The sequence below is a fragment of the Macaca thibetana genome, chromosome 15, assembly GCF_024542745.1.
Source record: "Macaca thibetana thibetana isolate TM-01 chromosome 15, ASM2454274v1, whole genome shotgun sequence".
Taxonomy (NCBI): Eukaryota; Metazoa; Chordata; class Mammalia; order Primates; family Cercopithecidae; genus Macaca; species Macaca thibetana.
Window position 1 is genome coordinate 93,294,085 of NC_065592.1, and position 72,089 is coordinate 93,366,173.

General features: G+C 35.3%; 1 long non-coding RNA gene across 2 annotated transcripts; it reads right to left on the minus strand.

Moving 5' to 3' along the window:
- Positions 1 to 16,947: 16,947 nt before the first annotated feature.
- On the minus strand, positions 16,948 to 33,064 carry LOC126937348 (uncharacterized). 2 transcript variants are annotated; one of them, XR_007719697.1, is made up of 6 exons: positions 32,977 to 33,064; positions 31,340 to 31,454; positions 22,145 to 22,229; positions 20,068 to 20,234; positions 19,453 to 19,581; positions 16,948 to 17,337 (listed from the first exon to the last, which is right to left on the minus strand). It is a non-coding gene; the product is annotated as an uncharacterized LOC126937348 (long non-coding RNA). The 2 variants fall into 2 exon arrangements; XR_007719698.1 differs by lacking the exon at positions 22,145 to 22,229.
- Positions 33,065 to 72,089: the final 39,025 nt, after the last annotated feature.

Consider the following 72,089-nt stretch of genomic DNA (forward strand, 5'->3'; position numbering starts at 1 on the left):
TTTAAAGATGGCTTTTGGTATTCTAGAATCCATACCAAATTTTAGAACCACCTTGTTGATACTAAAAGTAAAAAGCCCAGTGTCATTATAATTAAGGTGGTATTTATTTTGCCCTCACTAAATGTCTAGCATCTATTATTCTTAAAATTGTCCACTCATACCCAACTTCAGATTCATGTTCAGCATCCGTCCAATTTCCGAAATTCAACTTGGATGCACAAACATTTATCAAAATTTCCTCAAGTATCCTCTGGCCTTAAAAGGCAATTTAACAAATATCTTTTGGTTATTGGTTGAGACCTTTGAGGTCTCATCCCCATTCATCATTATCACCCATCCAATTGTGTGATAGGATGGGTAATATCTTTATTCTAATTGTATTAATTTATCCAAGTGTAATTCTGTAAGTAAAATCTTTCTCAAATTAATATATCAGCAAACAGAAAGTAAAATTGTTCGTGGGTTCAGGAAAAACATTCCCTCTTCAAATCTCTTTCTCATACACAAATTTATATAGACATTCAATGTTTTCACTTCCTTTAGTCATTTACCAGCCTAAGATCTATTCTCATATTATTTCTCAGCTGCTGACATGAAAATATTTTATGTGAAAAACCGAAATGTCAAAGATCGTATTCACCCATCCAGCAAACATTCATGTACTGATTAAAAAGAAATAGACTCCCCATCAACTACTTCCCTCAATGCCCATCATTAAGCCAAGTATTCAGATTATTTCCAATTATCAGACCATCACGTATTTTTTTCCCTACTGTTTGGTGTGACAGAAGACATTCCAGAAACCTGACTTAATTTACTTGGGGTCTCATCTTTACTTTTCAAGGCAGTCATGTCACTATCAAATGTATTGTCTGATACCACTTTTCTACATTTCACAATTCTCTCCTTTTCCCATTCCTAACAAATTGATAAATGCCAACTCTTTTTGATTTGTATCCCTGGATTCAGAGACCCAGTCGAGTTCTGATCCTGCCAGTTTTACAGAAGAAATGATTCCAAATATGATTACTCATGACCTGAACCAAAAACTTCCATAAAATGCTTATAGCAAACCCTGACAACTCATCCTCTCTGCAACTTCCAGGTGAAGTCAAAGCCTACATTCCAGCATAATAGATTTTTTTCTTTTAAATTGGCTTTATTTTTAGAGTAGTTTTAGGTTCATAGCAAAACAGAGCAGAAGGTACAGAGTGTCTATATATTCCCTATCTCCTGTCATCCTCTACACACAAAGAGCTTGCTTCCCCACTATCAATATTCTACACCAGGGTGCTATAATTGCTATAATCACTGAACCCACATTGATACATCATTATCACCCAAAGTCCATCGTTTACATTAGGGGGTCACGGCTGATGTTGTATCTTTTCCAGGTTTTGACAAATGTATCCAACATTATAGTATCATACAGAATAGTAGTTTCACTGCCCTACAAATCCTCTGTGCTCCACCTACTCACCCTTCCCTCTCCCCTTACCCCTGGCAACAACTTCTTTTTACTATCTCCATAGTTTTGCCTTTTCAGAATGCCATGTGGTCGGAATCATAAAGTATGTAGGCTTCAGATTGGTTTATTTCACTTAGTAATATGGATTTAAAGTTCCTCCATGTCTTTTCATGACTTGATAGCTTATTTCCTTTTAGTGTTGAATAATATTCCATTCTATAGATGTACCACAGTTTTTCCAGTCACCTACTATAGGGCATTATGGTTGTTTCCAAGTTTTGGCAATTATGAATGAAGGCTGCTATAAAAATCCATATGCAGATTTTTGTGTGAACATAAGTTTTCAAAACATTTGAGTAAACCCTAAGGAGTAAAATTGCCTGATCATATAAGAATATGGTTAGTTTTGTAAGAAGTTACCATAACGTCCAAAGTGGCTGTACCATTTTTTATTCCCAGCAGCAATGAATAAGACTTTCTGTTGCTCCTCATTCTTTCCAGTATTTTATGCTGGCACTGTTCTTGATTCTGGCCATTCCAATAAATGTGTTGTAGTATCTTACTGTTGCTTCAGTTTGTTTTTCCTTAATGATGTGGAACATATTTCTATAGTTATTTTGCATCTGTTTATCTTCTTAGGTGAGGTGTCTGTTCAGATCTTTTGCCTATTTTTAAATCACATTGTGCCCTCATAGTTGAATTTTAAGAGTTATTTATATATTTTGGATAACAGTTCTCTGTTTATGAGATATGTCTTTTACAAATATTTTTTCCAGTCTGTAGCTTGTCTTCTCATTCCCTTGACGGTGTCTTTTGCAGTGCAGAAGTTTTTAATTTTGATAAAGTTTAATGTATCAATAATTTTTTCATAAGTCTTTCCTTTTGTTGTGTATTTCAGAAGTCATTGCAAAATCCAAGGCGATCTAGATTTTCTCCCGTGTCATCTTTTAGGAGTTTTACAGTTTTGCATTTTGCATTTAGCTGTACAAATCCATGTTGAGGCAATTTTTGTGAAGGGTGCAACATTTTTGTCTAAATTTACATTTTGTCATGTGTATGTCCAGTTGTTTCACACTATTTGTTGAAAAGATTATCTTTGTTCCATTGTATTGCCTTTGTTCTAGGCAGTCGACTATTTTTATGTCAATTAATTTCTGGGCTCTCTATTCTAGTACATCGATCAATTCAACTATTATTTTACCAATACCACACTGTCTTAATTACCGTAGCTTTATAGTTAGTCTTGAGGTCAGGTAGTATTGAGATCAGCACATCAGAAAAAAGCGAATAGAATTACAATAAAAATCATATGTTATTAAATAATGGCCAATCTTCATAGATACTACTTCATAGATATTATAATCAAAATCTTATTAATTATAAGAATGTAATCAATATGTGACAAAACATAACAATGCTCATTCAGGAACACACAACATACACACGAAGATATGAAGACATATTTTTAGATGTCACTTTACATTACAACTTAACAAAATATGACTTTGTTCTCTTAATCAGAAAAAAATATTTTCAATGTGAAATTATGTTGAATTATATTGAAATTATGAACTTACATCATAAGCTTTTTAGCAAATTAACACATTTAGGTTGGTAGTAGAGAAGCTTTATGTTTCATATTCTTCAGAGCTTCCTAAGCCAGATAAATGAGATATTTTTGACTGTATACTGAGACTAACAGATCACTACAGTTATAGACAGAATTGCTGCTGAACTTAGAAATTCAAATCTCTTCAGGCCCATCCAATTCTCCCTCCCTCTCTTACCTGTTGTTTCTACCAAATCTGGCAAACTCACTACAAATATAAGCTCCACCAGAGGCAACTGGGGCAATCAAAATAAAAGAGTATAATATCACTGAGTATGCATCGCTCTCAAGATAGCTTTAGAGATTGTACAAAACATTCAGCTTCTAGGTATTGTTTGTTGGAAAATGTCAGAGCAAGAGGAGCAATATTTGTTCTAACACAGTCATTATAGAGGCTCAAGTACAAGAGATTATGTCCTTGGTAGCCAGAATGGTGCAAGAACTACAAAAGGCTAGGTTCTTTTACCTTTAGAAATGATTTAGACATTTTAATTACGAATGAAAGGGATCTTTATTCTTGAGACAGGAGTAATGGATCAAATGATCCAGACATTTCAATATTAGATTCTTATTTAAGAGACACACTCCTCAGATGACACCACAGAAAAGGATGCAGTCTTTTCCAACAGGGTCAATTCTAGCCTTTACAAAGTATAAATTTCAATTTTCACCTAGTCTTTGAACTGGCAAGACTTTGGCTACGTTTGAGGGTGAGCATTACAACAAATTAAATTGTTCTGCAAAAGAAAATTGAGGTTTTTTTTGTTTTTGGTTTTTTTTTTTTTTTTTTTTTTTTTTTTTGAGATGGAGTCTCACTCTGTCACCAGGCTGGAGTGCACTGGTGCAATCTCAGCTCACTGCAAGCTCCACCTCCTGGGTTCACGCCATTCTCCTGCCTCAGCCTCCTGAGTAGCTGGGACTATAGGCACCCGGCTAATTTTTTTGTATTTTTAGTAGAGATGGGGTTTCACTGTGTTAGCCAGGATGGTCTGGATCTCCTGACCTTGTGATCCAACCACCTCGGCCTCCCAAAGTGCTGGGAGAAAAAAACATTCTTAATTGAAGGGAGGAACAAATAAGATAAAGCAAATGTTTGCAGATGGAAAATTGTTGACTAACACAGAAGAGTGTTGAATTTCAAGTTGATCGCGTTTCTGAAATTAAGTCAACTCCTTCCCATCACCTACAGGCACTAAATCAAATGTGTCACAAAAAAACAGGTACATGTGAGGATTTTTTTGAAAGAGACAGGAATCAGAAATTTTAAAAAGAGGCCCATATCCACGTTTGGTTCAATTCCAGCTGGACATAAAGGAACAACCACAAAACAAGGCAAAAATCCAGTCAATGCAGGAAACTGGTCATGATATAGCCATGAGGAATTAACATCTCATCTTGGTTTTTATCTTTCTTCACCCCCTAACCCTGGATACAGCATAGGAATCATGACTGAAAGAGGGGATGTTGAATTTTCAACAAGGCATATGTATGATTTGGATCTGTGGCTCCACCAAATTTCATGTTAGACTGTAATCTCAATATTGGAGGTGGAAGGTGATTGGATCTTGGGGTTGAATGTCTCATTAATGGTTTAGCACCATTCCCTTGGTGCTGTCCTTGTGACAGGCAGTTCTTGTGAGATCCAGTTATTTAAAAATGTTGGTACCTCCTCCGCCTCTTGGTCCTGCTTTTGCTATATTTGTACAGCCTTCAAGGCTGTAAGCCAATTAAACCTCTTTTATTTACAAATTACCCAGCTTCAGTTATTTATTTATAGTGACACAAGAACTGCCTAACACAGCACAGAATAGAAATTATGCAATATTCATGAAGATCATTAATAGTTCTAAGATCTCAAGCCCACATAGTATTGATGGCTCCTAAGTTACAATTATAAGCCTAAAAGATATAGGATACAACGGAATGCATATGATATACCTAGAGTTACTAGAGGAGGTTCTGCCCCCAGGTTGCCCATTCACAATTTGATAAATGTTACTGAACACATACAATGCCCAAGATACTGTGCCAGATGATGAAAGGATTAAAAGAGCAAGTAAGTCAGTTCCTTAACAAAGGTACTTACGGTACAATAAGGGGCATAAGACAAGTATCAATATACCATAAAAACATGCAGAATATGGTATGATTTTATGTGTGTGCCTGCATGTATGTGCGCACACACACACACACACACATTGTTTTTTAAAAAGAACTTGAAAGTTCAAAGGATGGAAAATCAGTCCCCATCATTTAGGGGACAGAGGGGATTATTGGGATTGTCTTTATTACCTAATGGCTTTGGCAAAGAGCTTTAGATGCCAGTACATTTTTTTAATGTTGAGGTATAACTTGCATGTGATACATGAAATTTACATTTATACAGGTCTTACATGTGCCATTGAGTTAGAGAAAATGTAAGCATTCAGGTAATTTAATCTCATTTCAAGATAGAACATTTCTGTCACCCCAGAACATTCTCTTGTACCTCTTTCCAGTCAATTCTTACCACACATACTTTTGTCCCAAACAACCACTTTTTTTATTTCTATGGATACAGTTTTAACAGACAGGCAGATGTGGAGGACATGGCATGAGCAAGTGTATAATAGCTCAGGAAAAAAGCAGGGGTTATTACAAGGTATGCATATAGGTGTGTAGTGAGAAAAATCTATCACAGTAAGATGGGGGACATAATGTTAAGAATCCTAAATACTAGCCAAGAGGAGATGTTTATATTTCATTCAGAAGAAAAGATAAATCATTTAAGCAAAAAGTATTTTTGTAAAATTATCCTGATCACGTGGGAAGCTCTACTGTTTTACAGTATTAAAGGGGACACAAAGGATGTTTGCACACTACCTTAATAAACCTCCGGCAATTTTTGAGTAGTCTAAAAATGCCTCTATCCCTTAAGCTTTGTATACTTGTACTCAGCCCAAACCTGTATTAATTTGGCTGTCATTTAAATACATTTTTCTCTTTCTTATCATTTTCCATTTCCATTTCATCAATGTGCATTTGCAAAGGAACGGTTTCATAGTAAAGAATATTTATCTGTTATAGGCCAAATTCAGAAAAAAAAAATAGTGAACATTTTCCAAGATTGGTGTAAATTTTGTGTGAGCCCTTTGCCCTACTTCTTTCTTACTAAAACACACACATGAATTTGGAGGTGGAGTAACATATGAAAAAGTGAAAGAACAGACTTAAAAGTTGGGGTCCCTGTACATTTTTTGAGCACCACTTCTGCCTTGGGCTGTCCTCCCAGAATTCTTGCAATGTGGAATCAATCACCTCATGTGTTGGTGCTGCTTAAGGTTTTCTGTGTCTTGCAGTGGAATGAATTTCTAAGTAATATGTCATGCATCCAATGCTCCTTCCTCTTAGGTTTTTATACAAGAAGGTTGGGACTGAGAGCTGAGGACAGGAGTCTGGAAAAGTGATCAGTAAAACCACTGGGAATCAAAAATTCCTTCTCCCTTCTTGTTAGGTATATCGTAAAATTGTCTTGGGGGCTGTTAAAGTTTTCTTGTGGGTATATATCATTTCTCTTTTCCTAGAGTCCTTAATTATCCTCTGCTTCTGCCATTAGTACCTTGGTAATACCGAATCAAAGAATATGCATCATACCATGGAGAAGTCCATGCAAAAGCACCATTTCCTGAAAACCATCGATTCGTTGCCCCAAATAACACTTAGACATCTCACATCACTTTCTACAAGATTATTAGTCTAGCCACTCAGGCTACTGTCCACTCAGGGTAGAGGAAACTATAATTATGTTAACATTCAGGGCCTCACACTTGTCTCAAAGTTCATTCCAATAGACCTTAAACTTGGTCTTATTGATCTTTAAAGGCTGTAGGCACCCCCAAGCACGTACACAAACACACACACACACTCATACACATACAAATGTGTACATACATCTATTTCAAGAATAATCTATAGATTTTAATGGCCATTCTGTATGATCTTTGTAGGCTTACACAACTTTGATTACTAGATACTTCAACGTGGATCTTATGATCCTACTTCTTAAAAAATATGTCAGCTGTTTTCTACCAAATATCATATGCTCTCACTTATAAGTGGGAGCTAAGCTATGAGGATGCAAAGACATAAGAATGATACAGCGGACTCTGGGGACTCAGGGGAAAGGGTGGGAGGGGGTGAGGAATAAAAGACTACACACTGGGTATAGAGTACACTGCTCAGGTGATGGGTGCACCAAAATCTCAGAAATCACCACTAAAGAACTTATTCATGTAACCAGTCTGGGCGCAGTGGCTCATGCCTGGAGACTGAGGCAGATGGATCACTTGAGGTCAAGAGTTTGAGACCAGCCTGGCCAATATGGTGAAACTCTGTCTCTACCAAAAAATACAAAAATTAGCTGGGTGTGGTGGTGTGTGACTGTAATCCCAGCTACTAAGGAGGCTGAGGCAGGAAAATCACTTGAACCCAGGAGGCAGAGGTTGCAGTGAGCTGAAATTGTACCACTGTACTCCTGCCTGGGCAACAGAGTGAGTGAAACTCTGTCAAAAAAAAAAAAAAAAAAGATCTTATTTATGTAACTAAACATCATGTGTTCTCCAAAAACCTATTGAAATACAAAAAGAGTTTTAAAAAAATGTTTTTCAGCTGTTTTCTTACACAAGCAAACTTTATAATAATCACTTTATCAAGTACAAAAATAAAATGTAATTCAAATGAAGTTGTAAGCATTTTAAACCTCTCAAACAATTAGGAAATGTAGACATTATTATAGTATAGGCTGCTTTCTTGTTGTGTCCTCAAATGGCAGAAAGAGAGGGGCAGAGTAGACAAAAGCATATGTATTTGTTTTTATAATATCTTGAATAAGTTGTATGGATTTTTAAAAACTAAACTATTTTGAGATAATTGTTGCTTCACTTGAAGTTGAAGATCCATATACTTTTTACTCAGTGTCCCCTAATGGTAACATCTTGAGAAATTATAGCACAATATCACAATACGATACTGACATTGATACATTGAAAACACAGCACATTCTCCATCACCACAGGATGGATCTCTGAGGATTTGGTGAAGTTGTTCCTTGTATCAATAATTTGGGGTTTTTTTTATGCTCAGAAATTTTTTATGGTATAGATGTACCACAGTTTATTTAACCATTCACCTGTTGAAGGACATCCTGGTTATTTCCAGTTTGGGGCTATTGTATAAAAACCTGCTATAATTATCTGTATTACAGTCAGTTTGAACTGCTGTAACAAAATACCATAGACTAGGTGGCTTATACAACAAACATTTACTTCATCACATTCTGGAGGGTGGAAGACCAAGATTAGGGTGGGTTCTTTTCGGGGCTCTCTTCCTGGCTTGCAGATGACTGCTTTCTTGTTGTGTCCTCAAATGGCAGAAAAAGAGAGACAGAGAGAAACAGGCAGAAAGAGGGATTCATCCTCCTCTCATAAGGCCACAGTCCTATACTAGAGGCCCACCCTTATGACCTCATTTAAGCTTAACTGCCTACTAAAGACCCTCTCTCCAGATATAGTCACTTTGGGGGTTAGGACTTCAACATATGAAGTTTGGGGCGACACAGCTCAATCCATAGCAAACTCTATTTGTATAACTTTTCATTTCTCTGAGTCCCCCAAGTCCACTGTATCATTCTTATGCCGCTGGGCAGCATGCTTGTTGCATGTTTAGTTTCTTAAGAAATTGCCAAGCTATTTTCCAGAATGATTGTACCATTTTACTTGCCCATATCTAAGCAATCTAGTTTTTCAGCATCTTTGCCGATGTTTGGTGTTGTCACTCTTTTTTAAGCCATTCTGAAAGATTTGTTATGATGTTGTGGTTTAAATTGCACTTCCTTAATGGTTAATGAAGCTGATCATCTTTTCATGTGTGTGTTTTTTTTTTCTTGCCATATATGTATTATCTTCAGCAAATGTCTCTTCATGTCTTTTGCCCATTTTTTTTTTTTACTGGATTGTTTGTGTTTTAAGAGTTGTTTATATATTCTAGATAACGATTATTTTGTTGGATATGTGGTTTGCAAATGTTGCCTTCCAGTCTCTCACTTATCTTTTCTTCTAAACAAGTTCATTCCCAGATCAAAAGTTCTTAATTTTGATGAAGTACAATTTTTAATCTGTTTTCTTTTCTAAATGGTACTTTTTAGTGTCAAGTCTAAGAATTCTTTCCCCACACCACGATCCCCAAAACAGTCTTCCATGCTTTCCTAAAAGTTTCATACTTTTATAATTTAAATTTAAATCTGCTACACATTTGGAGTTAATTTTCATATAAGATATGGGACTTTTATCAAGGTTCTTATATCTGTGGATATCCAATTGCTCTAGCACCATTTGATGAAAAGGGTATCTTTTTGCTATCGAGTTGCTTTTGTACTTTGTGAAAAATTTACTAGACATATTTGTATGCATCTACTACCATGCACTTTATTCTAATCCATTGATTGGTGTGTCTATTCCTCTGCCAATGACACACATTTTTTAATACTATAGCTATATGTGTTAACTCTTCAAAGTGGGTAGATTGATTCTATCTACTTTATTCTTCTTTTTCAAAATTGTCTTAGCTATTCTAGTTCCTTTACCTTTCCAGTCTCCAATTTAAAAACAGTTTGTCAATATCCACGCAATAACTTGGTATTTTCCTGGAGATGACCTTGAATATATAGATGAAGCTGGGCAGACTTAATATTTTAGTAATATTGTGTCTTCTTATACAAAAATATAAAATATCTCTTTTCTTACTTAGATATTATTTGATTTCTGTCATCAGTGTTTTTTATTTTTCCTCATATACATTCTGTCATTTTTTAAATTTATACTTTCCTATTTAACTCTTTTGATATTCTTATAAATAGTACCTTTTTAAAAATTTTAAATCCCAATTGTTCCTTGCTGGCATACAGAAACATAGTTGATTTTTATGTATTAAACTTGTATGCTAAAACCTTGCTACACTCATTTATTAGTTCCAGGGGTGTTTTTCATTTTTATTGGTTTGTTTTGTCAATTCTTAGGGATTTTCTACATAGATAATCATGATGGGTGAATAAATGGCACTTAGCTATGGTATAGAATTCTTTTAAAAATATTGCTGTGGCCAGGCACTGTGACTCATACCTGTAAATCCCAGCACTTTTGGAGGCCATGGTGGGCAGATCATCTGAGGTCAGGAGTTCAAGACCAGCCTGGGCAACATGGTGAAACCCCGTCTCTACTAAAAATACAAAAATTAGCCAGGTGTGGTGGTGCATGCCTATAATCCCAGCTACTCGGGAGGCTGACACAGGAGAATTGCTCGAACCCAGGAGGCGGAGGTTGCAGTGAGCCAAGATCGCACCACTGCACTCCAGCCTGGGCAACAGGGTGAGACTCTGTATTTTAAAAAAAAAAAATATATATATATATATATATATATGTGTGTGTGTGTGTGTGTGTGTGTGTGTATGAATTCTATGTGTTATATATTTAAGGATATTTGCATCTATTTTCATGATGTATATTGATTGGTAGTTTCTTTTAGTAATATCTCTAATTTTTGGTCTCAGAGTAATTTAGCTTTATAAAGTAAGTTTGGAAGTGTTCTCTCCCATTCCATTTTCTATGAGAGATTTTCTAGAATTAGTATTAACTTAAAAAAAATGTTTGATAGCATTCTCCAGGGAAACCATCTTGGCTTGCATTTCTTTTTGGGGAGTTTTAAAATTATAGTCTAATTTTCTTAAGAGTTATCGGCCTATTCAAATTGTCTATTACATATAAGGCAATTTGTTATAATTTGTGTTTTTTGAGAAATTGATCCAGTTCATATACATTATGAAATTTGTAAATTTATGTTCATAGAATTTCTCATAGTAGATCCTTATTTTTTTGATGTCTATAGGATTTGTACTGATATCTTCTCATTTATTCCTGATACTGATATTTGTGTCTTCTCTCTTTTATTAGTCTCACCAGAGGATTATCAATGTTATTTTTCAAAGAATCCATTATTTTATTTACTTATTTTCTCTATTGTTTTACTGTTTTTAATATTGTTGATTTCTGCTCTTATCTTTATTATGTCCTTCCTTCTCCTTGCTTCCAGTTTATTTTGCTCTTACTTTTCTAGGTTTTGAAGTGGGAGCTTAGATCAAACCTTTACTGCTTGAGACCATCATGACAGAAGTTACTATTATTACTGCTTGAGACCATCATGACAGTAGTTACTACTGTTACTGCTTGAGACCATCATGATAGCAGTTACTACTATTACTGCTTGAGACCATGATGACAGCAGTTACTACCGTTATGGCATCAGACCATCATGACAGCAATTACTACTGGTACGACTTGAGACTATCATGACAGCAGTTACTACTGTTACTGCTTGAGACCATCATGACAGCAGTTAGTACTGTTACTGCTTGAGACCATCATGCAGGACTGAACGAAGGTATGAACATAGAAAATGATAACAAAAAAAACAAAAGAAAATGTTTTAAAGGAAGGGGAACTGGTGAAGAAGAAGAGAGCTCCCTGATTCTAGTGAGCAAAGGCAGCCCCTGAGCTTCTATAGCCCTTTGTATTTATTGGGTAGCAAGAGCAAGGAGAAGGAGATAACGATTGGTCAGCTGCTTAATTGATCACAGTTCATATTACTACTAACAGGCTTCAGATGTACCTAATCACAAGAAACCTTTTTGCCTGGGTCCTGAGCGCCCACAGCATTCCTTCTGGGAGTCATACGCAGTTTGTCAGTTTGCCAACATTCTGAGTTTATAAGAACAGTTTGCTGTTTACTCATATACTCCAGTGATATACTGAGTTGATCACAACCCCCAATCTTTCAACCTCCAACAGCCCAGGCTGGTTTTGAATTCCTGGGCTCTAGCAATCACCCTGCCTTGACCTCCCAAAGTACTGGGATTATAGGTGTGAGCCTATAATGCCTGGCCTGGAGATTTTCTTGTTATCTTTCTGTTATTGATTCCTAGTTTGATTCCATTGTAGTGAGAGAACACACTCTGCATGATTTCACTTCTCTTAAATGTGTTTAGGTTTTGTTTTAGGGCCCAAGATATGGTTCATCTTGGTGTGCATTCCATGGGCCCTTAAATATATATATACACACACACATATATGTATTTATATATATTATATATTTTATATATGTATTATATATGCATATATGTATTATGTATATAAATATATTTGTATATATATTCTGCTGTTGGCACTAAAGTAGTCTATAAGTATTGAATATATTCTGCTAGGTGATGGTATTGTGGAGATATTCTATATTCTTGCTGCTCTTCTGTCTAGTTGTTCTATAAATTTGGGCGAAGGGCATTGAAGTCTCTAACTATATTCATAGATTTTTCTATTTCTTCTATCAGTTTTGTTTCATATATTTTGTCTCTGTCGCATTATATATGAGATAATATTTCTGTTACTGGTTTACACCTCACTTTGTTATATCACATATCTGTACACTGAAAAGCACAAAGCATTGCTTAGAGAAATTAAAGAATCACTAAACAAATGGAGATCTACACCCATGTTTATATGTCATAGGTCTTAATATTGTTAAGACTTCAGTTCTTCCTAAAGATAGATTCAACATAATTCCAGTCAACGTCTCAGCAGGATTTCTTGGTAGAATGTGCAAATATAATTCTAAAATTCATATGAAAATTTAAAAACACCCAGTATTGCCAAAATAACTTTGAAAAAAGAAACAATTTGAAGGACTGATTTCAAGACTTAATATAAAGCAATGGTTATCAAGATAGTGTCTATTGTTATAAAGGTAGACAAACAGATCAATGGAATGGAATAAGAGTCAAGAAATAAACCTAAATATATTTGGACAACTGATTTTTGATGTAGATGCAAAAGCAACTCAATGGAGAAAGGATAGTCTTTTCAATAAATAGTTCTAGGATGTTTGGATTTCCATATTCAAAAAATGAACTTCAATCCAAATCCCATACCATAAGCAAAAATTAACTCAGGATAAATCAGAGACTAAATTTAAATGTAAACTTAACACTATGAAACTTCTTGAATAAAAAGAAAGAACAAAACCTTTGTATCCTTCGGTTAGGTAAAGATTTCTCAGATACAATAACAAAGCTTAGTCCATAAAATAAACCAATGTCTAAAGATATTGTTAAGAAAATGAAAAGATAAGACATCAGACTGAGAGAAAATATATGCAAATCAAATGCCTGATAAAGAACACGTATTCAGAATTTATAAAGACTGTTAAAACATATAGAAGAAAAGTTTAACTTTTATAGAAGAAAACATGTAACTGAATAAAAATGAGCAAAATGACTGACATGAACATTTTGCCAACAAAAACATATGGATGCCAACTAAGCACGTGAAAGAGTAGTTAATATCATTAGCCATTAGGAAAATTCAAATTAAAACCACAATGAGATGTCACTATACATATGAGAATAGGTAAAATTAAAAAGAGCAACCATACCATAGGAAGTTTTGGTGAGAATATGAGGGACTAGAATTTTCATACAACTGCTAGAGGAAATTTAAAATAGTACAACCACTTGGGAAATTAGTTTAGCCATTTCTTTAAAAATTAATCGTACACCTCCCATAGGAGCCCAATCATTCCACCTTTAGATATTTATCTTAGAGAAATTAAAGTTGTATCCATGCAAAGATTTGATGAATGCTTATAGCTTCTCTATTTTTTTAATAGCCAAAACTGGAAATAATCCAGTGCTCATCAACAAAAGAATGGACAAAGAATCTATATATGTCCATGCTAAGGAATTCTATTTAGCAATAAAGATAAATTAACTATTTATACATGTTACAACATAAATAAATATCAAAATAATTGTGCTGAATAAAATAACACCCACAAAACAAGTGTACATACTATATAATTCCATTCACATATGATTTTTGCAAGGCAAACTGATCTATAATGATAGAAAGCAGATCAGTGTTTGCCTTGGGAAATGTTATAGAGTCATAAAAAACGGGAGGAAAGATTTGTAAAAGAGCAGATGAAGATTTTCATTATCTTGATGATGGTGATTATTTTATGGGTGCATAATTATATCAAAGTATTGTATGCTTTCAATGATATAATTTCTTGTATTTAAATTTTACTCAATAAAATTGTTAAATATGAAAAAATAAACAGAAAGTAATAACATATTTGGTCATACTGAGAGTTTTTGAAAGCTTGGGACTTAATTAATAGAACACCAAATATGAGAAATATAAAGCAATGACTAACTAATGCAAGAAAAGCAACTGATCATAAAGTGAAATTTAATTATGATATATGCTATATGTCCCTGTTGTGAATAATATTTAATTAAAATAAAATATAAAAATAAATATTGATTTATCAAGTCTTCAGATAATCACATTAAGAGGATTGAGAAATAGTTTGTATGGATGATGGTATAAATTAGTTAAATTACACTCTCGCAAAGTAAAAGGTTTATATAGTATAAGTCATAGAGTATATAGTATAGTTGTATAACATAAATGTCATAAATCAATAACAGCATAGCTATACTATTTATTAGGTGGAAATAAATGCCAGAAAAAGTAGCCTAAATGTTTATATGTAGCTGCATGTGAGGTGGAAGAATTGAGGTTTGAGAAGGGTGGACAGGAGTCTGCTGATTTTTATTATAAATTTTGAGGCATTATTTGAATTTTTAACCTATGTACTTGTATTGCTTTTATAAAAATAAAGCCTAATTATTTACAACCCTAAGAAGTTTGTAGTTCATTATGCAATTTTTTTAACATTATTGAAATTAAAATGTTTATTGCCTAAAGGAAGAAAACGTTAGTTCAGAAAAGAGCCATGTTGAATAATTCAAAGCTAAGCATTCTGGGTAACTGAAATTTTACTGTATTATTTTAGTTTTGTTCTTCATAGATTTCAACACTTCAGACTATTCTGAGATTCCTAATTCATTATACAAGGTTTATAGAATATGTGAGATTCTCAAGCACTAGAGAAATACAATTATTATTCCTATGAATGTGTCTAGTTTCTCAAGTCATAGGAAGGAGGTGGAATATTTAAAAATTGGTGCATTGGTATAGCAGTATCTGTAGACAGATATTTGAGTTCAATCTTTCAGTTTTATCATTGATATCACAGACATAGATTCCTACACTTTTTTTTTCTTTTTTTTTAAATTATTTTTATTATTATACTTTAAGTTCTAGGGTACATGTGCATAATGTGCAGGTTTGTTACATATGTATACTTGTGCCATGTTGCTGTGCTGCACCCATCAACTCGTCAGCACCCATCAACTCGTCATTTACATCAGGTATAACTCCCAATGCAATCCCTCCCCCCTCCCCCCTCCCCATGATAGGCCCTGGTGTGTGATGTTCCCCTTCCCGAGTCCAAGTGATCTCATTGTTCAGTTCCCACCTATGAGTGAGAACATGCGGTGTTTGGTTTTCTGTTCTTGTGATAGTTTGCTAAGAATGATGGTTTCCAGCTGCATCCATGTCCCTACAAAGGACACAAACTCATCCTTTTTTATGGCTGCATAGTATTCCATGGTGTATATGTGCCACATTTTCTTAATCCAGTCTGTCACTGATGGACATTTGGGTTGATTCCAAGTCTTTGCTATTGTGAATAGTGCCGCAATAAACATACGTGTGCATGTGTCTTTATAGCAGCATGATTTATAATCCTTTGGGTATATACCCAGTAATGGGATGGCTGGGTCATATGGTACATCTAGTTCTAGATCCTTGAGGAATCGCCATACTGTTTTGTATAATGGTTGAACTAGTTTACAATCCCACCAACAGTGTAAAAGTGTTCCTATTTCTCCACATCCTCTCCAGCACCTGTTGTTTCCTGACTTTTAATGATTGCCATTCTAACTGGTGTGAGATGGTATCTCATTGTGGTTTTGAATGAGATTCCTACGCTTTTTGTGTTAAACTTGTACTTCATGTCAATAACAAGTTTTCAGCATGTTTGTTTTTTTTTTGCTATACCAAACCATAAAAAGAGGAGAAAGAATGATGATCATATTACCTGGGAAAGATAATAGGACCAATTCAACTCAATACATAATATGGAGATGAGAAATAGATCTGATGTTTAAAAGTCAATAAAATTTAAGAAAATAACATTGTTCTTATTACTGTGCCCCAGGTGAAGTTAGATATTTTCTGTAAGAACATTTTGCAGAAAGAACATTTTAACTAGAGATGTAGTAAAGGTGTACAATGCAATTGAGTAAGAATTCTAATAAATTAAGCAACAAATTAGTTCAAATAATGGTATAACATATGCTCCATCCAAATTAATACTCAGTGCTAAAATTTTATTTGTGTGTATTTTCTACTTTTTATTTTCTCCATTGCCCTTGGTGTTTTGATTCGAATCCAGTTTTGTATATGCAGATTTGGTTATAATTTGCCTACTAGGATGACTTTTCTAACTCTTCTAGAAGGTCAGTAACATTAATTAGATTGTAAATGAATTACCTAGATGCATTCAAAGGGTTCTCAAAGTAAATACATTTATCATGTTATGAATTTTAGCCTCGAACCTGCATTGACTGACAAGCAGAAAAATATATAATTATGCATTATAACCTCAAATTACCAGCTTTCTACATGGGTCTGGCTGATGACAGAGGCTCAACCAGTTGGCATCAGCCAGCCTCTGTCTGCAAACTATACATGGGATCAACAGCAAAGATGTTAATTTCAAATATCTAATTTTCTAGCAACTGAGATCAATGATGAGTTCCCAGAATGGAACCATCCATTGAGGAGACCAATCAGCACCCTTAAATTCTATTAAATTGTGTGAATTGTGTATGCCGTCATTTCAGCAAAGAACTCATCCTGAGAAATGATAAATTGGACTCCAGCAAATATTGTTCTGGGTATAAGTACAGTAATCCTCAGGATTGTCAATACCAGAGCAACATGTAGAAAGCTGGTAATTCATGTTTACTGACAATGTTTTCTTTTAGATCAGTTAGCTAAGATGTCTGTCACTGCTCATGAGTTTGTATATATACTAACCATTGGCCACTTCTCTTTCCACTCTGTGTAAAACTTTGCCCATATCAGTGATCTTTCCAAATTGCTGTCTTTCAAAGCTATCCTTGTGTGGGGATGTTTTGGAACAGTTGTTTTTTGGCTTATCCACATACTAAGCCATCCTTTCCTTTTCAGTCAGCTGAGAGCCCCTATGGGATCACAAAAGGAGTGATGTTAGGGAGAGGCATGGGTGAAAGAGAGGTGGATAATATGAAGGTCTGAGTCACCAACTTGTACCTCTTATCTGTCCTGTCCAGTCCTGTTCATGCCCAATCCTCCACTTCCATCTTTCTATGGATTGTTGCTCAGCTTGCTAGATATTCTGACTTGATAAGTATGTTAGAATCCAGTTAATGATGGGCAGTTGTGGCCTTATGGTCACTTCATAACCATAGCCAAATCCTTCATCTTTATTGGAGCCCAATATTATTGCAGAAACTATTTTTCAACTGATGTATGATTTTTCACCGACAATGGCAAATTCTTACACTAAAATCCAAATAGTGTACATAGTGCTTCTCCTATTGGGGTTTATCTTAACTTCACATGCCATCTTTTCTTCCCACAAATATCATCAATGTTACATTTTCTTGATCATATAACCCAAACAGCAGGGCCTCCTGAACTGCAACCTGGACATGCTTCATAACCCTTTTCCACTCTTGTCCCTACTCAAATTCGGCAGCTTTCCATGCCATTTAATATATCAGAGGTATTGGTAAATCCAGGAGTTGAGTATGTTGCCTTTGGAACCCAGTGAAACCCACTGGGCATTATATGCTTCCTTCTTCATGGAAAGTAATGTGAGATGCAATGACGAGTCTTTTGCTTTCAAGAGTATGTCATAGAATGTCTCAGACCAATTGACCCCTAAATAGTTTACTAACATGATGAGCCACTTAAGCTTAATAGAATTAATCTCCCACCCTCTAAGGCATATATGTCTCAACAATGGCCTCAGCTTATTGGCTACTTCTTGATCATCTGGTTCAATTAGCATAGTGACATCAATATAGGCACCAGTGTCATGTTGTCTGAGATGCCCAAACAGCCCACATCACTTCAGACTATTATGACAGTAGGTGGGAGAGTTAATATAGCCCTGGGGCCTGTAAGGCCATAAATGTATATTCTTCTCTTCTAGGTGAATATGAACTGCTTCTGATCTCTTTATGGATAAGATGGAAAAGAAGCATTCATTTGTTCAATGGCCACATACCATGTTCCTGAGGTCATGTTAATCTGTTCTAGTATAAGTATTATATTTTGTCAGTATTGAGTTTACAATAGTCCATTGATTTACAGTAGTCTACTGTTTTCCTTCAGAGTTCATCTAGATTTTAAATGATCCATACTAGAAAAATAAATGGGAACATGAGGGGTTCCACTACCCCTGTATCCTTTTGTTTTATAGCTTTATGTCCTTAGGATAAAATATTGTATGATTTCCCATTCCTCTAAGATGAGAGCCTCTTTACATGCTACTAAGCAGGGCTTCTGGCTTTTATACTCAGTATTTAATTGCTGATTAAACACTCCCTGCTTTTTATAGCTTTTTCCAAACCATTAATCATGCTTAGCGCCAGCCACCCAATTTCACTCTTCTTATAGTTATTATTATCCCTTCCCCTCTCCCTCACACCCACAGATTTCTCAAATACTTGATAGATTGCCCCTTGCATGGTAGCTAGATATTAAAGTGGTCTCCCAGCAAAACACCTATCTCAGTATTCACACCCTTGTGTAGTCCTTTTCCCTGGAATCTGGATTGGTCCTATGACTTGCTTTTGACGAATTAAATACAATGGGAGTGTTGCTACATAGTTTTAGATGTAAGGCTCTAAGAAGATTTTTATCTTCTGCCTGGGCCTCTCAGAACACTAGCTCTTAGATCATTCTCTGATCCTAGACCTCATGTCACATGAAGCCCAAACCACAAGCAGAGACCACATTCCCTCAGAGACCACTTCAAAGCCCCACCTGAGCTCCCAGCCAACAGAGCATATCAACTGCCAGCCAGGTGAGTGAGCCACCTTAAACATCTAGCCCAACTGAACTGTCAGATGTTGGCAGTTGCAGTCAACACCAGAGAGCGACAGCATGGGAGCTCCTAAATTATAACTCTCCAGCTAAGCCCAGGCAACCAAAAAACCCTGTTTTAAAGCATAAAATTTGGGGTAGTTTGTTAAACAACAGTAACTAAAACAACTGGCATATTCTTCTTTATTCACTATTGATAAAAATTTTAACTATTAAAGACTTACTTTGTGCAAGGAGGTATGCATGTTCCAGCTACCATCAGTGATGGAGTCGTCATCACTAGCCAATTGATATGTGATTCACTCCTGCATCTCATCTTAGTATCTGTACCATCACACCACTCTTGGTACCAGCTGATAAAGTTTGGGTTTTCCAGGAAGCAGGTTTTAAAGACACATATTAGAGTACATAGAATATATTAGGAGTTCTCTTAGGGACAAGAGATACAGAGAGAAAGGGAAAAGGAAGGAAGAGAAGATAACTAGGCAGAAATGTTGGGGGATGTTGTGGTCTCAACAAAGACCACAATTAAATTCATAGAAAGCTCTGAAGCTATGAAAGCTTTTCAGAGTTGTCACTTGTTGTGCAGAGTGGGTTAATCTTTATGTTCCTCCAGAGAGCAGTTAATGAAAGTAGGTTGCCCCTGACAAAAGGGCATATGGAAATTGCCAAAGGAAATGTCCTGAGGACACTGACAGCTGAAGGCATTCAGTCACCAGAGCTCTGGCAGCTGGGAAATAAGTCCCAAAGGGAAGATCCAGGTAGTTTCTTATAGCATCCCCAACACCAACCTTCTCTCTTCTTTGCCTATTAACTTTTAACCAATATTCAGATGTTACCTCAGGTGTATGTTCCATCAGCACAGATTTCTTCACTCTCACATAATGTACGTAGATATCTCCTCTACATGTTCCAAAGGCATCTTCTTCTTGTGTTACTATGGTGCTTATACAATTCTATTATAGTTGATTATTTTCTTGTCTTAGACTAGACCAGACTACAAGCTCTAAGAGAGAAGAGAATTTGTGTATATTTTTTTGTATAAACAATGATAATTACAATGCTGGAAATATAGTAATCCTTAAAAAATATGGATAGAGAAAATAGTCAAGCATTGCAAGTGCATAATGGTATGGCTATTTAACCACTGTTAAATCACAGATAACCATCTTCTCTCTGCCTCCCTCCCAGGCCGTATGACTTTGATTAAGCAGGTGCTAATTTAAAGGGTAGTGGATTTGCAGTTTCAGAGTGCTTACTTCAATGTAATCCCAGGGGTGTGCTCACAGCTTTTCACTGTCTTTGAGTTTCCTGAATCCCTTTGCAACCCAGTGAAACCCAAATAATAAATGTTTCCTGAATCAGAGACTTTTAAAAAGTGGAATGTAGAGTGTAAAACATTCTCAAAAGAATCCAGCCTATAAGACTAATGTTTGATAAATGTACTAAGCAGGATAAGGTAAGCCTGTGATGAATGAAAATGATTACACTGTTATTATTACATTTATTTTTATAATTTGAAGACCATATGAACTTTTATTATTGAATATATGTTTATAAGTAATAAACATCATAAGTATAAAAGTAAGCAATTTAAAATATGCCCATACTACTACTCATCCACAGCTAGAAAAATAAATATTAATACATAAAGATGTAAATAGGTAGGTAGATATTATTTTAAATTAAAATATATTGAGTTCTTTAGGATGGCATCTTTTAATGCAAAAGCATATGTGATATGCTTAAGAGTATGCTCTTAGTCAATAAGAATCTGTTGAAAAATATTGAGTCAAAAAGTAATGTTATCAGATTCTGTTGACTGGAACTTTTAGTGATCTAGTTTATCTATTTTTGTTGCTGTTGTTGCTTGTGCTTTTGGTGTTATTCTAAGAATTCATTGATAAATCCAAGGTCATTAAGATTTACTCCTATTTTCTTCTAAGAGTTCTGTAGTTTTAGCTCTTAGATTTGAATCTTTGAGTTAATTTTTGTATATAATGTGAAGTGTGAGTCCAATTTTGTTTTTTACACATGGTTAGTCAGTTATCCAAGCACTATTTGTTGAAAAAGCTATTCTTTCCCCCATCGAATAGTCTTGGCACATTTGCCAATAACTAATTGACCACAGACACATGGGTTTATTTTAGACTCTAGATTCCATTCCACTGATCTAGCTGTGTATCCTCAAGCCATACCATACTTTCTCAATTGCTATTTAATTGCAGTAAGTTTGCAAATAATGAAGTATTATTTATTTATTATTATTTGTTATTAGTATAACAAAGTCCTCCAACTTTGTTCCTTTTCAAGTTTGTTGGGTTATTATGTGTTTCTTGGAATTTTAGATGAATGTGGAATCAACTTGTTAGTTTCTACAAAAATTCAGCTGGGATTCTGATAGGATTGTGTTGAATCTGTAAATCAATTGGGGAAGTATTGCCAACTTAAAAAAATTCAATCCATGAATATGAGGCTCTTTTTTTTAATTTTGATTATTTAATTTTTAACACAGTTTCATAGTTTTCAAAGTATAAGTTTCATACTTCTTTTGCTAAATTTGTTTCTAAATACTTTATTATTCTTAATGATACTATAAGTGGAATTTTAAAGGACACTATAAAAAAATAAAAAGACAGCCCACAAATTGGGTGAAAATATTTGCAAATCTTATGAGGCACTTTTTTTTTTTTTTTCTTTTTGAGACAGTGTCTTGCTCTGTCACCCAGGCTGGAGTACAGGGGTGTAATCTTGGCTCACTGCAATGTCCACCTCATAGGTTCAAGCAATTCTCCTGCCTCAGTCTCTCAACTAACTGGGATTACAGGTGCACACCACCATGCCCTGCTAATTTTTGTATTTTTTGGTAGTGACAAGGTTTAGCCATGTTGACCAGGCTGGTCTTAAACTCCTCACCTCGAGTGATCCACCTGCTTTGGCCTCCCAAACACTGGGATTACAGGCATAAGCCACCACACCCGGCCTGATGAGGCACTTTTATCTAAAATAAAGAGAAAACTATTGTAACTCAAAAATATAAATAACCCAATTAAAAATAAGCAAAGGACATAAATAGATATTTCTCCAGAGAAGGTATATAAATGGCCAATATAGACATAAAAAGGTGCTCAACATCATTAGCAATGAGAAAAACACAAATAAAAACCACAATGAGATACCACATCATACTCAATAGGATGGCCATAATTTAAAAATCAGAAAATAACCAGTGTTGGTAAGGATGTGGAAAAAAATTGAAACCCTCACACACTAAGCGGGAATGCAACATGGGACAGCTGCTTAGGATAACATTCTGGTAGTTCCTCAAAAGGCTGAATGTAGAGTTACCATATGACTCAGGAATTTCATTCCTAGGTAAATACCCAACAGAAGTGAAAACATGTCCACATAAAAACTTATATGCAAATATTTAGAAAAGCATTATTTAAAATAGTCAAAAGGTGGAGATATTTCATATGACCATCAACTGACAAATGGCTAAAGAAAATGTGTTACATCTATACAATAGACTATTATTCCACTTTTTAAATATTATTTTTATTATCAATAAAAAGAAAGTGTGACATGGCTGAATCTTGAAACATTATGCTAAGTAAGAGAAAACAGTCACAAGAGACCATATATGATATAATTCCATTTATATGAAATGTCTAGAGCAGACCAATCTACAAAGACAAAAATTAGATTAGTAGCTATCCAGGTTGGAAGATAGTGGTGGGAAGTGATAGATAATGGGCATGGGCATTTTTATGAGGTGATAAAAATGTGCTAAAATTGATTGTCACAATACTTGCAGAGAATTATGAATATACTAAAAATCATTCAATTGTACACTACAAATATGTAAATTTTGACATGTGAATGTTAATTACATTTCAGCACAGCCATTACTTAAAAAAAATTAGATGAAAAAAAATTAGGACTTCCACTTTCAGCTGCAACACATAAATAGCTTCTAAGTCATCACTACCACCCTCATAACAACAAAAAACTGAACAAACTGAAAACCAATGACTTTTCTCAATCATCAGAGAACTGGTATCACAGGGCAAACCACAACCCCCCAATCTTCAGAGAGAGGAGAATACCTCAAACCACAGTTAAAATCAGCTTCCTAGGAGCAGAGAAGTTCCTGAAGGCAGTAACTGATAGAAATAATTAAATGGTAATTTTGATAAATTGTTGAAGGGTGAGCATAGGCTAGCTTGAGAGTTAAAAATTCTGGGGATATTTTCCTTTGGAATTTGTAATTTTCAAGCTAGATTATACTCAGCCTTTAGCAATTCATCAAAATTACTATTTAAGTGTTTGTCTTTGTCTGTTCAAGCTGCTGTTACAACAAACTGCTATAAACTGTGTGGTTTGTAAACAACAGAAATTTATTTCTCACAGTTCCAGAGGCCAGAGAGTCCAATGTCAACGTGCTGGCATACATAGTTTTGGGCCCCCTTTCTGGTTCATAGACAGCCACCTTCTTGCTGAGTTCTCTTATGGCAAAAGGAGCGAGGGAGCTCTCTGGGGCATCTTTTATAAGGGCAGTAATCCTATTTATAAAGGCTCTGAATGAAAGGACATATTCAGTCTATGTCAGTATTCCTATCAGTTACCGACTCTGGGAGGAGGAGGAAATGATGAGTTGCTAATCAATGGCTATGGTTTCAGTTATACAAGATAAATAGGTTCTAGAAATCTGCTGTAAAACATCATACCTACAGTTATCAAGACATATTGCACAATTAAACCTTTGTTAAAAGAATAGATCTAATGTTAAGTGCTCTAACCACAATAAGATAAAATTTAAAATTTGGCAAAGGTAAACTTTTAAAATACATTTATAGGTATGTCTTTCAGGTACATTTCTTATTCATGTCTTTTGTCCTAATTTTCATTGAAATTGTTGTCTTGTGCTCTTTATATATCAATACTATTAATTCCTATATCATAGGTGTTGTGAATATGTTTCCTAATTGATCATATGCTGTTAAACTTAAAAAAAAAAATCTAAGCAGTTCAGTCTTGGGTGGAATCTCCACGCTTTTGTGAATTTTAGCTCCAAGAACCCTACTAGGCCCTCAAAGTGAAAATATGAGAAAAAACACCCTCCTGTTTCAGGCAGGAGGAATACAAAAGTAAGCATTTTGAAATATATTCAGAGGTTCTCCATAAGAAAGGCTTATCCTGTCAAAAACCGTTAAATACCAGAGCCAACACTAGCCTTCATGTCTAGAGAGGTTTAAAAAAAAACAAAAAACAAAAACAGACTAAGAAATCTATTGGAGAGTTACAGCCCAGGGACTAAAGCCCAGTAAAAACTGACATAATCGTAAGATTATGGAATGTTTTCCCCTCCAAGATCACCACATCAGCAGGGCTTCAGTATAAGGATGGTAGATTAAAATCAAAAGACCTTAAAGACATATTTAAAATTTTTAAAAAATTTTTTAATTTAAAAATTCTTAGGAACACAAACAAAACAGGGAATGAAAGAAATAAACTGAAGGAACCTAAATCCTCTCTCACATTCATCTATAGAAACATGAAAAAAGGGCAAGCTCCTGGGTAGATCAATATAAAGCTTCACACTGAAGGCATAGTTACCTCAGTTGCTATTATCTGATCCATAATGTCCAGCTTCCAACAAAAAATTACAAGGTATGTGAAAAGGCAAGAAAAACACAGTCTGAAGAGACAATACAAGCATCAAAACCAGACTCAGATATAACACAGATAGTATAATTATTAGAGAAGGTCTCTTTAAAAACTGTGATAAATACGTTAAGGACTCTAATGGAAAGATATGACAAATGAAAGAACAGATGAACAGAAAAAAAAAACTCTTAAGAATCAAAAGGAAATGTAAAAAAGCAAAAGCAGCACACATATGTTTACTGCAGCATTGTTCACAATAGCAAAGACTTGGAACCACCCCAAATGCCTATCAATGATAGACTGGATAAAGAAAATGTGGCACATATACACCATGGAATACTATGCAGCCTTGAAAAAGGATGAGTTCATGTCCTTGCAGAGACATGGATAAAGCTGGAAACCATCATTCTCAGTAAACCAACACAGGAACAGAAAACCAAACACCACATGTTCTCACTCATAAGTGGGAGCTGAACAATGAGAACACATGGACACAGGGAGGGGAACATCAAACACTGGGGCCTATTGAGGGGTCAGGACTAGGGGAGGGACAGCATTAGGAGAAATATCTAATGTAGATGATGGGTTGATGGGTGCAGCAAACCACCATGGCACATGTATACCTAGGTAACAAACCTGCATGTTCTGCACATGTATCCCCAAATTTAAAGTATAATAATAAAAAAATGCAGCAAAAAAGAAAAGCAGTATAACAAAAATGAACACCTATTTCAATATACTGAACACAGCCAAGAAAAGAATCAGTGATTTTGAAGACACATCAATAATAACTTTCCAAAGTGAATTTTAAAATGAAAAAAAAAAAAAAATTAAAGGAACAGAATATCCAAAAACTATGGGGCAATATAAAAAAGGTATAAAATGTCTGTAATTGGAAAAGAGGAGAAGAGAGATAGGAGAAAAAAATTTAAAGTAATACAAGCTGAGACTTTTCAAAAATTAATGATATACATCAAACCACAGATCTGAGAAGCTCCAAAAAATCCAATCAGGATAAACAGAAGAAAAAAACAGCCTATACCTGGGAATATCATATTCAAATTTCAGAAAACCAAAGAAAAGGAGAGTGTCTTGAAAGAAGTAAGAAGGGGAGGGAATAAGCATTTTACTTATTAGACGGTCAAGGAAAAGAACTGCACTTGACTTCTCGTCAAAAAACATGAAAACAAGAAAAGAGCAGAGTGAAATATTTACAGCGCTGAAAGGAAGACAAACACCACCCTAGAAATCTATATCTAGTGAAATTATCCTTCAAAAGTAAGAGAAAATAAAGACTTTCTCAAACAAAAGCTGAGAGAATTTATCACCAATATACCTCCCCGACAAGAAAATATTAAAATCCTGAGGGAGAAGGGAAATGACGCAGGTCTAAAACTTGGATCCACATAAAGGAAGGAAAAGCATAAGAAAAGAAATAAGTAAAAATAAAATAGATTCCTTCTCTCTTCTTGTTAACCCACCTAACAGATAATCATTTGTTCAAAACAAAAACAATAACGTATTGGGTGATTATAGCATATGGATAAGTGAAATGAAAGACAACAACCTTATAAGATTAGGGAGGGAGGAACCAGGAATGCTATATTGTAAGGTGCCTGCACTGTCCCTCACATGTTATTTGCAAGTGAATTTAGATTAGTTTTAAATGTATTTTGCAAACTCTAGTGCAGCCACATAAAAGTATTTAAAAAGAAATAGAATTAATATGTCATGAAGAAGATATAATCGAGGCATATAAAATGCTCAGTCAAAACCAGAGAAGGCAGAAAAAGAGGGAAGATAAAAGAAACAAGTGAAATGAACAGATAACATTTACAAGGCCGGGCGCGGTGGCTCACGCCTGTAATCCCAGCACTTTGGGAGGCCGAGGCGGGCGGATCACAAGGTCAGGAGATCGAGACCACGGTGAAACCCCGTCTCTACTAAAAATACAAAAAATTAGCCGGGCGCGGTGGCGGGTGCCTGTAGTCCCAGCTACTCAGGAGGCTGAGGCAGGAGAATGGCGTAAACCCAGGAGGCGGAGCTTGCAGTGAGCCGAGATCGCGCCACTGCACTCCAGCCTGGGCGACACAGCGAGACTCCGTCTCAAAAAAAAAAAAAAAAAAAAAAAAAAAAAACATTTACAAACATGGTACATATTAATACAACTTTGTAACAATCGTTTTATGTTTTAATACTGGTCTAAATATTACCAATTAAAAGATGGAGTCTAGCTTTAAATATGAAGACACAGACAGATTAAAAGTAAAGGAATGTATTTTTAAAACATGTTAATACTAATCAAAGGAAAGCTAGAGTAGCTATATTAATCTCAGACAAAAAACACTTCAGAGTGAGGAAAATGATGGGGTACAAAGAAGGTTATTACATAAATGACAAAGGGGTCAATTCTCCAAAGTAAAACAGTTCTTAATGTGTATGTACTTAACAACAGAGCATCAAAATACATGAGGCAAAAAACTGATAGAACTGCAAGGAGAAATAGATGAATTCACTGTGATAGTTGGAGACTTCGACACCTTTCTGTCAGTGATTGATAGGTTTAGAAGTTAAAAAATGAGCAGGGATAGAGTTGACCTGAACATGAGTTTCAATGAACTTGATCTATTCAGTATTCACAGGATACTTTATCCAATGACTCCAATGACAGAGGAATACAAGTTATTGTTTTGTTTTGTTTTGTTTTTGAGTCAGGGTCTCACTCCGTCACCCACACTGGAATGCAGTGGTGCAATCTCAGCTCACTACAACCTGTGCCTCTCAGGTTCAAGCAATTCTCTGCCTCAACCTCCCAAGTATCTGGGATTACAGGTACCCGCCACCACGCCCAGCTAGTTTTTGTCTTTTTAGCGGAGATGGGGTTTCTCCATCTTGGCCAGGCTGGTCTTGAACTCCTGACCTCATGATCCACCCACCTCAGCCTTCCAAAGTGCTGGGATTACAGGCGTGAGCCACCACACCTGGTTCACAAGTTATTCTTAAGCTCACATGGAAACATTCACCAAGATAGACCACATTCTGGGTTTAATAAGTTTAAAGGAATAGAAACTATACAAACCTGAACAAATGTAAAAGAATGGGTACTATGTAAAGTATGTTATCAGACCACAATGGAATTAAACTAGAAGTCAATAAAAATTATCAGGAAAATTCAAAAATATTTGGCCATTATATAACATACTGCTCCATAATGTAGGGATTGAAGATGAAATCTTAAGAGAATTTTTGACATATTTTAAACGAAATAAAAATGAAAATACAACTTATCAAAATTTATGGGATGCAGCAAAAGCAGTGATTAGAGGGAAATTTATAGTATTCATTGCATATATTAAAAAAGAAGAAAGATCTAAAATCAATAAACTCCCACATTAGAATATGAGACATAAAGAACAATCTAAACCTCAAATAAGCAATAATAAGAATTATAGCAGTAGCCAATAAAATTTAAAATGTAAAATCACTAGAAAAAAAAATCAATGAAACCAAATTTGGTGGGTTTTTATTTGTTTTGTTCTTATTTTTAAATCAATCAAATAGACAAAATTCCAGCTAGGCTATCCAATAAAAAGTTGGAGAATAAATAAATAAATTATTAATATCAGAAATGAAAGAATGGTTATCACTACTGGTCTTATGAATAGTAAAAAAGATTATAAAGGAATATTATGAACAACACTGTCTATAAATTTGATGACAGATGAAATGAATTTTTTGGATACACAAACTATCAAAACTTATAAGAGAAATAAGTAATCTGAATAGGCCTATATCTATAAAAGAAATTGAATCAATAATTAATAACCTGTCAATAATGAATGCACAGGCTCAAATGGTTGTACTGATTAATTCTACTAATTTAAGGAAGAAATTATACCAAATTTATACATGCTCTTTCAGACTATCGAAGCAGAGTTAACACATTTTACTCATTCAATGAGGCCAGAATTACCCTAATAATAAAACCAAAGACATTACAGGAAGGGAAAACCACAGACTAGTATTTCTCATGAACATAGATGCAAAATTTCTAAACAAAATATTAGCAAATCTAATCCAACAGGTTTAAAATAGTGTATAATTATACATTATAACCATATGGAAGGACAAAAGACCTAGAATAGCCAACATAAAACAGAAGATGATGAGGAGGAGGAGCCAAGTAGGAAGACTGAGAATACTCGACTTCAATACTTTCTTTGATGCTGCAATAATTAAGCCAATGTGATGAGAAAGAATAGACAAACAGGTCAATACAACAAAATAGAAAGCCCAGAAATATACCTACACATACCAAGTCAACTAATCTTTCTTGAAGGAACAAAAGCAATTCAATGGAGAAATGATAGTCTTTCAAATAAATTGTACTAGAAAAGTTGTGCATCCGTACATTAAGGAAATGAATAAAGACAAAGACTTTATTCCTTACATAATAATTAACTCAAAATTGATCGTATACCTGAATTTAAAGTTCAAAACTATGAAACCTGAAACTATGAAACTAAGAAATAACACTGGAGAAAATCCAGGTGACCTTTGTTTTGGTGAGGAAATTTTAGATGTAACACTAACACCATGATAGATGATAGAAAAAAATTGATAAGTTGGACTTTATTAAAATAAAAACCTCTGCTCTATGAAAAACACTATTTAAAAATGAAAAGACAAGTCACAGACTGGGAGAAAATATTTGCAAAACACATGTCTGATAAAGAATTTGTAACCAAAACATGTAAGGATTCTTAAAACTCAGCAATAACGAAATAGGAAATTCAATTAAAAATGGACAGAAGATCTGAACAGACATCTAACCAAGGAAGATATAGTAAATAAGCACACACAAAAACACTCAAAATTATAGGTCACTAGGGAATAAAATATTAAAACGGCAATGAGATACCACCACACACCTATTACAATGGTTAGAATTCAAAATACTGACAATATTAAATGCTTGCGAGGATGTAGAACAACAGGAACTCTTATGTATTGCTGTGGAAATGCAAAATGATATAGCCACTCTAGAAGAAAGTTTGAGTCTTACAAACCTAAACATAACCATATCATATAATCTAGCAGTTGAAGTTCTAGGTATTTACCAAGTTAAATTCAAAGCAAAAGCATGCCTGGAGATTTTAATCACAGCTTTATTTATACTCACCAAAAACTGGAAGCAATCACCATGTCCTTCAATATGCGAATGAAGAGATCAGCATTCAGACATCATATAGTGGAATACTATTCAGTGCTAAGAAGAAATGAGCTACCAAGCCATGAAAAGAGATGAAGGGACCTTACGTGCATATTGCCAAGTGACAGAAGCCAGTCTGAAAAGGCAGCACAACGTATGATTCCAATTATATGACATTATAGGAAAGTCAAACCTACAGAGGCAGTAAAAAATCAGTGGTTGCTGCGGGCTCACAGTGGGGCTGTGACATAAGTTAGTAAAGAACTGGAAATTCCTAGAGCAGTAAAACTACTCTGTATAATACTGTAAGGGGTGGTTACATGACATCATGCATTTGTGAAAGCCCATAGAACTGTAATATACAAAGAGCAAATCCAAATTTAAATCATGGACTTTAGTTCATCATAATGTATCAATATTGGCTTATTACAACAAACCACATGACTATAAAATATTCATAACTGTAGAAATTGTGGGGCAGGGGTGAGAATATGAGAATACTCTGTACTCTCTGCTCATTTCTTCTGTAAATTTAAAACTATTTTTAAAAATGTTTATTGATTTAAAAACAAGATTAACATGTGATGAATACAGAAATAAACTGCAGAAGCTTCAAGAAGAAAGGCAAGGAGACCAGTTAGGTAACATTAGAGAATGATGGTGGTGCTCTGAAATATGGTAGGTACAATAAGCATGAATTAAAATTGAAAAATTCCAAAGACTGTGATGATGTAGAGTCAATCAAATTGTCGAGAGAGAGAGAGAGAGAGAGAGAAAGTTAAAGGGTAGACAGGAAGTTGTGACAGATAAAGAGAAGACAAGTTGATCCCTCAAGTTTCTGGCTTGAAAAAAAAAGTTATCTTCAGCAATCACCCACCACTATTATATTAGAAAGAAATAACCATAGGTGATATGGGTATTTATCTTGCTAAGAATCAGCAAACATTGCCACTAATTTTGCTAAAAATAATAGATTGGAACTATTTTATGTTCCAATGTTTTCTATGGCATTTCACAGGCTTATAGAGACAGTATTCTATGGTTATGATGAAAGATTCTTGATACGGAACAGTGCCTAAATCATTTGCTTTTGTAGTCAGACCTTTAGAAACATGGATTTTGATCAGTTCTTCTCATGTTGGGTATAGTAAAATTAATTGCTGTTGACTCCATTGGCAATTTAAGTCTGCTTTTAAACAGACTTTAGCAATGGTAAGGTGATCAGTTACCTGTGATTTCAAGAAAGGAGATTCTGAGACATGTTGTGGAGCAGCAGAGCCATCTTTTTAATCTCCAAGCCTTTTTGTCATTGCTCACACTCCTGTTGTCAAAACCTGTGATGAACTGAGGAGAAAAGATATATTGGTGTGTTTTCCTGTCATATAAGACAAGATACAAAGGAATGGATGCTTGAAATACTCATTAATAAGACATGGGTTGTCAGTATCATATAGCAGGGCAGGCTAAATCCATTATGATTAAGGTAAGGGCCCTCATCTTAAAGGTAATTTGCACTAAAAGGTAGACAAAGAGCCAAAGACTCTTAACCTTACTTGCATTTGAAGGTCTTGGAAGAAAAAAAGAAGAGGCACTATTTTGTTTCATGGTATTGGTTTGTAGAAAATGTGCTCTCTCTCTCTCTCTCTCTGTGTGTGTGTGTGTGTGTGTGTCTCTCTCTCTCCCCCGGTGTGTGTGTTTGTGTGTGTGTGTGTGTGGTGTGTATGTGTGTGTGTGAGAGAGTGTGTGTGCATGCGCATGTATACTTATGCCTGCCAGCAAAGATAAAAGTCAGAAGTAGAGATCTACTTTCTCCCCTAGTTTTCACTTAATATGAACTGCATGATTATTCAGTAAAAAAAGCATTAAATTCAGTCAATATTTTTGGACTACTGTGAGGAATCCATAGAAATAGAAACATGACACATTTTCCTTGATGACATTAATTTCAAATTTTTGCTCAAATGATCAAATAAGCCATGTTAGAGTTAGCTGAGTTTAAACTTGGCTGAGTTTAGTCTAACAGAGCTGACTTCATAGAAGAGATTTCCTGTGAAACATCAAATTAAATTCATCCATATTTGTGGACAAAATTCTCAATAAGTTAGGATTTGATTCATCTACACACAAAGAAAACCCTATTACAGTAAGGTTTAAGTTTGCTTACAGAAAAAGAAGTCCAGAAAGAGTAGCCCTTGTGTATATTAATTTTTGAGAAATGTTTTTCAAGTGAAATCATTTATCTTATTTCTCAGATATCTTCTAATGCAAATATAAGTCTTTTAAAAATATTTCTCACAGATTTCTCTATTGACTTCAAATCTATTCCTTATTTCCAGGTTCCACATGTATGTTGTCATAAATCCAACTTAGCCAAAGGACTGTTTATGTATTTTAGCACAGAATCAAGATACTTTCTTCCCTCTCTATAACAAAACTCTCTTTCTAGAGCCTCTGGTATGGAACAGCAGGAAATAATTTTAAGAAACTCTCAAAGACTGAAATTCCATAGGTCACTTTGACAGTGTCAGAATTCTAGTGTTAATTTCCAAAGTTCACTCAAATACTTCACAATCACTCACATCTGATTCCTAATCACAGCAATTTCTGAAAGGTGATTCGTATCTACCTAGATGCTTTCAAAGTAAAAGATATCTAGGATAAAAACTCTTTGATAATACCAACCAGACAACTTTTAAAATGTTTGAATTCAGACACAAGAATCCAATTCCACAAAAATGAAATGTAAGATTAAAACCATCTGACTTCACCATATTTCACATTAACTAAGCCCCAGCTCAGCAAAAGTCAAGAACATAACTAAACTCACTTTTAATAATATTTTTTTTTCTAATCAGCTAATACTTACCCAGTGCTCTAATAAGTTGACAGGCTCCCTTCATATACATTGGTAAGTCATATTTATAATGAAAATAAAGTCTTTAATTCTGGGATCTGGGGAAATAAATAGTATAAGTCTTAAGGATGGTTAAAATAATAGGGGCCTGGAAAAGTGTGTTATGAGAAAGCTATGACTGTTGAAAGAGCTAAGAATTTTTAACAGGGAGAGAGATAACACCAGGTCAGGGGATAGGGAAGAGATACACAGTAAATAACTATCTAGTTATTTTTGAGGTAAATTTTTTTTTTTTTTTTGGCAAAGCAAATGATGACACTCCCTACTTAAAAGCCTCATTGTATTCCCAGTGTATATTATTGCTAATCACATGTGGGCCTGTAACCACTCAGGCCACATCTTGTACCACTTGTTTTTGTGCCCACTTTTGTCAGATCTGTAACGCTGAACCATTTCTGATGATGTTCCCAGAGAGGACTTTGATGACCATGTTCCTAAAAGGAGTGTTCCATCTCTGTAGGCACTTTTTTTAGGTACTACCTTTTTTATTTCCTTCTCTCTCAGTATTATCTTCTTTATTTGTTCATTGACTCGCTTCGTCTTTGCCTTTGCACTAGAATGTACGCTCAATGAGGTGAGGGAATCTTTGCTTTTATTTACATTTGCATTATTAAGATCCAGAACAGTGGTGCATAGAAGGTGCCCAGTAAATATTTATTGAATTAATCAATTATATCAGAAGGTAGAATTCATTCCAATGGAAAATAAAGGGTGATACATTTTCTTTCCATATGAGAAAGAACAGGATAGTAATCTGTGAAGGTAAAAATGCAGTGGTTTCTCATGAAAGTGCTGAAGCCCAGACTGAAGATGACTTACGTAGAGTTGCTTTAGAAGCAAGTTGGAAATCAGTGGCAAAACTAAACAAACCAATCTCAAATATCCCTTCCACAGTATGATTCTATGATACAAAATAAATGGACTATGCTGTGAGTTCCTTGAGTGGAGGGGCATTGTCTTATTCATTTTTATACTCCCAGTGAAATACCTGGCTCAAATATATTAAATGAGAAAGTCATTTTGAAGTTAATCAATATTTCCAGACTTATTTATTCTCTGTGTAGCCATCAGAGTCTAGTAAGGACAGAGAAGCCCCACCAGTAATTTGAACAGTGAATGTAGAACTGTTAACTGTGGTGGTTAAGCAGAGTAGAATGTGGTTAACAACTGATGAAGAAGAAGAGAATTCTAAGGTGTAACAGAAATAGGAACTGCAGGAAGTGGCTCCCTCCCCTAAGGGCTGAGAGAAAAGTGAATAAGAAGAAACATAGAGGTTGTAAGTGTGAGATTCAAAAACTCCTTGCCCACCAATGCAATGAAACCCATGGATTTCAGAACAAACAGAGCTACTCATCACCATGTGAAACCCAAAACCAGAAAGCAGCAAGTCCCCTCTTCTCCCTCCAGCCTCACAATCAGCAGTGGGAGAGCCTAATATTGAGCCAGAAGAAAAGAAAAAATATTGTTTGCTGAGTCCTGCTCCAGTAGCGCAAAGTAGAACAAAGAAATACAAGTTCAGTGCTGAGAAGCAACAAATAAATGGCACACTCCAACTTTCTCTAACAGTTTTGAAGGCAGTTTTCAAAGGCACATGTCCTTCAGCAACATAAAAGTAAACACATACATAGAGTCAGAAATACAGAAGGGCAGGCAAACTAAGATACACACAGAGGTTTTATGAATATGCAAAATGCATGCTTTCATGGATGGTATCTGTTTTGTACCCATTATCAAAATTAAGTCTCAAAACATTCTTCTGAAATAGCTGATATCCCACGTTTTATAGATGAAGAATCCCCGTGAGAGTCATGCTGTTTTAAATCGCAGGATGAAAAACTGGTTACACACCGAAGTTTATAATTTCCATTCTATTGAACTACCTCCTTGGGAAGTGTGAAGAGTTGAGATAGGATTAGAAAGAGACACATTCAGAATGGAAAGTGCTGCCTTTGCTCTTTATTTTTTTCTTTTTATTGCTCTGCTATATGACCAGGGCAAATTTCCTCACCAACATCTCTAGCACAACTATGTATTAAAACAAAACATGGAGACTCAGCAAGTGTAGCAACAACATATTACATATAGGTGAAACTCACATGCAAACCCCTGCACTCCTCAAGGGAGTAGTAGAATCCAGTTTTCTCTTTCAAATGAATAAAAAGGCAAAAATGTGCAGCTATAGACCCATCGGTACTCAAAGCTAAGCTTTCAAACCAACAAATAAACAATTAATATTTAAAGAAGAAATAAAAGCCAGGTCAGCAGCAAGCATCCTTTAGAAGTCATCATAGAGACCATTTTTATTGACACTTTCATTTTGTTGACCCATTTTTATGTACTTTTATTATAGGATACCTTTAGTTATACGCTCAAGAGCATCATTTCAAAACTCCTTTAAGAAAAATATAAAAATTTGAGGCATCACTGAATATTTTATCAGGGTTCATTAGGAACTGAACAATCATGATGAGTCAACCTTGAGTGCAATGAGAAAGCAACTGCTTCTTTGTGCACAGAAAATGCCACACAGGGTTCATTTGAGTAAGAGGGATATTTGTTACTATTGTTGAGACTTAGCCAATTTTGTCATTGCAATGGAAAGTTTACATCCAAAGCATATTTAGAATTTGCTCTTATCATCAGTTTCATTGTATAACAAAGACTCTAATACAATCTTAATCGCATATTAGGATCTAGGAGACACTTGGCTAAACCAGTACAAATCTAGCCACTCTGATAATGACGTGACCCTAAAATAAAGATTGAGGTTCTAGGGTAAAAACACTTCTAAGGAATTTTCTGCTGGTAGATATTAGCTAGTATGATGGTCCCTGTCAAGTCACTAAAATAAGATAGTGCTTCAGTGTACGTAACAGTGGCTGAAATTAGCCTGGCATCTCAAATGAGCCAATAACTTAAAAAGAAGGTGACTTTACAGACTTAAAATGAATGTGAAGTTGGCATAAGCATCATCAAGATATATTTACTTAGCTCCTACAATGCAACGTGCCACATGGCTGCAGATATAAATAGGAGCAAAATTTCTTGCCTCAAACAGTCCAAAAACAGTTAGCATCTATTTGGTAATGTGGTAGAACCCAGCTAGATGTTCACCAATTCCTTTTTTTTTTTTTCCTGGATGCTAAGAAAGACCACATCGTCCAGTTTCCTTTGCAGTTAGCTTGCTGCCGTGTAATTTGATGCTGCCAAAAGCGATGTAAGTGGAAAATTATGTACACCACTTCCAGGCCAGCCATGAAACAGCCTTTCCCATTTTTCTTACTATGGCTATTTCATGCTAAATGCAAGGGTTTCAGCAAAGTCCAGTGGAGATGTAGAAGTTAGCAGCATCACAAGCTGGAAAGCTACTTGATCCCTGAATTATTTGACCCACGCGAAAGGCTGCCTAGGAAACACCCAAGCAAACTACGGCATAATTTAGAAATATATTGTTGAAATTTAGGGACTGAGGAACATAACTAAAGAAGCAGCTGTTACATGTTACACACTGAAGGTGGGACAAATAAAGGAAGACTATAAGTGAGGCTAAATTTTAATCAATCCTGAAGAAAAAGCAGTCCTTAAGCAGAAACAAAGAGCCAGAAGTGTGGGCAGGGTCCACACTATAGGAAAGTAAAAGCAGAAATGCTCACATTTACAAAGGAGTAAAAGAGTCAACTTGGTTGAGGATTGGTGTAGGAAGAGTTGGGGTTGGAAAATAAGTAGAGGTCAGATTACATAAAATAAGTAATAAGAAGAAGTTGGCATTCCTATATGCCAGAGGTTGACAATTCTTTTTTTTTTTTTTTTTTTTCTCTAAGGGGCTAGATAATAAATATATTAGGTTTTTCAGGACATACCATCTGCATTACAACTATTCAGCTCTGCCATGGTAGGTGAAAGAAGATATAGATATTATATCAAGAAATCAGTGTGTCTGTGTCCCAGTAACACCATGTATGAATGCTAAAATTTAAATTTCATGTAATTTTCATATATCCAAAGATGGCATTATTCTTTTGATTTTTTTGAAACCATTAAAGATGTAAAAACCATTATTGGCTGACAGGCCATACAAAAGCAGGCAAGGTGTCAGATGTGACCCATAATTTGTCAAACCCTGATACATGCAACGGAGCATCACGGGAGTTTTCTGACAATGGAGTAAGGACAGGGACACTAGTGATAATTAGTGTTGTACCTCTTAACCTGGCCAAGTGCACAGATGGGTATTTGCAGAAGGGCAACTGGAGAAAAAGAGACCAAGAAGCACACCAATGCCAGTGTATACAGGCTTGGATTATTTTATTAATCAGAAAGGAAGGGACAAGATAGATAAGAATAGAGGAGAGCATCAAGATTTACTGAATATTTTAAGACCAGATAATTGAAAGAATAATGACATCAATAATTAGATTAGAACAACCTAGAGGGTAAAGATTAGGCCAGGTCACCAATCTCTAACCCAACAAAGATAGAATACTATATTATTAACATCTCAAGTGGTACACATAATTCATTTTTATAATTATATCTGTGTAGGTTTTCCTGTTGTGGTCTCTCATAATTTATCTCTGAAATACCCTGTGATGGTTAATATTAGGCATCAGCTTGACTGAGTTGAGGGATGCCTAGATGGCTTGTGAAACATTGTTTTTAGGTGTGAGGGTGTTGCTAGAGGAGATTGACATTTGAGCTGATGGACTGGGAGAGGAAGACCCACTCTCAATGTGGGTGGCCACCATCCAATGGACTGAGCATGGCTAGAACAGAGCAGGTGGAAGAAGGTGGGATAAGTTTGCTTGCTGAGTCTTCTGGCTCTATTTCTTCTTCCTCTGCCAGATGCTTGCTTCTGCTCCTCCTGTCTTTGGACATCAGACTCCAGGTTCTTCACCCTTTAGACTCGGGTATTTGCACCAGCATCTTCCTGGGGCTCTCTGGCCTTTGGTGACAGACTGAAGGCTGCACCGTTAGCTTCCCTGATTTTGAGGCTTTTGCACTTGAACTGAGTTACTACCAGCTTCTCTCTTTCCCCAGCTTGCAGATGGCCTATGGTGGGACTTTGTCTTGTAATCCCATGAGCCAATTCTCCTTAATAAACTCCCTTTTATAAATACATATATCATATTGGTTCTGTACCTCTGGAGAAACCTGACTAATGCAGACCAATATCCAGAAGAAAACAAAAGCTGATGACAGTGAGGCTAATAATTGTCAGGATGTGAGGATTTTCATAAACTACAAATCAGTGGAGAATATTGGGAGGAAATTAGATATGTAACCGATGTTTTCCCCACATAACTCAAAGATAGTAAGAACATGAATTTGCCCTCCCACAAAATATATGCCTAGGGTGCTCTGAATCTTGTGGTGTGGTCCAGCTGTGATAGATAGATAGATAGATAGATAGATAGATAGATAGATAGATAGTCAGACATATAGACAGACAGAGGTTGACAAACTTTTTTGATAGAGCCAGATAATAACCAATCTACGTTTTGCACCTAATAAAGTCTTTCTGCAACTACTCAACTCTGCCATTGTAGCATGAAAGCAGCTATAGACATTATGTAAACAATGGGCATGACTGTCATCCAGTAAAATTTTATTTTACAAGATCAGATGATGTCTTATAGTTTGGTGATCCTTGCTCTATGGCACATCTGGATTTTGTTTTGTTTTGCTCTTTCCAAGTGGCCTGAGCAATCTTTTTGTTCCCTACCACTCCCGAGCTATCATCCATTCATCACCGCCAGTATCACTGTGACCCTCATTTAATCTTACTCATCCTGAAATTTCACATTACTTTTTACTTTCTCTGGAAAGCCTTCCCTGGCCTCACTGATAAAATAAGATTACTCACCTCATGCCTATTTCCTTCCCCTTCCATTGCACACATCCCAAATATAATTTATATTTTAATATTTGCTTTTGTCAGCTAGACTTTCAACTCTATGAGGCAAGGGCTATATCTGTCATCGATGCTCAGCAAAGCTCAGTATGTAATGATGCTCAATAGATAGTGGTTGAACATAATTCAATACAATTGAAGTGGGCTGAATTAAGAGAAAAGAAAGACTCAATTTAAAACTTAATACTTAAGAAAAAAAGAGCAATTTTGCAAAAAAAAAAAAAAAAAAGCTACAGCATAGTTAAAAATACTTTTATAAAGTGAAGAATAAAGGAAAACAAAAAGTTTCACCAAAAGAAGGCTTAAAATAAAAGAAAATCTGTATGTAATATACTTTGGAAAAATACAAAATACAAGAATAATAAAAATATTCTCAAACATACTGAGAGAAAAAAATACATAAAAATTAAAAAATTTGTAAGGGTTTATCATCAAACTTATTTTACAGTCGCAAATATTACCTAACAATATGTTAATAATCATGTATCTTAAAAGGAAAAGGTTATAAATCTAAACTTTTATTGCTATCTCATTTGTTATTCACATGCGAAAGCATATTTTCCAGATATGTCAGAGTTTAGATATGCCAACTTTTACCTTTCTTGAAAAAAAAATACATTTTATACAACCTACAGTTGACCAAGTGATGAACCAAAAATGATACGTAATAATAAACAATTAAAAATGTCAAACTTGTATTGAATCCAATTAAATGTAGAATAGAATTGAATCTTACTAAATGTGAATTGAATGCAAATAATTCTACAAACAGGATATTTGTAACATGATTATATGATCATCTAATAGCAGTAATCTGGTCCTCATAGCCAAACCTCTATATACAAAATCTGGAACTAGAGTGAAAAGTGAAACTAAAAGTTTCAAAAATGATTCATGTTATCTGAATGGAACTCAGGATTTTTAAATTTTCATCTTATTTTAATAACTAGGGACATATAAGGAAAACTTTTAAAACATTTTAAATAAATCCATCAGAATAATTAAAAGCAATGGTAGTAACTGCCAAATCATTTGAAAAAGTAAAAATAAAACAAGTTTGTATAGTAAAATATCAAAAACAAGGAAACATAAAATGACAGAAAATAGATATTGGTTTAGTTGTTGAATGTCAATAGACTGGCCTTCTGTCTTAAAAATCAATGACCCTCACACTGTATTAAAACCAAGTCCCACAGGCATTTCTCTCATGAAGATATACAAAGAGCCGATAAGCATATGAAAAGAGGTTAAACACTCAATCGTCAGGGAAATGCAAATAAACACCACAGCAAGAGACTATCTCACATCTACTAGGGTGATAAAAAATAACAATAATAATAATAAAAGGCAGACAGTATAGTGTCGGCAAGGGTGTGTAGAAATTGGAACTCTCATACATTGCTACTGGGAAAGTAAAATGTGCAACCACTTTGGAAAAGTCTGCCAATTCCGCACAAAAGCTGAACATGGTTAGCATTTGACTCAGATCCCACTCCTAGGTATATACCCAGGAAAAATGGAAGCACAAATCCACACAAAAACTTGTGCACAAATGATCACAACATCATTATTCATCACAGCCAGAAAGTAAAAAGACCCAAATGTCTATCAATTGATGAACAGATAAGCAAGAGGTGGTATATACTTATAATAAAAAGGGATGGGTGACTGATACATGTTGCAACATGAATAAGCCTTGAAAATATTACGTTAAATGGAAGAAATGAAACACAAAAGGCCACACATAGTAAAATTCCATTTATACGAAATGTCTATAATAAGGTATATAGAAAGAAAGTAGGTTAGTTTTGCCTAGAGATAGGGACAGGGTGATGGGGAGATAATGATGAAAGTGTACAGAATTTTTCTCTGGGGTGATAAAATTGTTCTAAAATTATGGTGATGACTTTACAACTCTTTGCCAATACTAAAAGCTATTAAATTCTATACTTAAAATGGTTGAATTGTATGATATATAATTCATATCTCAATAAAGCTGTTACCAAAAAATGTAAAATAACTATGAGCTATTTTGGAAAGGTAAATAGACAGAAAAAGATTTAGCAAAGATCAGCAGGTAAATTAAAGGAATGAGTGGGGATAAGCATAGTAATTTCAGATAAAGGGGAATACGACTGAAAAAGTAATTAAGTAAAATAAACAAGGCCATTGTAGATTAGTAAAATAGGTGCAAACCAGCATAAAGATATAAAAGTTATCAACATTTGTGCTTACTAACATAATATTAAAATAGATGAGGGAAAAGTAATAGAAATATAAGAAAATATTAACAGAACCATAGTTTCTATAGAAAAGTACAACAAGTATAGTAAACAATAAAAAGACTAAGAGCAACAACATTTGAATAAATATCACAAGGTAGACTTTTTGAAGCATCCATCAAATATTTGCACAAATTTAAACCAATAACAGCAAAAAAAACTTAACAAAAACTTTACAGCATAAATTATACAGACTACATTTTCTAAGAAAAGTGAAATAAAATTCAAAATTAGCATTGTTTTAAACAGCAACAAATGTAGTATTTTGAAAATTAAAAATTTTTGTGATAAATATTTCCAAAGGCAGTTCTCTTTGAAACTCTGAAAATTATTTCCAAAATCTATACTACTTCCTTTAAAAAGTATTTTCTAATGGCTCCAATCCAATGCAGTCTTTCTCCTTATTATATCTGTTATTTCTTAGTCTAATTCACATGATTATTAACTTAATAATATATGGCCTTGCTTTCTAATATATGCTGTCTAATAATAATATATGGCCTTGATTCATGCATGTAAATTCCTGAAAGACAAAGATACTGCACTGAATTTCTTTATTATCACTATATTTAAATATCTTCCTGAACATAGAAAGTCAGTAAATGTTTATTAATTGATTTCATTGAATAATTGAGAAGAGAGTTGGCTGGAAATTAAGGAACAAGAGTTCTTGACCATTATTGGAAAGCCTTAATGACTCTCAGCATGTCACTTTACCTCCCTGGATTTTAATATCCTCCTTCATTAATGAATTAGTATTAAAATGTGTCTAAAGTTCCTTCCAGTTCTAAAATGTGTGACTGAACTTACAGGGGAAGAAAAGACATCCTTCAGTACACCCAAAAATTCCCCTCCCTGTGCAGAAACACTGGTTTCTTTGAATGTCAGGGACTGGAACAGATTGCGCATTGTCGAGAAGAGAGTCACCCTCAATTACTCATCAATGGTGGAATTCTTTGTGGTTTACTCTCACTAACCTAGTGTTTCCTTAGTACCACCCACCTAGGTCCAAGGGGATATACATGTGTCTGAGTATGTGTGTATTTTTGCCTCTCTGACGACATTCCAAGACTAATATAAACACCTTTTAAATTACCCATTACTCTGTCACTTCTCTCTTCCACCAGAAAGAGGTTAGCCTATATTTACATTTGAATTTCTAATATTCTACCCTTTCCATCACCTTTTTCTTTCTTAAATACTGATTTCATCTCTTCTATTTGTGGTCCAAATTTCAATATTTCTTTAAATTTCTATATTGTCATAAGTGTCCTATACTTATCATTTAATATTATATTATATTGAATTATATTTTTATTATAATATTAAATGTAATGAATTACTTATTTAATATTTAACATAGGTAATATATTCTATTAATATAATTAATTTTAATTATTAATGCTATTGCATATATAGAAAAAATTCAAAGAATGTATCACAAGAGATTAACTAGAAATGACATTATGTGTGATTTTTATATTTTGCTCTTTGCGTTTCTGCTTTTCTACAATTTTATGAATTGCATACACAATAATTATATATGCATTCACCCATATATACCTTAATTACCTGAACCAAAATCAAAAACCTTTACACAACTCTTTATTATTCTTAATTTCACTTTATGAGGAAACATCTCTTGACACATAGAAAGTCCAGATGAATACATAAAAATATACTCTAAAAACAAATATTTAATGTGTAAGTGGTTTAAAGTTACTGACATTAATCATTAAGTTAATAACCTTGATCCTATAAGACAGTCAGAATATGCTCATTTTCAGCATAGTACACTTGCTAAGGCAGCAAAGAGGAACAGTATACTTGAACGGTATACTTGAACAAGATTTTCAATTATCATGGGCAAAATAAAAAGACACAGTTAACCAGAAAATTCAATTACTTAGAATATATTCTTTAAACATCTATTAGTCAGGCAAGTTTCACTTTTCAGGGCCTTGTATCAAAGCTTTTTAAAAATTATAAAAACCCATAAACAATGCTAATTATTCACATTTACAAATTAAACACCAAAGTCCATTCCCAGATTAAAACAGAATCTAAATTGATGTGCTTTTACCAAGACTTGATGTGATCATTATCCATCCCTTCCCACTACTGCTGAACTTAAATGAGCCCCTCCGATAAAGCCTATTTTACTGGGTATGCTTCCATAAAACATTCACATTTCATCATATAGTAAAGTTAGAATTTATGCTAAATACTTTATTATTTCCCTAAAGATAAATTCAAGTGAATCAAATACTAAATGATGTAGCAAAGTGTATTATTATAAAACTAAATTCCTCCAAATATCTTAATAGTCTTTAATGTTGATAAGTAAATGGCTGTGATGTTTTCTTTTTAATACTTCAGTCTCACTAAGGCTAACAGTAAGCCTAATTCTCTCTCATTTCTGCCAATTCCTATTAGATACAAAGAGAAGTACATTGTGTTTATGAGACTAGGGTTCCATTTCTACTAAGCATATAAAAGCTTCCATTAATCTATCTTAACAGTTATTGAATTTGCCTTTGAATGTTTGCTAAGACAATGATGGACATTCATTAATAAGAGGATAGACTCTTACAGTTTGCACATGTTAGTTCCAAAACTTTCTTCAAACTCAAGAAACTAAAGGAAGAAAAATGTGTCAAGTACATAAAACATTTTACACGGACTTAAAATGCTTTTATTTCAACTTCAATTTATTTCCACTAAAGCTTCAGTGGTAGGAAGGAAGATGGAGAATATTCGTTTTACTGCCTTAACAAATTACCACAAATTTAGCAGCTTAAAGCAACACTCATTTATTAGCTGACATTTCTGTAAGTTAGAAATCCCAGCGAGCTGAACTGGGTTGTATACTCAGAGTCTCGTAAGGCCATAATCAATGTGTCATTGGATGGGTCCTTATCTGGAGGCTCTGAAAAAAATATTTGCTTTTACATTTATTTAAGTAGTTGGCAGAATTCAGTTCCTTGGGGAGGTCAGACTGGGTCTGCCTTTTCTAACCAGCTATTGGCTGTGAGGTGGGTAAGATAGTTGTCTGCATTTGTTGGCGTGTGGCCCCCTCTATCTTTTAAATTAGCAAGACAACATCAAATCCCTCTGACTTCTCTGATCAGCTGGAGAAAATTCTCTGCTTTTAAAGGTGTTTGTGAGATTGGGAGACCTACCTGGGTGGATAATCTCCCTAACTCAAGGTCATCTGTGCCATATAACATAACAAAATCATGGAAGTGATATTAATCTCTCATTATAATCACAGGTTTTGGGAATCAGCATGTGGGATGCTGGGTGGCATTTTTACAATTCTGCCTGCTGGGGAATTGGAAAAATCGAGATTAGGAGTGTACTCAGGCTCTAGATGTCAGATTCTATAAATATAGAAGCCAGAGCAAAGATCTCTTTCTGGCAGAGGGGCATTCAGGAACATCTCCTAATGTTAATCCCATACTGATATTAGAAAAGGAGCATCAGGCCTTAAGCATTATTTGCATTACTTGCAAATGTCAATGAGCTTAGAATTCTTTTCAAGTAGATAAAAAAAATCAAGGGATCAAAGAAAGAGGAAACAGTGCAAAACTGGCTACAGTCTTGCAGCTGAATGACTCCTGTTAGGGAACTCTGGGTGGAGTTATTAAACGTTCAAGATTGAGAAAACTGGGTTCAGAATTAAATCCAATTCTGAAAACTACGAGATCACGGAGGCACTTCCTATATGACTTTGAGTCACTAGAGTTCAAGTCAGGGATGCCATTACAGAGTAATCAGGAGACAAGATAAGGTACTGGTTACTGAAGGACTCAGAAGGAAGCAAGTCAGCTGGTCTGGCACCAGGATCCCAGGTGTTCAGGATCACAGCACAATTAGCATCTAACCTGACTCAGAGCTGAGTCACTCATTTACTAACCCAAGGCTCACAGTACACTCACTTCCCAGGGCCTTGACCGCTTTCAGATTCTGGGGTAGGGCTGGACATACAAGTGATCCCATCTGCAAAGCAGGAGACAGCTAGACCAGATGTCACAGAACTGTCAATGTCAAGTCTAAATTCCTCTCTTTCCTTCTCTCTCCTCCCGCTTTCCTCCTGTTCATATTACCAAATGCCATATGACCAGCTTTAAAAGATGCTGAAAGAAACTTACTGATTACTGGAGATGCTGGTGCACACAGGGTAATAACAACAAGGTCAGCAGGTCTATGAGACCCCCGAAGAGGTGCTGGGAAGGGGAGCCTTAGGAGAGCAACGGAGCATACAGAAGCTCTCTCCAGCATTTTTTATTCATGCCTTTTCTCTCCTTAGAGATCTTGTGGAGCACAGAGAGAGAGAGACCCAGGAGGCCTGAGACTTGCTGGGAGCCTTTTATCATGTAGATGAGTCATTAAAACACATTGCATCATTTAACAATTACTCTTCAAAAATGGCCCTACTCCAAAATGCTCCCATTATTTTATACTGTCTCATTTGTAAAATATATTGGGGCGGGGATGGTGGTGTCAAAGTATTAAATTAAATTTGGCCTAAGGTCATCTCTGAACTTGGAGTCTTGACTTAAGGAACTACGACTGAACTTAGTACCTAGACAAACTGAAACCTACCTTAGGAGTACATTTTTGTGTAACAGATAGGTCTAAGCCAATCAGAAGCAGTGGAGCTTCAGCCAATCACAGGCTGCCACGGATCAGATATGCACAAATAAGGCAAAAGCCCAGCTGTAACCAACGGAACAATTTCTGTACATGACTTCCCTCTTCTGTCTATAAATACTCACGGCCCACTTGCAGAGCAGAACTCTGAATCTCTTCTGGTTCTGAGTGCTGCAAGATTCATGAATCATTCTTTGTTCAGATAAACTCTGCTGTTTCTAATTTTTCTAAAGCTTCTCTTCACAGGTTTCATTCATTTCCCAGAATTTTGTAAAACAAAATTGTATACCAAATAGCACCATGGCCTCCTACTGCAGAGTAAAGAATGGGAATGAACCTTTTACTCTGAGCACCTTTCCTGGGCTTTCACATTCCTGGTACAAAAAGCCAATAGATCCCCTTCTGGGGTATGCTTTTGTGGGAAGTTTTTGTTGGTTTGTTTTGCCCCCAGGCTGTTACAATAGGTCATGTGTTTTTCTGGTTAACCATTAGGCATTACAACCTAAACACAATATCCATGATTGTGTTGATGGAACAGATGTGAGGGCAGTGAGGGCAGGGATGTGGGCTGAGGGGATGGTTTGTCCCTGCAGAGTGCAAGAAAGAAACAGAGGCCTGTGAGTTGTTTCTAGTAGTTTGTGGTAAAGAGAACCCTGTGTCGTGCTCCGAGACTCCAGGGTTTTAAGACAAGTGGCGTGCTGCTTCAGGGCATCTATGTTTAAAACGCTCAGCGGAGCAAGACAAGATAAGGAATACACAAAGATTAATTCTGAAGTTCTTGTTAAAACCAAACACTTTAATCCTAGAAAGAGAGGGTGGGGAAGAAACCCGTCTTCTAATACACTCAGCTGAGTTCATTTTCAAAATTACCAGAAGGCGGACATACATGTGGCAGGAAGAAGGAGGGAGGGAGATGTGTTTAAAACAATTACTTTTTCTCTGAATCAGGTTTCAGTGTATCTACTGTGGCCATTGTGTCTGTCAAACATTAACATATTTTTTTTTTTTTTTTTTTTTTGGGAAATGATCCCCATGACAATTTTGAGATTAACTTGATGAATCAAAAGAACTAGAGAAAAAAACTTGTAAAAAAATGTGTTTGAAGAGGGGATATTTATTTCCTAGCATTTATTTTTTCATGCCGTTAGCTGTAAATGCAAAAACCAGGCAATAAGCAAGAATGGTCATAGATGCCTTCATGAAAACTGAATGCTGGGTACATGCTCAAGACCAGTTCATGGCTTCGTGCACATGGTTTTGATGCAGTGCACATTTCTTGCTAATGTTTTATAAATTCATTATGTTATTCTGTCAACGTTTTCTCAACTGGAAAGTAAGCTGATAGGGGACAAATGATGTCTACTTTTTATTCTTCACTAACTGATTTACTCAAGAAGGGAGAGAGTAGGGAGATAAGGAAGTGGGGAGGAAAGGAGAAAGGGAGAGATGGGTGAGAAAAGCAAGGAAGAACCAGGAAGGAAAAGAGAGGAAAAAAGAGAGGACAGATGTGGGACATGTTTGGAGATTCACTGTAGTTTACTGAGGGAAATTAGAAATGTAAATGTCCACTGCTCTTTGACCATGTGCACGCACATTTTATCACAGGAGTCTGATCATGCAAAACTGGAGTTTACAATACAACAACCTTTCAGGAGTCAGCCGCCTAAGAAAACAGCTTTGCCTTGTGTCAGTCATTAAATTTGGGAGCAGATTCTGGAAAGATCCCCTGAAGCATCTATATACAATTAGTAGATAGAAGACTCTTTTACAGGGTGACCACAGTAGAGCAGTCCATTTTGGAGCTTGTTGATTTAAGCTATAAACATGACCCGAGGGATATTATGCTAAAGAAAAGGATTATTATTTCTTGATTGTAGCTCGAAGCCAGTGAACCCCTAAAACAGACTCTGACATATAGCCTTACAGTATGTGTATTTGATATTTGGAGATGCCCACACAGTACAAACATCAGCCTTCTGCTATTATCAGGCGACCATTGTAACAAAAACACAACACGTTGGTATATGCGTCACCTGCTGCCAAAGAGGTCGTTCAAAGAGGTACAGAAGGCCACACAAGCTCGCTCCTGTTATCACCAAGTCTGAGTAAAGATAACTCAAGAGCTCGAAGTATCTATACTCTGTTCTGCATTTAGTTGGCATATTGCAGATGTCTGCCCCAAATTTAATCTGAGAAACAGGAGAGTTAAGATAAATTATGGGAGTATAATTATCAGGATTAGTAAGGAAACATCCAGAATATATTTAGATAATTTTGGAAGTAGTAAAATGGATTTATGATCTTTCCAGAACCAACCAGAGGCTTTGTTCAGGTCCACAACTGCAAGGTGGTAGTATGTATATTGTCACTCTCACTTCCTGCACCCACTATATACACATTGCTGCTTACCCATAGCACTCTCTTCCCCACTAAGACAGAAGCAACTTCTAGGTCTTTTTTAAAGAAAATACTCCTGGAAGCTTCCTCCAATCATCCTGAGTTGATCCACAAGTGAAAAATCTATTTGCCATCATTTGACTAAACCATAATTTCAGAATTCTTCATGGATCTCCCCTGAGCCGCACACAAACCCCATGTTAAGCATAATCATCTTTGACAGCTGATAATAGTTTGTAAATTGTATCTTTCAAGCAATTAAGAACTTTTTCTATAATTCAGATTTCACCCTATTTTATGCCTCAAGTTTTCTCATCTTGATCGTTTACTCTCTAGATTTTAATGTCTTTATGTTAATTCAACATTCAAGAAATAGATTCAATCAAGTCATGTGGTGGTTTTCAAGAATGTCAAGTTCCTAAGAGTTTGGCTTTAACTGTCCATTAGGAACAAAATAAAAAGGTTGTTGATTCTCAATTATGATGTTTCATTCTAAAATGTGGGAGATGTTCTCTGGGATGAAAGTGAGTCATTTAACATTTATGTTTCTCAACTGATATCCACTGAGGGAAAGCATACACCAATTAATGGAAAGGATCTGTCTACAGATAAGCATCAAAAAGAAATCTGGAGAACTTCATTCTGACTTCAAACCACATAAATGAAAGGCTTGCAAGCATTATCCCTACTGTAGCCAATGCACTGTGTCCAACGCCGTAATTATGCCTTACAGCCAGAAAAGTGAGCTGCCAGGGCTTTAAGCTAAATGCCACTCCAGCTGTATTATTCACTCTGAAGAAACTGCCTCTAAGAAGGTGCTTTATAGTGCCTTTAAAAAGGTAGATTCTATACCTTTAATGCCTTCTTTCTTAATTCTTACCCCCAATATTAATACTTCAAATTTAGTAAGACTTATAGAGCTAAATGGATGAAAATTTTTAATTAAAATTATGTCTACAAACTGACCGAGTTATTTATAATTTTGAACCGCCCCAGTGGACATCATATTGCCACTAAAACACACACCACTGGAAAATCAGAGTGAAAAGCTCATTGACTTGATGACTTACTCTCATCCCATATCAAGTTGACAACTTTCTTGCTGAGGGACCTTGAAGAAGACACTGAACCTCTAAAGCTCAATTTAAAAAAATATTAAAGAAAGTTTGTCTATGTTCCATGGACTTCACTAGACCCTTCATAAAAATATGAACTTTTATCCTTAGAGGAAAATTGGACTGTCACAGCATTAGCTTGATTTTCTATTTATGCAATATTCCATTAATGAGAGTTAAGGACATGGTTTTAGCTAATCAAGAGGTTAGTGTTTTAGGAAAAAAAAAAATATACACACACACACACACACACACATATACACACAGACACACCCCACCCAAAGACAAAGCCAAAGCCAACCAGGAATTCAGATAAAAACAAAAAGGGACAAAACTCATTTTTGGAGAAAATGTCACTTGCCAAAGCCAGAATGAGCAGAGATGCTGGTAGCTTAAGAATAAAGAAGTGCCAGGTGCAGTGGCTCACGCCTGTAATCCTAGCACTTTGGGAGGCCAAGGCAGGCGGATCATGAGGTCAGGAGATGGAGACCATCCTGGCTAACATGGTGAAACCCCATCCTTTCTAAAAATACAAAAAAATTAGCTGGGCATGGTGGCAGGTGCCTGTAGTCCCAGCTACTCGGGAGGCTGAGGAAGGAGAATGACTTGAACCTGGGAGGCAGAGCTTGCAGTGAGCCGAGATCATGCCACTGCACTCCAGCCTGGGCGACAGAGCGAGACTCCGTCAAAAAAAAAAAAAAAAAAAAAAAAAAAAAAAAAAAAAGAAGAAATAACATAGGAAATTCAAAATGATGTGATAAAATCTCCTTAATCAAAATGATGTTCTTGCTCCCAACACAGATGAGATAGGGAAACCACCCGAGAGTAGGGAGCAGAGGAGAAGCACGATCCAATGGTAGAGAAAAGAAATGTTTTGCTTGAGAATAAATCACTGACTCCAGAAAAATAGTAAAATATGCTAATAGGAAGTAATTTTTATTAATTGCTCAGTGGACAAACTTATTTAAGCACCTTTCATGTTCTAGGTTCTATGGCAGAAGTTTAAAGACCTACTTTAGTGGAGGGAAAACAATGGGAGAACTTTGTGATTGATGAGTAATAGAGATTCGCCTAGGGCACACACCTGAAATTCAGCACCCATTGAGACTGGAAGTAGAAAGAAAAGCTTCTCAGAAGAGGTTCCAGTTATTCTAAGGCTTGAAGAATGCATGGGAGTTACTGAAGCAAAGAAGGGAAAGAACATGGAGTTAAAGATACTGAAGACATTTCAGGAGCGACTCAATTAAAAATCAAAAGGAGATCTTAGGTTAGTGGTTCCCAGCCTGTGACATTTTAGGAGCAATCTACAGTGTCACATTGAAATAAAATGTGTATGTTCCCCCTACTCACATTGACTCTTATTTGGTAAGAATAAGCCCCTGAAATGATGGATGTTGTAAAGGAGTAGGACAACCACAGGCAGAAAAATTAGAACTATTTGGCCTTAAATCCTTGCTCTGCAACTTCTACCTGTGTGGTCTGGGGCAATGACTTGACACTCTTTAATCTCCATGGAGTCACTGGCAGCAACCTCATAGGTGTACTTTGGTGATAAAATGATGTGATACATGATTAACTGAGTATAATGCTCTATTCAAATTCAGTGCATATGAAGTACTGATATTAGAATTATTATTAATGTAAATGAAAGAACACGAAACTTGGAATCTGGAGACATCAAATGTGTGACATTAGGCAAGTTGCTTAGCCATTCTGAAATCATATGGCTTAATTATTTAAAAAGAAAAAACTTTTCAAACTTTGTAAGATTGTTTTAGGAATTAAATATGCCAACATAAAAAAAAAAACACCTAGCACAGAAAAGGACCCTACTAAATTTTACTTAAATCTGGGTGTGAAATACTCATATTGTAGAAACACAAAATTGTATACAAAAATGTACTTTAATAAATAATAACAGAAAATAATTAAGTCTTTCTCTGTGTTGGGTATCTTAGGCATTTTTACATATACTTTCTCATTCAGTCCTAAAGATCACCTTTTTATTATCCCTGTTAATCCTGAGAAGTACAGTTACTTACCTAAGTTCTCACAGCATTTTTCTTTTTTACCATAAGAACACCTTCTTTAGAAAGACTTCTAAATTTCAAAAGGTTCTTTCAGTAATAATAGAAAAGAATCTAAACTCTGGCTCTCCAAAGAAGAGCGGAATCCTCCTATGAAAGCAGCCCCAGGGAAGCGGCATCATCATCTGTCAACCAACATTGAGGGTTTGTGTGAATTACCATAATGGTGCCTTTGAAGAGGCACAGAAATCTCTAACCTCTTAGAACTCGCTCTACAGTTTGGAGAGATAAAGCATGTAAACAGATTAGTCTTCTTGATGCAGTGTGTATCGAAGGTAGATTGATAGTGCAGTTATTAGTGTTAGATTAGTTCAGAGGAGATTAAGGCTGCATCTGGCTGGGATGATAAAGGAAACTTCCCAGAAGAGAGCAGAGACTGAGCCACGGTTTGAAGAATGAGTAGGATCCTGATAGTCAGAGATGGATGGAAGGTATTCTAACTTGAGGATAATACATAGACTAACAGTGGAAGAGGGGGAAAAAAAAAAAACCACACACCCAAATAATATTCTGGGGATGATGAGCAGGATTTTTGGACCCAAAAGATCCCACAGGACCATAGTGAACATTTGGGTAGGTGGGATAGGACCACATGTGAGGCAGCCTTGACTATTAGTGCCAAGAGTAATTATGACTACAATTGCAATAATTGTTAGCAACTATCATTTGCCAGCATTCCTCATATGTCAGAAAAAAGGCCAGCATTTAAATATTTCATCCTCCCAATCACCTTATGAAGGAGGTATTATTATCTGCTTTGTAGAGATGAGGAAATTGAGGTTCATGAAGGCTAAGTGATTGTCCTAAAGTCACAAACTAATGAGGATCAGCCCTGGGACCCAAGCCCAGATCCATCTGATTCCAAAGATGTGTTTTTCATGATGATAGTGCTGCTACTTCTCAAAATTTTTTGGTATTTTTCTTGCAAAGAAAAGGAATTTCCTTACATGATTTTACTTGAACCTGCTAAAGTTTTTGAAATATTAATGCTCATTCCTCTTCTCTCCTGACCTGTCAGCGGTATGTACCACAATTGATCATTTCTTTCTTGATATACTTTATTTGCTCTCAGGACAAAACACTGTCTTGGTTTTTCATCTATTTCACCTTCTACGTCTTTTTGAAAGAAGAAAAGTTTATTTTCGCCAATCTGCTAATGTAACGGTGGTTCAACATTTTATTTGCCACTTCTTTCCTCTATCAACACTCACACCCATTTGTGATCTCATCCAAACTAGTTTTGTTTTTTAAAAATAAATTTTATTGTATATATTTAAAGTTTATAAGATGGTAGTATGGAACACATGGATAATAAATAATCCATTATAGTAATTATAGCAAAATAATTACTATAGTACAGCAGATTAATATATTAATCATCTCACATAGTTACTTTTTCTAACAGGAGCAGCTAAAATCTGTTTATTTGACAAAAATCCCCAACACATTACAATTTTATAAACTATAAACTACAACTATGTTGTATTTAGCTCTCCAGACTTTTTCCTCCCATTTATCTGCTACTTTGTATTCTTTGGTCTACATTTTCCCATTTGCTTCCCTGCCTCTCATCTGTAGTAATTATATTCTCTATCTCTCTATCTCTGTAGGTTTGACTTTTTCTCCCCCTAGACTCCACATATAAGTGAGATCATGCAATACTTTTCTTTCTGTGTCTGGTTTATTTCACTTATCTCTTCCATGTACTGATGAATCAAAACCCAAAATCTCTAGCCCATACCTTTTCCTGGGAAGCCTAGACTCAGCTCCGGCTGATTTCTTTATTTCTCCACTTGGTTGTCTGAAATAGAATTCCTAGTCCTTCCCCGCCTAAACCTACTCCACCTGCAGTCTTCTACAGTTTTGTTGGTATCAACTCCATCTTCACCATGGTTTATGCCAAAGCTGTGACATCATGTTCAACTCCTCAGTTTCTTTCCCATCCCAGTGTCAAGAACTTTGGAGATGTTCAAAATATTCAGAATCTGTTCACTTCCACCACCTGCACTGCTGCCACCCAAGTCTAAGTCACCATCATTTTCCACTTGCCTATCTGATGCCACCTTCCGCATGTCCTACCTCTGCTCTTCCCCCTTGAAGGTCTAGTCTCAGCACAGCAGCCAGAAGATTCCTTTAAACTGTAAATCAGATCACTCAGTGGCCTTTTTTTTTTATTGTATTCCCTCTCTTACTTCCCTCAGCAGCTCCACAATCACACTGGCCTTCTTTGTGTTTGTCTCCTCCAGATTGTACTAGCTGTTTCTCCTGCCTGAATTGTGCCACCTCAAATATCTGCTTGGTTAGTTCTCTTGCCTCCTTCAGATCTCAGAGCTCATTTTTCCAAGAGAATCTGTCCTGATCATCCCATGTAAAAGTGAAAAGTGTCACAGCCCACCATCATCCCTGATTCCCTTATCCTGATCTAATAATTCTTCTTCCATAGGACTTATCCATACCACATAAATTACTTAATGACTTATATGTTTATTGTCCATTTCCCCCAGGAGAATGCAAGCTCCTGGGAGAGGACAGATATTTTTATCTGTTTTGTTTACTCTTCACAGTTCCCAAATGGCTAGGAACTGCCCGGTATGTAGAAGGCGTTCCATTAAAATTTGTTGACATTCATCTGAATGTTGAATAAACACCCACAGTATGCATTTTTCCTCTCATAGATACGTGTCTTCCAAGTGCCCAGGTAAAGTCATTTTTCTCTTCTAAGAAGTGAACATTATGCCTGAACACTTTAAAAACTTGAGTGAGATATGCAGAGAAGTAAAGCATATTGTCCTCAGGACACAAGTCTTTCTATGCCCAAACTTACCTTGAGGAGATAATATCTGGCACATTGTAAATGTGAATGAAATACGTAACTGTATTTCAGCTATTACAATAGATGGGGAGAATAGATAGCCAAGGGTTGACCTGGAAATATGAAGGAAAGTGTTGAAAATAACTAATAAAAACTAGTCTTTGAGATAACAAAATGGCTATGTTTCCTAAACAGATTTCTTATGTTCATATTAAGTGATTAAAGAGACAGGCACGTAGAAACATTTATAAGTAGCTGTGTTTTTACTATGCTCTAACTTGAATATGTGATGCAAAATATGGACATCTACAGAAAGCACTATGAAGGAATTATCAGAAATATTGAGATCAGTGAAGCCTAAATTGTCTCCAAGAAAATAAAACTCGTTTTAAATGAGACCACATGGTACAATACCACACACTGCACATATATGTGAGCATTTGCATACATGCAACACTGATACAGAAATAAAAATCATCCATACAGTCTTAAAAAGTAAGAGTACAAGCAATGGAATATAATTAGTCTTCCTTTGGCATATCTGTATTATGTTTTCATGGAAAAATAATATGATAAAATTCAGCATAAATTAGGTACTGAAAAGTCTGCCAATCAAAGTTTTCCCAGTAGTGAAAAGCCCTGGTTCTTGTTTGCAGAAACTCTGTCTTTATAAGTAAACCTCATCACTGTACTCCTAGAATTCTGAATACAGTCTGCTTTGGTGTAGACTGAATTCCTGTTTCAGTGCACTCAGTTGCTAGTTTATAAAAGTCTACAATATTCTTTTCCTAAAGTGTGTGTGTTTGTGTGTGTGTGGTAATTACCAAACTTTTAGTTTAATGAAAGCAGTTCACAGTGATATCACATAATACCAGGCTCTTACCATTCACCCATAGATCCATTTTTCTCTGCCTCCTTCCTAGCAAAGTAAGTATTAAAATCAAAAAATAATCATCTTCCTTTTGATGCCATCTCTATGGCATCAAAATTAGAAAACTAATTTTGTTACATCTTGACACATCAGTATTCACTGTGTTGACTATGGCTTTATTTTTATATAAAGCTTAAAAAGAGAAAATATTGAACAGTAGTATAACATATTTGTCATTTTTACAGCCCTAGTTCCAACCCTCAGTTGAGAAAGGTTACTTTTTCTTTGATGGATCCTTTAATGAAATATTTATTTTTGTACCACCACGATTTCACAGTGTGCTGTTATGAAAGTAACTCAAATATTACATATTTAAATCCTAAGTTTCTCCATAGTGTCAATGAGCAGGAGATAAAAGGCCAACAAATAAAGCCTTTTATTTGAGAAGAGCCAGTAAATAATTTTAAAACACAGTAAGAAAATTTAAATTATAAAAGGTAAATGGATTTATATTTGGAAAATGACACATTTAAAGTATTCTCTACAAAAATCTTGTTTTAAAAACAGTGTTTCATCAATTCTTCTTGACATCCATAATAATGACAAAATATCCTTACACATTTTCATATGTATTATTTTCTAAATGGTATAATAAAAGCTGTCAGCTACCCCCTCTGCATAAAAACAGAAAAGTAGAATCCTTTGTTCTGTGAGTGACTGCATTTGCACATTATAGAACTATGAAATATTTACAAAGGGAAGGTTAAATCAATACGGCTCTAAAATTTGTACTTCAGTCTTCGGGGATTTATATCATCTTGATTTAATGAACTACGAGGAGTGAGAATGTTGACACACAGAAAAAAAATATTTCGGTTTCTCCTTTATTGTACATACAGGAAGTATTGAAGTAGGATTTGTTGATACCTAGGCAGTAACTAATTATTACTTCAACTATCATTTGAGAAATCTCACAGCTAAAAGCAGATGCCAGCCATCAAAAAGAGAAAAAATATGCTGCATACTACAGTAAAGAAATACTGTATCTTCATTTAACTTAGTTTGTCAAAAATCTTTTAAAATATTTTATATTAATAGTATTTAATTTTTATAATACAAAGATTAGCCCAGATATATCAAACATATAAAAATATAAATACTATATATAGTTATCTAAAATATATTGTACATGCTATATATTATAATAATGTATGTGCATTTAATATGTCAATTATGCCTATATATCTCATTATATCACAACAAATCTGAGTTGTGAACCTAACTTTTCTTATTGTAGTACAAGACTATGTTCATCAAACAGAACAGAAACATCTCTTATTTGCAAAAATAGCCAATCTCAGTTTTTTCCAATGAAAGCATTAATGAGGAAGTACAAGGATTGAAGGAGGGAAACAAAGAGCTTTGAAAAGCATATTTTCTTGATACATAAGACAGAATCATAAATACTTATAAAAGGGCATAGGATATGTCAAGATGAAAGCTTAGGTGAAATGCAACTTGCTTCTTTTATAGAACTGATTCGTTCGTTTCAAGTTCACATTGTTACATACATATGTTATATTACATTGTATAAACTAGAAAATTCTTAACATCATCAGTGGAAACATCAGACTGTATTTAGAGGTACTGTTCATAAGTGCATTCAATCTAAATTTACTAATTTACAAGACCCAGTGATTTCAAACTCTTGATAGAAAAGAGACCAAGGGGAAATAACAAAATTTTAGTAGGCTCATGACTCTGGTTCTAACAATTGTCTCCTCTGTGATCTAAGGCAAGTTACTTTTTCTCCCTGAACCCCAATTACCAGCCTGTGTAAGATAAATAAACCCGCTTACCTCACACGACTATTTTAAAGACCCAAAGATGTTATAAACTCTGTTTGTAATGTGTTATGTAATTCTGGTGGGACATAAAAATCAGTTTTACCTCCATATTACATATTGCTTAAGTTTTTATTAAAACAACCCCACAGTAATTAACAACTATTTATTGAGCACAGATTCCCTGAGCACATACCTGTTAAAAAGCAGAAGACCAGAATTCCCTGAAGTGTATAGCAGTGAAAAGGGGAAAGTCAAAATTAAATTAGAAAGGAAAGGAAAAACAAAATTCATTGCATTAAACTAAACATAATCATGTAATATTTCTATTCAACTGGAAATGCTTACCTCATCTTTTATTATACTTCACATGGGCCTCTTAATTAAGTAATGATGTTATTTTGCTACTTGGCCAAGGTTCCCCAGAAAATAAAACATTAGATATAGCTCTAAGTGCTAATGTGCAATTAGGGACTGCAGAACCCGAGAATAGAAGCAGGAGACAAAGGGAGTAAAGGAAAGATGGATGCAGTGGAAGCTAACTGAAAATGTGTCATCAGGTGGCTGAAAATAAATGCAATTGATTGCTTGATTTCCTGGGACCTTCCTCTGAGAAACCATATAAGCTACATCTCAGGACCATTCTTTGAGTACACAGAGAAAGGGGAAAGAAAAACAATTTTCAGCTAGCTCCTACCCATCAAAATGTTTGGTACACAGAGCATTAATTCTTGTTGACTTTCAGAATCTTCCAGTGTTCCATGGCTCTTGGTGAATAGGAAAGCCCTGAAGCAGAGGTGAGATAGATAGTATGAGGTGAGACACTGTTAGATCACATCTGTGTGAAGTTACAGCCCATAGTGCAGCTGGATCCACTGAGAAATGAAGCTGAGAAAATCAGAAACAGGGTGTAGGATATGGCTGGCACACAACACACAGAGTGGTTACTATGTTCCAGTTTTATTCTCACAAAAATACCTACCTACCCCTAATCTGATGATATTCTCATCTTGCCAATGGGTCGCTAGATCACGACCGAGCTAAAAATTCCAGCCTCCGTCAAGTACCTCTTGCCATGTCATGCATATGTTAGAAACAGGCACTCCAAAAGAAAACAGGCCTATTTACTGGACAAAGCAGATAAAGGGAAAATACTGGAATAGCTCTTATTGTACCATTATTTTACTAATAATTTCCAACCTCTAATGCCACGGCAGAAAAATCGTAGGATCTTAGTGTTTTCCTCGTGTACATTATACTAATTACTCAGCACTCTTGAACTAAGACTTGAACACTGTTGAGTGCCCATTAAGTTACTTTGCTTCTCATTTCAAAAGAAAAAAAAAAGTCAAGAGGAAAGGATCTGAAGTCATCAATGTGAATGATCAAGTGGTATGAGCAAGCTTCAGCAACCCAGGCTTTGTCTGTGGCTCGGCCTCCTTAGAAATCAGTGCCCCTCCCTTTTCAAACTCTTGTAAATGTAGGCAATGCTAGTTTCTCCTTGATCTTTCCAGACTGTTTTATCAGATAATTATGCTATCTGATAAAAGAAGAGAAAGGGGCTATCTTCATTAGCTAGTTCATGCAGCTAGCTTATTTTTATAGTTATAGATAAGCTAATTCTAAAATGTATATGCAATGGCAAAGAACCTAGACTAGCCAAAACAATTCTGGTATAAAAGGAAGTTGGAGGACTCACATTTTATAATTTTAAACTCATTATAAAGCTTTGGTGATCAAAACATTGTGGTTTTAGCGAAGGGGTAAGGCTCCTACGTCAATAAGACAAAATGGAAAGTTCAGAAATAGACCTATACAAATACGTCAATTAGTTTTTGACCAAGGTTCAAGGCAATTCAATGGAGAAAGAATAGCCTTTTCAGCAAGTGGTGTTGGGACATCCATATGCAATAACATGGATATCAACATAAACCTCATACCTTTCACAAAGATTAAATCATGATGGATCATAGACCTAAATGTAAAATGTTAAATGTTTAGAAGAAAGCATAGGAAAGTATCTTTTTAAATCTATATTAAGCAAAAAGTTCTTACATATAACACCAACTGCATAATTAATTTTTAAAAATAGATGTTAACAGCAAAATTTAAAACCTTGGTTCTGCAAAAGATACTATGAAGGGAATGTAAAGAGAAGCTAAAGGCTGGAATATATCAATTGCAAATCACTTGGATCCTGAACTTTAAAACTCAACAGTAAGAAAATGATCCAGCTTTAAAAAAAAAAATGGGCAAAAGGTTTGCACAGATACCTCATCATAAAAGATATACAAAGAAACCAGATAGATGGCAAACAAACACATGTACAGATGTCCAACGTCATTTGCCATTAGAGAAATGCAAATTAAAACAACCATGTGATATTACTAAGCCACTAACAGAAGGGCTAAAACAAAAAGAACTAACAAAACTAAGGGCTAGGGAGGAAGTAGAGCAACTGGAACTTGCATATAATGTGAAGATGGCAATGCAAAAGGGCAAAGTCTCTCTTACAAAGTTAAACATACTTACTATATGACCCAGCAATTCCACCCTTAGGTATTTACCCTAGAGATTAAAACTTATGTTCACACAAAGCCTATACATGAATGGTTATAGCAGAATTATTCTTACGTGCCCAAACTAAGATATTACATATTCTTATGTGCCCAAACCCAAATGTTCTTCAATGAGCTGATAAACAGTGTTACAGACAATGGAATAATACTCAGCAAGCAAAAAGAACAAACTACTGATAAACAATACTCAGACAGATCTCAAAGTTGTTAAGCTAGGTGAAGAAAAGCCATTCTCAAAGGTTAAATACTGTATGGTCCCATTTATAAGACATTTGCAAAAAGACATAACTGTAATATCAGCAAACAGATTAGTAGTTGCCAGAGGATAGGGTGGGGAAGGATATTTTTATAAAGGAGCAGTAGAGAGTAGGTACAGGGTAGGTTTGAAGGATGATGAAATGGTCTATAACCTGATTGTGGTGGTCATAATACAAATGTATACACTAAAGCTTGTAGAACTTGCCACAAAATAGTCATTTTAACTCTATGTTAATTTGAAAATAGGGGATTGTGGGAGTAAGTTAACTTCATTCTGCAGAGGAAGAGACCCCCAGTGTAGTCCAGTGTACACTTTCTTGTCCACTCTCCGGCAACTTTAGATAATTTTAAGAAAAGGACTAAAAGAAATTATTTTACACTGTATTTCTCTCCAAATCCCTAAGATTTCCTATGAATAATATTTTCTAGGCAGGTAACCTTTTAGATTATAAGAATATAATTCAGGCCGGGCGCGGTGGCTCAAGCCTGTAATCCCAGCACTTTGGGAGGCCGAGGCGGGCGGATCACAAGGTCAGGAGATCGAGACCACAGTGAAACCCCGTCTCTACTTAAAATACAAAAAATTAGCCGGGCGCGGTGGCGGGCGCCTGTAGTCCCAGCTACTCAGGAGGCTGAGGCAGGAGAATGGCGTGAACCCAGGAGGCGGAGCTTGCAGTGAGCCGAGATCACGCCACTGCACTCCAGCCTGGGCAACAGCGTGAGACTCCGTCTCAAAAAAAAAAAAAAAAAAAAAAAAAGAATATAATTCATGCCCCAAGTTCTTCTGTATTTCAAATTATCATTTTTTCCAATCAAGGTATTATTAATCATTAAATAACATTTGAAAGGCACACTTAGAAAGTAAAATAACCTTTTAGAAAACTAATTGTTACCCAAAGCATCTATTTTCCTCTGTCACAAAACAAATGTTTGAAAGATGCTATAGCCTTCCAGGAAATGTGGTCAACCTTTGTCAAAATCACAGTGCTTCTGTCTAAGGGTGTCCTAAAACACCATTCAGAATAGTAATTTATTGTGATGCTTTTTAAAAAGAAATCATTTCTTGTCTACATACAATTGCGACTTATTAATACCCAGTGTACCCAATCTGGACTAAGTCCATGTTGCATGACACATATTAGACGGTAATGATTTTTTAGATACAACAAAAGCACATTTTTCAAACCTATGACCTGGAAGTGAAAGACTTTAAATTCCATTAATAACTTGAGACAGCAGCCTCCCTACTGTGAAGTCCAGGGAAAGGTGTGCATCTGTTATTAATACATTACCATAATGTTCCAACCATCTGTCTAAATAAAAACTAGGATGGGGAGGTATTTAAATAAATATTCTTTCTGAGAGGGAGACTAATTACGATGTAAAATTCCAGAGGCTTTTACCAAAAATCAATACTAGATCGGTAGTATTTTTTCTTCTACTATGGTTTTTTTTTTTACTACTATTTCTTTTTAAAAGACTGAATTTCCAAAATCTACTGGAATAAACAGGAAAACTCTAGATCTGTGTGAGCTCTATTCCTAGATTATGTTTGTTGGTATTTTGGCTTCAATAAACGACATGGCAACTAGCAGCCTGCCATTTGCTATTGTCCTTGATGTGTTACCCAGTGTGGGACTAGAGCTGCATCCTAACAGCTTATCTAATAAGACATTCGCAGCTGAACACAATAGTTATACCTCTCACCGGTAAAGGGAGAACAAAGTTTATACATAATGGCTTAAGCTCTATTCTAGGAGTGTATTCTAGAATTCCAAAATCCTAGAACAAGTTGGTTTGATTTTGGTTTCAAACCCCTTGGTTGAGCTTTCTGTCCTTGTAAGGTATTATTCTTCCTTCTGGGTTTGATCATGGGGGAAAAAAGTCCTAGCCATTATCCTGCAACTGTGCTAATGTCTTCACCGGTCTTAGACCTCAGGACTTAATCTTAATTTTTACAGACATGACTCAAAATGCACCTCTGGTTGGCTTGGATAGCTGATCATCATCTCTAGCAAAACTTTTAAGCCTCTAAAATTGCCTTTGTCTTCTGGTTAGTCTCATGTCAAAATGAGATGTAGGAGGGAACGAGAGAGGATAAACTCTCCACATTGGAGCAAAGGAAGAGGTCAAATGCTCAGGCTCACTCAGACCCACGGTATGGGACTAATAGCAGTGCTGTCAAAAATTCTTTCTCTTTCAGAACTGGGCTGCTTTCTATGTTCCAATACAACATGCTGAACTCTGACCTCACATGTATCTTTTAGAGAGTAGACATTCACCAATTGACTTAGTTAGTTTCTAGTCCTTGCATATTTATGTTTTCTATATCTTATGGCACAAAACAGACTAAAAATTTGTACAGTATGAAATGTATATCGAGTTTGTACCTGAAATTGTGCCAGATAGTAGGTATATAGAAACATTACCACACCTTTCCTCTAGGTGTTTGTATTATAATGGGGAAGGCATACATAGAAAGACTAAGATACAACAGAAAGAGAGGAACATAAACAGATGTTCATGAGAAAGCTGTGAAAGCCCACAAGAATGATTTACTCTCACACACAGTGCAGTCAGGAAAAAATATCAGGCTATTATGACACAGATCATGGAATCAAATCAGATAGAGAAGTGCATAAAGGACATTTCAAACCAAAATTCTTCATCCCACAAAATGTTTCCAGTCGGTTGCACTTATTTTTTCAGTGGGCTTGTTACAGAGTAGCATAATCAATATTCATGTTCAGATGATTAATAGTATTTTAAAACATGTATGAATAGAAGTATTGGCAGTAAAGAAAAAAGAAAAAAACATTCTCTTCCGGAAAAAAAATATTGGCAGTGTGGCAATTCTGGACTCCTTTCTGAATATTACTGCCTGTTTTCCTAGTGGTAGTTTATTGTGCATATATCAATTCAAGTGTTAATGGATATTTTGTGTATATTCAGTGTCTGCCACAGTTCTAAATGCTTTACACGTACTGCATTTTCTTGGTTCTAAGACGTATGTTTTTTCCACATTTTAACAACCTTTGACATTGAAGTATGACTCACATATGATGGCTTATAATAATTTAATTAGTGGCATTTTCTTTTTTCTGGTGCATAGCATAAAATAATGCTGTACCTTTAAATCAATAATATCATCGTATTAATTAAATATCATGGTAATTCTTTCAAAACCCACATCATTCTATGTAAAATCTGCATTTTAAAGAGAAGACAAGACATTTATGTAGGTTACATTCCTAGTAAGCGTCAGAGCCAGTAATCAAATCCAGGGAGTATGGACTCCACATTTGTGCTCTTGGACACTGTCTGTAATGCCTCTCAAACAACACCGCATATTACAAACCAGACCTTTTGTTCTCTAATAAGATCACACCTACTGAAGAAAATATAAAACATCCTATTCATATTAATTTTTAACAGAAAGTGTTTTTGTAGTACACGCCCCTGAAAAACAAAAACAAAAACAAAAAACATTGTGGCACAAGATGACCATGAAAGAAATAGAAACCTCCAAGCAGTCATGCAAAGACTCCAATACTTTCTCCATGTAGAAAAACATCATGTATAATTACTAATGGAAATTCCATATTAGAAGTTGTGAAGAATCAGGAGAAAAGCACCTGGTAGGGAATTGCTGAGCTGACACCAACACTGAGTATATGGTAAAGACAGAAATTACATAAGGCAGAGTTTCTCCACCCCAGCCTTCCTGACATTTTGCAGCAGGTAATTTTTGGTTGTAGAGGGCCTTTTCATTGTCCTTTTATTGAGCAGTATCCTTGGCTCTACCCAGTAGATGCCAGTAACACTCCCACAGGGTGACAAGCAAAACTATCTCCAGACATTGACAAATGCCTGTTGGGGAGGAAAATCATCCTCAGTTGAGTATCACTGATTTAAAGTATCTTCTATTATCTCATATTCTGTAGCACACAGAATATATTTAATGTGTGCTGTTGGTGATAGGAGTGAAGAATAGACAAATGGGTGAGAGAAAGAAAGAAAAGGCAAGACGGAGGAAAAGAAGGAGACAGAAACAAAGAGAGTCTACACTATTTACTAATATTCAATCAATAGCAATTAATTTTGACTCTAAATTCAGAGACTAGACAGTATTCAGTAGTACTATAAACCAAACAGAAAACTCACTCCTTAATGCAAAATCATATTTAGTAACTCTTATATGTTATTTTAGAAAGAATTTATATAAAATGTCAACCATAAGAGTGAAAAATAACTGTTCCCTTAGGAGTGCAATAGTTATAGATCTGATTTTCTTAAGCATATTATGAGTTTGTTTAAAAGAGTTAATAAACAGTGTTATTGACAGACATATGCTCATTTCATTGAGATGAAATTGTAATTGAATTGATAGGTAATGACCCTTTAAATCATAAGAATAAAACCCAAGTGGATTCTTGCACAAACCCCAAGGCAGAATTTCTCTACATTAGTCATATTATTATTGATATGCTGTCATGCTGATATTAATACTCCTGCATGATGCTACATCAATAAGGCATTAAGGTTTTTATACTTTCTGTTCTTATGAGGAAGTTTTAGAAAATATAATAAAAAGGAATAGCTCTGTGTTAACAATATAAATGTATTCCAAATGCATTTATCCATTCAGTAAATATTTATTGAGCACCAATCCAGAAATTGTGACATAATTGTAAGCTTTTTTCTTGAAATATATTCTTAATAATAAAAACCCAATTCTATAGTTCAAATATGTGTAATTAATATGTTGTTATTTGCATTTATATGTTCTAGCTATCTAGAGGTTAGGTTTTTGTCATTAATAAAAATATGTAGTTTAATTCTTAAAGTACTAAAATGCCCTCCTCCCCCAAGACATTCCACAATAAGCTAAAATAAAGATAATGACATAGAGGTATCCTATTTCACTGTTGTAGCTACTTTCACCAACAATCTGTCTCTCTTGATGCTCAAAACCACTCTGTGAGATTGAGCAGGTTTTATTATTATTTATCCATTTTTAAGATGGGCAAATGGAGATTTTAAGGGATTAAAAGACTAAACTGAGAATATCACACATTTAGTCAGTGAGAAAAAAAATGGGATTTTTTTATTCCAAGCACTATTTTTATTACACTATAGTAATGTTTCATTCATTTTTTATAATAATAGATAATAGAAAATTATTCTTGCATTTCTGTTTAATAAAATATATTCTAAAAGCAGTGCTTCTCCAATCGAACTGGGTGTCAAAATCACCTGAGTCAGTGAGTCTGGGTAGTTCATGATCCACTCTTTGAGAAACATTGCCTTTAAATATTAATATTTTAATATTTGAAAATGAATGAATACCTTAGATTATATTCCCAGGCTCAGAAAAATTCTTTAGAATGGAGATAAAATAGAGAAAAGGCAAACAGGACTGAAACGGAAGGAAAGGCGTTAAAAAAAAATGGAAGCAGATAGTAACATGAATTCCACCCATTGTATGAATTTGCCTTCAGGAATCCTTGCCGTAAGCCATACTTTTAAGACTACACTTATCCTCAACCATCTATTTTGAATTAGAAAACCCATTTCCCTCCAATTGCTCTTATAGTAATGCCAAGCACATAACCAAATTTCCAATGACTGTTTGTTTTTTGTTTTTGTTTTTTTTAGAACTAATCCAATGTCAGCTTGATCTTGTATGTATATCATAGTAAGTCTTGAAAAATTTAGTGTGTCCTCTGTTCTGTATCTTAGAAGTTCTTGACCTAGACTATTTGGTAGTCCTGTCAATTTTTAGTAATGTTTATTTCAATGTAAGAGATTATATTATACCCAAAGGTTGAAATTATAAGCCCACTTAACATCCCATTTAGTAGAAAGGAAGAAAGGTCAAAAGTGATAGAATATGTCAGTATCTAGAAAAAAATAAAAACTTACATTTATATGGTGACTTGGAGTGTTCCCAAGATGCTTTAACATATATTATCTTATCTGCTATAGACCTATAAATCAGGCAGGAGCCACAGTCTCATTTTGCATAGGAGAACTTAAGATTACAATGATGTTAAGTGATGTGTCTATGGCCACATGCCTAGAAACAGCACAAAAGTGCACTTCATCTGACTCTTAAACTAGAAGGCCTTCCTATGTAGTATATATCAAATGCTAAAGGGTTTTACACCTATCCATGCTTTTTCTATGTCTTCTTCGATACTTTCTATTTCTTCTGTGGTTACATGATATCTGTGCTCCCCAGAGATTTGCTCTATGCCTTCTGCTCTTCTTCCTCTACATTTTATCCCTGAGTCATGTGATCCAAATATTCTTTTCCATTTCAATTTCCTTATTACCAATACTGCCTAAATTTATGTTTTCAATTTAATCCATATATTTATACATCCAACTATCTAATGAATTATATCTCCTTAGATATAATTACAGGTGTGTCTCACTCGTTGTTAATGAATATGACCTCACCATGTACACTAATAAAACTGCTTCTCCTGTATTATCTCTCTCCTGGAGAATGATATTACCATGAACTCAGTTGCCCAAGAGGGAAGTCTGAAAGTCATGTTAGACTGTTTCATCTCATTGTCCACTCGCCACATCCAAATGTACAAGCCACAGTTCTAGTGGATTTGACTTCTAAAATAGTATCTACCATTTTCTCTTCCCTACCACTGCTGTCACTGCCTCCCTTCGTCACTTTATTTTATCTTGCCTGAATCACAACAATATTTTCCTAACTGGTCTCTCTTTAGTTTCTCCAATTTCTACTGATCATAGCTGCCAAAATATATTTTTGAAAACAAATCTGGTCATACTGATCACATGCCTCCCTGAGGAACTTGCCAGAGCTTTCAAAATCAAGATCAACCATTAGTTTAGTTCATATTTCTAATTTCTGCTTCTTTCCTCTGCCTCTCTGCTGACTCATATTTCCACCCACCATACTTCTTTGGCCATATGTGACTTTCACTTCAGCTATACCGAACTACTAACAATTCTTCAAACATATCATGCATTTTCTGTCTCCCAAACATGCTGGAAAGTCATTTATTCCCTAACCCATGACCTTGACATAGTTAACTACTTTTCCTCCAGAACTCAGCTCAGATATCAAATTATACATAAAACATTTTTCTATCTAACCACACTCTAATTTATATGCCTCCTCATTGTATTTCCATTTGTGAAGAGCCATTAAGATGTTCATACATTTTAAACATGTATTTACCCTAAAAATTCCAATATATAGGAAAGGTTATAAGTATGAAGTCATTGGCCTCTTCTAGGAAAACACCTGACTTTTTAGACTTTCAACTTCTGTGACTTCTAAACTTATTACACAATACGTCAGTACATCAACTGAAAAAGAATATTTTAAGCTATTGTTTTGCTCTTGGAAACATTCAGGTTTGGCAGTGTTGACATCAGTTTTTCTCTTCAGCAATATTTGTGCAATTATTTTGATATATTATTGAATGTTATGGTTATTTTGTAAATAATGTAAAATTTAGAAGAAAAGAAAAAATGCTGATACAAGTAAAAATACTGGTTCTACAAGTGTAATAAAATTGCAAAAAGAAAGAATTCAGGAAATTTTTAGCTTCAGTCAGTCACTCACTAGAATTAAACTGGTTGGCAGTGTCCCACTGCAAATAAAAGAACAAAGGCCTTCTGTGAATAACTGTTGGAAACATATTGTCTTAAAAGAAATACAGTCATGGATTTTATAAATTCTTTTGCTTTGGAGAATGGACTTTCCCTTATAACTAGTAAGCATATTGTACAAATTTCACACATTGTACTTTCATAGAACTATCTAGGAATGCATTATATCTTATCACATGGGCCAATTTGTACCCATGAAAACTGAGAAGCAATCTAGATATGCACCAGTAGAACGGGAACAAATTAATTGATGCCACAGTCACTAGATAGAATATTATGCAGTCTTTATTAGGAAGGCTATGTAGGAACCTGAAAACATAGTTATAATTTAGTATTAAATTGAATGGCAAATTAAACACTGTATGCCTATTCATTTTATTTATATATATATTAATAATATATCCCTATATATCAATATCATTCTATACATAATACATCACAATGGAAAATTATTTGAAAGGGTTATATCAAATTTACAAAGCTCTTCAGTTTTAATAGTGAAATTATAGATAATTTATCCCTATATTTCAAGATCTTTATGATTATTTCTAGACATAATTAGATGGTAAATTTCTAAAAGTTTAGGAGGAGGCTATTTCTATAAGCTCAACATCAGGCAAGGAATGAACATCAATCATATATAAAATAATTATCTTGCAGCTTTGTAAATCCTCTATTGAGGAGAAAGCATATTTCCAGTTATAAAAGAGGCAGATGCATATTAGAAGCATGATTTTGCTATTTTTTAAACTTCAATATGATGAAAAGAGCTGTGAGATATCAAGGTGACAAGGGCTGAAAAACACTGAACTGTTCTATTGTCAATTTGTTTACATGGATCTATGTTTTCTAGAATCCCCTTATATCACTTCAGCTTAGAGTTGGCTAAATGGGAAGTTGCATGAGATTTGAGAGATAGAGGTGAAACACCAGCCATTACACTCTAAATATCAATATTCGTTGGTGGCAAGTAGAGAAAGGTGCCAAGGATATCCAACGTGTTCCAGTTTGCCTTCCTTTCCTACTCAGCAACCAGCTTTCCTTAGCAACTGTTGGCCATAATAACTAACAGATGCCCCAGGTCTATCACCACCATTTAGATGTGCACTAACCCAGAAAGGTAGCAGTCACAAAGCACCAACTTCCATAGATGCCTGCATCAGACCTCTTTATGGTCCTACTCTAGTAGTAGTATGACTTAGCTTCCAGAATTTCCAGCAAATTCTGACTCATTGCCTTATACTAGAAATGGCTAGGGACATTTCTCTGATCTTCTAACTTCCACCCTCCTTTGGAACACTATTGCCAGAAAGGATATAGGATCTTATATCTATAATAATTTCCTTATACCAAGATATACTTCCGTGTACCAAACTAAAGCAGTTATTGATACCAGAAGCTGAGAGTGTCATAAAAATCTGAAATATGTGGACTGGCAGTAGACAGAAGTTATGAGTGTCTTACTGTTAGTAAAGGCCTGAAAGATGGACAATTTCTATTAGAGGCTGAAGAAAAGGGGATCTAACATGGAAAATTAAGCTATCAAATAATCACATATAATCTAATTGGAATATATATATACATATATATATGTATATAATAGGAATAGACAGTGGTACTGAAAAGTAGAGGCTGAGAATTCTCCTAAAGCAGTATATATGATTACAGATGAACTCTGATTAGGGAAATGGTTACTCCAAGGGTGCTTGTTAAAATAATGTGGATTGCACCTAACTTCCAGACTTTCTGCTTCAGTCATCAAGGAAAGGTCCAGGAATCTGTGTTTTTTAAAAAAAACCCTAGAAGATTGTATTATCAATGAACCAATCACCATTAGACACTCAATCACAGAGAGGGAGATGGTCATAGCAGAAAAATTATATAAACTAGCCAGGTCAATGGAAAATGGAACACAGGTCAAATCTCACTCGAATTTATAAGCAAAAATTCTAGATATGTGCATTAGGTTGAGGAACATGCACACAAGTCAGTCATGAAATAGAAATTTAAAATAATATAAGACATCCTCCAACTAATAGTTATTCTTTTTTTGGTGGGGGAGGGTACTTCGTATATATTAATATTGACAAAGTAGTTTCAAGAGAAAGTAAAAGCAACAGAAATGTAAGCACAAAAGGTAAAGTAGTCAGATTCTAAAAAGGAAAGGAAAATGAGAGTTTTTTAGATATTACATTTAGTTACACTATAATCTCTTCATGTAATTGCATATAAAATATCAGTTTCGAACATTAAGAGATGAGTCTCAGACTAGGAAAGAGACAGAGACTAAGGTAGATTCTTCTTACCATATCTGAAAAATTCATTTGATCAATTAGTCCTACTAGAGGTCAACATCACTTCTCACAGTCTGAAGTTGCTATTGCCTTTTAAGCAAACATCTTACTCTTGTTAAAGCATTTTTATGACGACTACAGCAAATTAAAGATGATCTAAAAAATTGTTATGCTTTGGGAGGCCGAGGCGGGTGGATCATGAGGTCAGGAGATCAAGACCATCCTGTTTAACATGGTGAAACCCCATTTGTACTAAAAATACAAAAAAACATTAGCTGGGCCTGGTGGCAGGCGCCTGTAGTCCCAGCTACTCGGGAGGCTGAGGCAGGAGAATGGCATGAACCTGGGCTGCGGAGCTTGCAGTGAGCTGAGATCGCTCCAGCCTGGAGAACAGTGTGAGACTCCCTCTCAAAAAAAAAAAAAAAAAAAAAAAAAAATTGGTATGCTTGCTATGACGGTCAAATTCTATGTGTCAATTTGGCTAGGCTAGGAAGTCCAGTTGTTTGTCCAAACACTGATCTAGACGTTGCTGTGAAGGTATTTCATAGATGTGATTAACATCATCAATCAGCCGACTTTAAGTAAAGATTACTCTCGACATTGTGAATGGATCTCCTGCAATCAGTTGAAGGCCCTAAGGGTGAAACTGATGTTTCTTAAAGAAGAAGATATTTTGCCTCAGGACCATGACAGAGATTTTGCCTGAAGTTTTGGCCTATCTGCCTACCCTATGAAGTAAGGACTCAAACTGCAATGTTAGCTTTTGCCTGAGGTAACAGCCTGCCAGTCTGTCCTACAGATTCAGGACTTATCAGCCCCCACAATTATGTGAGCCAATTCCTTAAATTTCTTTATACGTCTACACACACTATATACACATGTACATACACATATCCTGTTGGTTCTGTTGCTACTGACTGATACACCTCCCAGTGAGCAGCAGAGGCTATTTCCTTCCCATCAAATCTGTGCAAGCCTTTGTGGAGTTCTTGACCAGTAAAATACAGTGGAAGTGATGTTCTCAGGACTTCTGAGGTTACATCATAAGAAAACTTGCAGCATTCACCTAGGTTTTCCATGACACTCACTCTTGGGACGCTTGTTCTTGGAAGCCAGAGCCTAACTCACATGGAAAAGCATGTACAGGTTCTCCAACAAATAGTCCAGCTGAGCTCCAGCTGAAGCCAGCACCAACTGCCAGTCATGTGAGTGGCCATCTTGGATGTCCAGTTGACTGTAGCCTCATGAGAGACCATGAGCAAGAATCATGGCAGTCAACCCACAGCACAAAAATAAAGATATTTTAAGCCAACAAATTTGGAAGTGATTTGTTATATAGCAATAGATAACTTGAGTGATGATAAAGCAAAAGGAAGTGCCTCAAATAGTGCACCCAAGAAGAGAAAATTAAACATTTCTTCTTCACAGAAGAAATATCACAGAAAAATTACTATGGACCCAAGGGCCAAAGATTTAGAATTAACTTATTTTTAATTTTATTTTTAATTTGGCTTCTTGCAAGTGAGAATTAAAATACAAATCTGAACACTACCCAAAGCACATTTTTTATCATAAATTTCTCTGCCATCAGATATATAATCTTTAAAAAACTACTCACAGAGAAGTGTCTGGTGAAAACTGAACGCAAGTAAAATCTGTATAGGCCAAGCAGCTTTTCTGTAATAATCTGCAAGGATAATGCTACCATCTAATCAACCTAATTTGCAAAATGCCAAAAGCCAGTAGTATGTAATCCTGGGTAATGATTAACATAGATTTCTTAAAGATGGGCAAAAGCAAAATGTAAATTATTTTAATACATAGATTGAGCATTATAAATTCTGGGAAAATGTGCATTTTGTCCTTTTTATGTTTTTCTAAAAGCAAAACTATATGATGCTTTTCAGAGACAAGGTAAAAATGATAATGAATATTAGATTGCTGTTATTTGGGGTATAATTACACTTAATAGAATAATCGTCACCTAAATCAGAATTTATAAAGATCAAATGGGATAAAACCATGTTGATTTTAAAATAAAGGGAAAGGTATGAATGTTTTTCCTTTTAGAAAGGGCAATATTTTTATCTTTAAGATCTCTTTTGACTATGATAGATACAGAGGTAAACAAAGACATGGAAATAGGTGAAGACGTAGTCTGTGTGCTCCAGAATGTGAATAAAGGCTATCATTTGCATTCATGTGATTTCTGGATGTAGTTAAATGGAAAAATCATGACCCTCACAAATGGAACTATATGGTTTCAGTTTGAAACACGCAATTTCAAGACAAAG